General features: G+C 40.7%; 2 protein-coding genes and 1 pseudogene across 2 annotated transcripts; 1 reads left to right on the plus strand and 2 right to left on the minus strand.

Annotated features, from left to right (window-relative positions):
• Window positions 1–672: 672 nt before the first annotated feature.
• Oxsm (3-oxoacyl-ACP synthase, mitochondrial) lies at window positions 673–3,736 on the minus strand. The gene is made up of 3 exons (XM_051140053.1): window positions 3,591–3,736; window positions 2,041–3,048; window positions 673–1,301 (listed from the first exon to the last, which is right to left on the minus strand). The coding sequence occupies exons 1-3, from the start codon at window positions 3,626–3,628 to the stop codon at window positions 899–901; spliced, it is 1,449 nt and encodes a 482-aa protein (XP_050996010.1). The 5' UTR covers window positions 3,629–3,736; the 3' UTR covers window positions 673–898.
• Window positions 3,737–10,423: 6,687 nt separating this feature from the next.
• Ngly1 (N-glycanase 1) lies at window positions 10,424–59,380 on the plus strand. The gene is made up of 12 exons (XM_051140065.1): window positions 10,424–10,619; window positions 16,138–16,252; window positions 22,828–23,037; window positions 30,755–30,920; window positions 37,752–37,974; window positions 40,084–40,205; window positions 41,126–41,271; window positions 42,529–42,639; window positions 46,402–46,566; window positions 49,640–49,825; window positions 58,418–58,595; window positions 58,928–59,380. Exons 1-12 carry the CDS (start codon window positions 10,489–10,491, stop codon window positions 59,101–59,103), a joined length of 1,929 nt encoding a protein of 642 aa, XP_050996022.1. The 5' UTR covers window positions 10,424–10,488; the 3' UTR covers window positions 59,104–59,380.
• Window positions 59,381–65,769: 6,389 nt separating this feature from the next.
• Window positions 65,770–67,527, minus strand: LOC127187079 (60 kDa heat shock protein, mitochondrial-like; annotated as a pseudogene).
• Window positions 67,528–71,928: the final 4,401 nt, after the last annotated feature.

The raw sequence follows: 71,928 nt of genomic DNA on the forward strand, positions 1-71,928 counted from the left end.
TGGGAGGGCACTGTCACAGGCACAGACCTGCAGGAGGACTAAAGGGAAGTGGCCTCATTTTCCAAAGCTCTTTATGTCTGTTACCACAGCAGAGATATATCCAGAATAAAAAATGCCAATAAGAAAAGCTGGGCTGTAGTGTCGTGCACTTTTCATCGCAGCACTTGGGAGGCAGAAGTACGTGAATCTCTGTGAATTTAAGACCAACCAGCTCTACAGAGTGAGTTCCAGAACAGCCAGGGCTACTTTGAAAACCCCGTCTCAAACAAAACAAAGAAAAAGGAAGGAAGGAAGGAAGGAAGAAGAGAGAGACAGAAAGAAAGAAAAAGGCCAAACCAGTTTCACTTAGTCCTTCAGACAAATGAAAGGTTGGTTGCTTGAGGAAATGCCATTAACAACATAGATAGGTAAGGGTGACTAGGTCATCGCTGTCCTCAAAGGCTGTTGACTGATGACTCCTACTTGCATCATATTACTTCCTATATGCTGTACAAAAGCAGTGCCCCTGGAGTTACACTGTGCAGCAACACAGCCTTGCTCGGAGGAGCTACTCTCTAAATAAATGTCTGAAAAGGACAGGAATGGATGAAATAACAAGAGCTATTTGACTCAGAACATTAGGAAAACATAAATCAATAGTTCTGTGTGCCAGTTATTTTGTCCTCTAGAAAACATAAACCAATGTCCAAAGACATTTCTGGTTGTCCCTAGCTGCCACTGAGATCTCACAGGAGACACCAAGATGCTGCAAACTATCCACAATGTATTGGGCAGCCTCTTCCATAATAAAGAACTACCCTACTACAAATACCGATTGTGCTAAAGACATCTGGGTATTGATATAAGACATATATATGTACATATTATTTATGTATTTATGACAATTAAAAGTCAATGTTTACATGCCAGCAATACAAAGTGTTGCATTAGTACCACCAAACCCAAAGGAATTGGTGAGTCCAATGCATCGACCCTCACTTTTCCATTCCTGAGCCTCCAGTGGAACGTAATTTAGATCAAATTCTGGCTCGGTGCGGTCCAGATTTAAAGTTGGTGGTAGTTTTTTATGGTAACAAGCCAGTGCGGTGAAAGCTGCCTCCACTGCCCCTGCAGCTCCCAGAAGATGCCCAGTGGCTCCCTTTGTGGAGGATATGGCAAGGGCACAAGCATGGTCTTTAAAGAGCCTCTTGATGGCTCTGTTTTCAGCGGCATCGCCCAGTGGTGTAGAGGTGGCATGTGCGTTGACATAGGATATCTGTTCGGGCAATACACCTGCATCTTTTACAGCAGCAGCCATGCATCTGGTTAAAAACAAAAAACAAACAAACAAATTAAGTTTAATTTGAACAGGAGACTGTTTACCCGAGCAGTTTGTGTGAAATGGGTTTCTAAGCACACTGCGTGAGCACCATCCCAAGTGGCAAGGCAGAGATAATGATCCACAAAGCCAAAGATAGCTAGTATTTGTCCCTTTATAGGAAATCTTGCTAAATTCCTAGATGACTTAACTGGTAAAACATAATACAGTCTTAGCCAAGACAGTAACATATAATCAAGGACTTTTCTCAAAGTGTAGTCTTTAGACAGGTAGACTGTCAAGCATCAATCTGGACCCACAGTCAGAATCAGGCTATTAGCAAGACTCCTGGGTGACCAGGGCCGAGGAACACTGCTCAGAAAAGAACACGATCCAACCAGATGCATCTAGAAGGTATGCCTTTATTCTCCAGGTCTGATGAGAGTTCAGAAGGAGACTGAGGACAGGAGCACACTCATGATTACCAAGCAGCAAGAGGGGTCGGGGGGAAGGGGGGCAACAGGAGCCAGCAAAGACACAACTCTATTGGCTTTGACTAAAGTCCATTCAATTTTTGTTTAAAAGATTTTCAAATGTTTTCAAACATTTCAAGCAAAGAATTACAAAAAGTAAGATAGAAAAATATATACTATGCACCAAGACAAGGTAATATTTTTAAAAATTGAAGTTCTGACAGTATTTTAAGAGGAAAAAAAAATATTTTGAACAGAACCAGTCTTTACCTTAAGGCACCTTCTCCTTCAGGGTCGGGGGCAGTTATGTGACCAGCATCGCCTGAGAGTCCATAACCCAAAACTTCTGCATAGATCCGGGCTCCTCGCTGAAGAGCATGCGCATGCTCCTCCAACACCAGCACAGCGGCGCCCTCACCCATGACAAAACCATCTCTCTCTGGATGAAACGGGCGGCAGGCCAGCTTAGGATCTGGGTTTGTGCTCAGAGCCCGGGCTCTGGAAAATCCAGCAAGAGATAACGGACTAATGCAAGAATCTGTGCCCCCAGCCACCATCACATCGGCATCGCCATGGGCTATAAATCTAAAGGAGTCTCCCACAGCATGTGCACCTGTCGTGCAGGCTGTGGACACTGCATGATTAGGGCCCTTGAGTTTATAGCGAATGCTGACCTGGCCTGCAGCCATATTAATCAGAATCTTAGGGACAAAGAATGGGCTCACTTTATTATAACCTTTGGTCTGGAACATCAAAGCAGTCTCAGAAACAACCTCAAGAGGAACCATGCCCATGCCAATGGCAACGCCAGTAGCCACCTGATCTGCTTCTAACGTCGGATGCCAGCCGGAGTCTTTCAGGGCCAAATGTGCTGCCCCGATCGCCATGATTGTGGGAGACGACATGGACTTGGCGTCTGATTTGGACACAAAATTTTGTTCATTAAACTGACCTTCATCGGAACCTCTTGGCACATAAGCAGCTACACTGCAAGGAATACTCTTGTACTCATCACCAATTACAGAAACAATTCCGCTTTGTCCTCGGAGAAGCTGATCCCAAACTAGCTCAGTCCCAACGCCAAGTGGTGTCACTAGTCCGATGCCTGTGATGACAACTCGCCTGCGCAACACGGCTGCTGGCATAGTTCCAGAAAACTTGCGTTTGCTTATTAACCAACAGCAGGACGCTGGATGTGGATGGGGGCGTGTGGCTTTTAGAAAAATTTGCAAGCTGTTTGACAACATGGTTGAAATCCCGAAGATCAGAAACACATTCCTGGAATAGATCACAAGAGACAGCAGGTGCTGTTTAAGCAACGGAAGGGTCTAACAAATTCCCTAGATGGGCTTGTGTCATGTGCTAAAGGCCACAAAGAAATGCAACCCTTGCTTGGACTTAACTTTTATTTTTAAGCTATGAGGACCCTCAAACAGCCAACTGATAGCTAGTGTCTTAAGACACTTGGACGAGGAAGGACTGGAAACCACCCCACCCCGCAGGGGCCATCCTTTTTCAGGCTCACCGAGGACTACTGTGCAGTGTGGACTGAGTCTATGTGGCATTTCTAAGGTCGAAGCACAGAAGGACGTCTTGGGCCCTTTCTTTGACATGAGCTTTATCTACTTCCGAGTAGGTCAGTGAGCCTTTCCGGCGGCCCCGCCCCAGCGCAGCGCAGCGCAGCCCTGGAAGGAAGGCAGGATGCTACACCCCCAGGGTCAGCGTTAGGAGCTCTCAAGGCTCCACATCCACGCCACGCCCTCCACCCCTGCTCTGAAACCCGGGTGCACTTGGCCGACAAAGACGACCGCAGCAGATACCTGGAACAAGCCTTTGCGGGCGCCCACCGTGTGCGCATGAGCGCACTCGCCTACAGCGCGGTATTTCCGCCCGGAGACCAGCGCCTTGTGTCAGAGGTCAGACGCAGGAGGCAGGACTTCCGCCGGGTTCCGGGGTTGTGACTCCGCCCCTCTGGCTCCAGAACCTGTTTTGCCTTCTAGCCCAGCCTCACCTTGGGGCGCCGCGATAATGCCAGTTATTCCAGTGTTGCCAGAGAAGGAAGGCTATTGTTTCCCCAAGAAATTCCGGAGAGGACATACATAGCTCTACAGGTAGCCTCAACGTCAGGCCTCCCTGGTATCTGTGCGGAAACTATGAACTCTTCAGAATGCCACTCACCATGAAACCGAGGCCATCAGGGGAACACCCAAATGCCACGCAGCCAGGGAAAACAATGCTACGGGTGAATGTTTCGTAATATGCAAAGATGTTGAGAGTTTGTTAGGAGATGTTAGTTACACAGATATAGCTTCCACTTTGAAAGGTGTGCAAAGAAATCGAATATGATGGCATACGCCTGCAATTTCAGCACGTGGGAGGCAAAAGAGCTGAATCATAGCAGGTGCAGGGCCAGCCTGGGCTCCCTACCGTTAAAACAAACCCAGAAGTCAATACTGATGTGCAGTGGTTGCGGAGTCCCCCCTTCATTTTTTTTCCCTTACACTAATTTACCACAAAAAACAAACAACATATAGTAAACGACTGCTTCTGTAAAAATAAAACTTTCAATTGCTGGCTTATAACAGGAAGCAAACGGAATATGCCCGATATCTGAAGTGGAAACAATACAAAACGTTTATTCCTGAGTTAAGTTGAACTTAACTCGCTCAGAGCTGAGTGTGAATCTGCACGGGAAAATATGAAAAGCACCAACACAGCGAGGCCGTGTTTACTGACCATATGTGTTGAGGGCTGTCCCAGGTGTGAGCTTTGGTTTTTTGGTTTGGTTGGTTGGGTTTTTTTGGTTTTGCTTTTTTCTTCTTCCATAATGGAATGACAGTGCTGTCTGTACCCGAATTTACCTGAATCTTTTAGTCATGCTCATTTGTTTCCTTGTCGGTGATACCTCTTGAGGGTATTTTTGACGAGTATAGTACTCTTTCATCTCTTCCAACTGTAGAAAAGGATTTGGATCAAGTTCAGCGTCTTCCTCGTTAGTCCTAGATATGATTTGTTTGGAAATCTACTTTGACTAAAATGTTTAGGGAAACCCAGTTTGTCCCTGGTCCCAAGACTCTGCACTTCCCTGCAGTGAAAATAGTGTAACCCCTCCCATACCTTTTGGCAATTTGTATGCTAATACTGCTGCAGTTGCAGGCAGTCTCGAATCTCAAAAGGTGCTGGGGTATACAGAGTGTGTTAGGGTAACTGAAGGGGAGCTCTGTGCAGCTGTGGAGATGTCAAGTCATTATACATGCTGCAGTGAAATTTTGCTTTGGGGGTGTCCTACACTCCTGTAAGCCACCCTCACCCACGCTCCGTAGGTAAACTGAATAAACGCAGAGGTACTCAAAGTCGGACTGTGGGAATCTTGCATTGATTTATTGTTGGTGCCCTTGAAGGAGGATGGGTGTTTGTTTACAAATTCCCAGGGAACATATTCTCAAAACAATGCATATATATATAACAAGATTGTAATTTAAACTTCTCTCTGTGATCATTTTACTTCTGGCTGGAAAGGGGTAAAAAGTTTATAAAATCCTAATAGCTGTATGTGAGATAGCATCATATTTCTAATAAATTACCACATTGCTAAAATATTATTATGTATTCTTGAACACAAATCTCCAAATTGGTTATGTTTATCATAGCTTCCTCTTAAAATGTATCTGGTTCTAAGGTTTATTTCCAAATAAAATTCTCAATTAAATACACTTTGTATCCAACCAGTTGAACTTCTCACTGTAATATTATTGGAACACAAAGGAGCCAATGAAGTCAGCGCTACCTCATTAAGTAAGGAAATGCAGCTGGACAGTGGTGGTTCATGCCTTTAATCTCAGCACTCTGGAGTGGGGGAGGGGGAGGGGAGGGGCAGAGATAGACAGAGCTTTGTGAGTTCAAGGCCAGCCTGGTCTACAAAGCTATTCCAGACAGCCAAGGCTACACAGAGAAACCCTGTCAGGGGGCAGGGGCGGTGGAGGGGAGGAAGTCAGGAAATGTTTCAAAAAAGTGGACCTTGATTTCAGTCTGTGAAATGACTGAATACAGGCACATGTGGCCAGTGTCAAATTTGAGAAGTTGAATTCAGTACTTAAGGTGCCTGCCACCAGTCTGTATGACCTGAATTCCATTGTGAGAACTCTTTCTATTTGTTTGTTTGATTGATTTTTGGTTTGGTTTGGTTTGGTTTTTCAAGACAGGGTTTTACTGTGTAGCCCTGGCTGTCCTGGAACTCACTCTGTAGATCAGGCTGGCCTCGAACTTACTGAGATTCACCTGCCTCTGCCTTCTGTGTGCTGGGATTAAAGGTGTGTGCACCACCACAGCTCATCCATTAAAGGCTAGCCTCACAACTTTCAGAATTGTTACAGTGGAAGAAAAAAGCCAACTCCCAGAGGTTGTCCTGTAATCCCCAAAAGCCACACAGTAAAATAAAATAATATTGTAAAATTTAAAAAACAAGGGTCTGGAGAAATGGCTCCGAGGCAAAGGGCGTATAGTTCCAGAGGGTCTATAATTGTAGAGAGAGCATGCCAGCAGGCAGCGCGCATGGTGGCTGGAGCAGGAAGCTGAAACCTCACATCCTGTACCAAAAGCATGAAGCCAAGAGAGCAAACTACTTCTTCCAGCAAGGCTGTATCACCTAAATGTCCCCAAACTTCACCACTCATGGGAAGCTGTTAGTTCAAATCCTGGAGCCTGGGGAAAACTTTCTCCTTCAAACCACCACATCCCACTCCCTGGTCTTCATAGGCTCCCGGCCATATAATGCAAAATGCATTTCGTACCACTTTGAAAGTCCCTGTAGCCTTTCCCTGTCTTAACACTGCTTAAGAGTCCAACGTCTCCTCGAAGATGCAAAGCATATCAGAATGTAACCGATTGTAAAATCAAAAAGCAAATCACGTATTTCTAACATATGACAGAATATATATTACCATTCCAAATGGGTGAAAATGGGAAAACAAGAAAATACAGAACCAAGCGTGGTGGCACATACCTTTAATTGCAGCACTCAGGGAGGCAGAGGCAGGTGGATCTCTGTGAGTTTGAGGCCAACCTGGTCTACAGAGTGAATTCCAGAATAGCCAGGGCCACGCAGAGAAACCCTGTCTCAAAAAAACAAAAACAAACAAACAAACAAACAAAACAGTTAATTTTGGCTTACAGTTCCAAAGATTAGAGTTCATAAAGGCAGGACAGCATGACAGCAGGCATGGCAGCCAGAGCAGGAAGTTGAGAGTTCGCATCCTTTACCACAAGCACAAGCAGGAGGAGTGAACTGGAAGCAGGGCAAGGGTATATAAGCGCAACACCTGCCTCCTGTGATACACTTTTTCTAACAAGGCAGTAGCACCTGGCCTGCTTGTACCTTTTACATACTGGGATTACAAGTATCAGTCAGCAGTCCTAGCACACTGCTGGGAACATAGTACTCTTGAATTTGGGCCACAAACCTCATAATTACTTTGTTATGAGCCAGGAAAAATTACTAGTGGTTAGCCTCTGAAAATTTTAAGCCACAGCTAATAACATATTGTTTCTTGAACATAATGTTCTCTTTTAAAATTTTTTATTCTTTTGCAGTCCTATAGATATATCGTGTTCATTGACTATAGTCCACTTCCCTCTCTCACATCACTTCTGCCCTGCTTTTTTAAAAATATATTTTATTAATTTATTCATATTACATCTCAATTGTTATCCCATCCCTTGTATCCGCCCATTCCTCCCTCCCTCCCATTTTCCCCTTACTCCCCTCCCCTATGACTGTGACTTAGGGGGACCTCCTCCCCCTGTATATGCTCATAGGGTATCAAGTCTCTTCTTGGTAGCCTGCTATCCTTCCTCTGAGTGCCACCAGGCCTCCCCATCCAGGGGACCTGGTCAAATATGGGGCACCAGAGTTCGTGTGAAAGTCAGATCCCATTCTCCAGTCAACTGTGAAGAATGTCCTGTCCATTGGGTAGATCTGGGTAGGGGTTTGAAGTTTACTGTATGTATTGTCCTTGCCTGGTGCTATAGTTTGAGCAGGACCCCTGGGCCCAGATCCTCCCATCATAATGTTCTTCTTACAGGTTTCTAGGACCCTCTGGATCCTTCTATTTCCCCATTCTCCCATGCTTCTCTCACGTAGAGTCCTAATAGGATGTCCTCCCCTCTGACCCACTTTCCTGCTAAGTGAAGACTTTCATGGGACATGCCCCTCGGGCTATTGTGCAGATATAAGTGAGTATATACCATTTGACTCTTTTTGCTTCTGGGTGAACTTACTCATTATGATCATTTCTAGTTCAATCCATTTGTCCACAAATTTCAGGAATCCCTTGTTTTTAATAGTTGAGTAGTATTCCATAGTGTAAATGTACCACCATTTCTTTATCCACTCTTCTACTGAGGGACATTTAGGCTGTTTCCATGTTCTGGCTATTATGAATAAGGCTGCTATGAACATGGTTGAGCAAATGTTCTTGTTGTGTGCTGGAGCATCTTCTGAGTATATTCCAAGGAGTGGAATAGCTGGGTCTTGAGGAAGCCCTATTCCCAGTTTTCTGATATAGTGCCAGATAGATTTCCAAAGTGGCTGTACTAGTTTGCATTCCCACCAGCAATGAAGAAGGGTTCCTCTCTCTCCACATCCTCGCCAGCATGTGGTGTCACTTGAATTTTTGATCTTAGCCATTCTGGTAGGTGTAAGATGGAATCTCAGAGTTGTTTTGATTTGCATTTCCCTGAGCATTTCTTTTAAGTGTTTCTCAGCCTTTTGATATTCCTCTGTTGAGAATTCTCTGTTTAGTTCTGAACCCCATTTCTCAATTGGGTTATTTGGTTTGGTGGTGTTTAATTTCTTGAGTTCTTTATATATTTTGGATATCAGACCTTTGTCAAATGTAGGGTTGATGAAGATCTTTTCCCAGTCTCTAGGCTGTCACTCTGTTCTGTTGACACTCTGCCCTGCTTTTAACCTTTTCTTCACTAGTCTCCCTCCTACTTTCATGTCGTTGGTGGTGGTGGTGTTGGTGGTGGTGGTGGTGTGTGTATTGACAGGGTCTGGTGTAGCCCAGCCTGGCCTCAACCTTACTATGAAGCCAAAGTTAACCTTGAACTTTTGATTCTCTTGCCTCTACTTTCCAAGTTCTGGAATTTGCCGACATACTTGGATGAACACATTCTTGAAGTTGGCTCACAAGCCTAAATACTAAAATGTTAGGTATATTTGACAGATGAATATTCAGAAGTCCTAGAAGAATCCTCAGAAGAATTGCCCCAAAATACTAGAAGACTTTAAGTACTAAAAAAGCAACAGAAGCCTAGTGCAGTGGCACATGCCCTGTAATCCCAGCACTCAAGGAGGCAGAGGCAGGTCAGTCTCTGAGTTTGAGGCCAGCCTGGTGTACAAAGCAAGTCCAGGACATCCAAGGCTACACAGAGAAACCATGTGTCAAGAAAACCATGTGTCAAGAAAAGAGGGCACATAAGGAAATACCTGTAAAACACAAGGCCAAGAAATACTTGCTAGCCAAGCCTAGTGGTTCATGCATGTAATGGCACCTATCCAAGAAGAGTCCAGGAAAGCTCCAGGTCCCACTGAGCTAAAAATAGAGGTCTAGTCCACCCTTAGAGCCACCCTGTTCCTCCCTCCCTCCTCTCGTTTCTCTCTTTCTCTTGCTCTCCTCTTCTCTCTTGCTATCTCTATCTCTCTGTCTCTTTTTCCCTTCAGGGTACCCCTCCCCCTTCCTGGCTCTCCTATGCTCATATAATATACTGCTCCAGAGAGAGAGAGAGAGAGAGAGAGAGCACTCAACATTAAAAAGGAATAATAAAGCTAGGTGGTAGAGGCCCTGTAATCCCAGTACTCAGGAGGCAGAGCCCAGGCAGTTCTCTGACTTTGAGGCTGGCCTGGCCTACAGATCAAGTTCCAGGATAGCCAGCACTACACAGAGAGACCCTGTCTTAAATACAAGCAAAAATAGTAAGGGCTGAATTTGTAGGTCAGTGCTAGAGCCACTGCCTAGCATGTGAGAAGCTCCCAGGGTTCAATCCCAGTGACAAGCACCAAACACATTTGTTGGAGTTTGGAATTTTTGAAAAAGAAAAAGTCATTGCTAAAATATTTCATCAAGCAAGGCATCAGCTGGACTAAAGTGGTTTCTAACATAAATAAAGGATACTGGTAGGTGATAAGCCTGCATAAGTCAAAAGATGCAATGTGTGTATAAACTTTACTCTTTTCTTTGTTCCTCATTTTATTCTATTACTGTATATGAGTTTTATGTGGCTAACCACGTGATAAACTGAGACTCCCCCAACTCCTTACTAGGATGCAATATGCTGTTTAAAAATGCTCCTTACAGCAGAATCATACCTTGTGAGCAAGGAGGTGATGTTCCTCGATATAATTCGTAAAAGAATACACGAGCAAGAAACCCAGCAGAGTTCAGAGCCATGCTTTTGTTTTTGAAGCTAGGAGGCTGTAATCATAGGTTGAGGCAGGACTGCAAAGAATTCAAGAGTTTGAGGCCAGCCTAGGCCCACAAACCAGATCTCCTTCAGCTTCTGGGTGTCTCGCCCCGCCCTCGCCCCGCCCCTAGGCGATGAGGCCCCGCCCCACCCCGCCCCTCCCCCCTGGTCTCTTGCCTCCGCCGCGGCCAAGGCGCTCAGCGCCTGCTCAGTGCTGGCCGCGGCGCGGGAGCTGGTGAGGGCTGCGGCTCAGCTATGGCGTCGGCCGCACTGGGCAGCTCGTCGAGCTCGGCGTCCCCGGCCGTGGCCGAGCTCTGCCAGAACAACCCGGAGACCTTTCTGGAGGCCTCTAAGCTGCTGCTCACCTACGCCGACAACATCCTGAGGTGCAGCCGGGGCCCTGGAGCCTGAGGGCCGCAGGCGGGCGGGGCTGCCGGCACTCGGGCCTGAGGCGGGGCGGGCAGGGCGACGTGGGGACTCGCTGGGGCTGTCAGCGCCTCTGACAGCTGCGGTGTCCCATCTCACAGCAGGAGTCCGGCACTGTGACCCAGCCCGAGTGCGGGTTAAATGTTCACGCCGTGTTTGGTGCTTGAAACACTTGTAGTTTAAAGTTACGAACTTTGTATTAATTTCTGGGTTTTACTTCAACCCGAGTCCTTAAGTAAGAGTTTTGAAGACAGCCACGCTGGCGAAGTCACCTTGGTTCTGAGCGCAGCACCCTCCACAGCTGCTCCTCACAGGGCGGGAGTTGGAAGTTTGAGTCAGCACCCTCCCGCAGCCTTTTGAGTCAGATGGAGCTCTTTGGGGAAGGTGTATAGAAGGGGCAGACAGGAGGTTGAGTGAGTTTCAGGGGCGGACTGATGTCCCCAGGCGCTGGCTCTTACAAATACACTGACACAAAGTCTGTAGCGATTCTCAGCTTCAGGGCTGTATAAGTCATGTGGTCCAAAGAAATAGGTGGTAACGATTTGTTTGAGACCGGGTATTGCCCTATCGCCCAGGCTGGCATGCAACTTGCTCTGTAGCCTAGAACTCAGGACAGTCACCTGTCTCTCGCTACCTTCCAATGGCTGAGATTACAGGTGTGCGCCACCGTAACCGTAATTGTTCACTTAGGTAACGTATGTGATTCTGTGCCAGATGTTGTGCAGCATTGGCCCTGCTCACAGCTACATAACTGTGACCTATGTGACCATCACTTTCCTCCTTTGTGACATCTCAGCTTAATATGTAGCCTGAGATCTCACAGCACCCCCCAGTACAATATTCTCATGGTCTCTGAAAGAACTCATAGGCTTGATTCTCCAGAGCCCACAGCTGAGGTTTCCTCCTGAAGTCTCTTAAGCCCCACCCCCACCCCCTCATTTGGAAAAGAGGGATAGATCAGTCAAGACAGCTCAATTCTGCTGGCAGCACACTGCAACCAAAAATGCGAAGATCAGAGTACTTTAAAGGACAGGTTTGCCTGTAGACAGTGGTTTGTGATCATAACCATCATTGTGAATGTTTACTAAACTCCTAAAAGAAACTGGTTCATTCTACAGCCTTTACTGATCTTGCATTTTTGTCTAAGAAGGAAAATGATTCAGATTGATGGGAAAATATGCTTGTAGTTTGTTTTCCACAGCAGTGTCCTTATGTTCTTAGAATTCAAGGTCTGGTTTGGTTGGGGGATGGTATCCTTCATGTCCAAATCCAGTGACTTCTCAACTCTTAGCGAAATGTCCTGCATGTCTTCCTGGTCCCCAGTGACTTCCCAATTCTTAGGGAAATACTCCACATGTCTTCCCGGTCCCTGGCCACACATAATTATATTTCTCTAATCTGAGCAGAGAAAACCAGCTTTCTGTTTTCTTTTCTTTCTTTTTTCTTTTCTTTTTCTTTTTTCTTTTCTTTCTTTCTTTCTTTTTTTTTTTTTTTTTTTTTAAGACAGGGTTTCTCTTTGTAGTCTTGGCTGTCCTCGACTCACTCTGTAGACCAGGCTGGCCTCAAACTCACAGAAATCCCAAGTGCTGGGATGACAGGTGTGCTCCACCACTGCCTGGCTAGGTTTCTGTTTTCATTGCTATCAATCCACTAGCAGCAGACTGGAGACACTATGGAAGGCATATTGTCCCATGGTCTCTTCTGCCTCAGAGTCTCAGAACAGTTCTATAGAATGGATATGCAAATGAAAATCATTAGCATATTTCAAATAGATACTTGTGACTGTAGTCTCCAGCGAAATAATACTTTTAAATTTCTGCTTGAATGATGTTTACCATATCCCCAGCAGTAATAAATAGGGTTAAACTACAGAAAGAAATGTGAGCAAATCTGTATGCAAAAGCTGCCACCCAGTTTTAGATAAGATGAGCTCTTACTATCGACTTTCTCAAAGGAAAACAACTTACTTTGTCTTGGTTTCACTGACATCACAGGTGGGGTGTTTAGCTAATTAGATTCCCATATCAAAGTGCAGCCTGGAACTTGTCATGTATCTAAGAATGATTTTGAGCTTCTTATAGTCTTACCTACTCCTCTAGATTACAGGTGTGGGCCACATCTGTTGTTATGAGCTGCTGGAAATTGAGCGAGGGCTTCGGGAATACTATGCAAGCACTCTGCCTCCTGAGTGTATCCCCAGCCCCTAGTTAATTCATTCTTTAATATACATATTTGATATTCTGTTATTTTATTTACAAAGCACAGACAGTTATTGATTGATAACTGTGTTGGGTGGCATTGGGAAGAACCAAGAATCAAAAATATGTCTTTGTTCAAAGAATATAAATATATTTTGGAGAAGAAAGACAGGTCTGAAAAACAGCTATAGCATAACATCAAAGAACAATCCCAAGATAGTGTTTATGTCTCTGTATTTATACTCTTATGTTAGGAGATAGCAGGACCACCCAACAAAAGACAATAAGGAATAGAGTTTTGATAGTGTAGGAACAGTTGATAGAGTAACAGGGAACATTTATGTGAAATGGTAGGCAGAGGGAACTCATGGTTTCTGGAGTGGACTTTCATGAGCAATAGCATTAGAAGAAACAGGCAGGGATTGTGAAGCCGACACATAATCATAACCATGAATGCAGATGGAATGGAGAAAGAGAGCTCTTCAATGACAGTGCAAGAAGTATTAGAAAACATAAATAATAAACTGACTTCTGATGTTTAATGTAGGTTACCACTGACACAGAGCAAATGAGTGTGAGTAGTTGAAGGTTGGTGAGTTTGTTGGCAGCTTGTGTGGTAGAGCATGTGTAGACTTTATAACCAGAGCACTGTTTCAATTCTAGTCAACTGTTTTAAGTGTGATCATGGCCAATTTATATATAATTTCCAAGTTTGGGTGCTTTTACTTAGAAAGGGAAGAAAAATAGCTAGTACTGAGGTTATCTGTTATTGATTGTTGTTACTGTCATCATCATGATTTCTGTTAAATTTGGTTAAAAGTTTGGTGGGATATCTGATTAAATTTGTTTTTTGAAATTTCATACATTTTTGTGGTGTATTGTTTACTCTTCCTTTCCTTCCCTAGATTTCACCTCTGTTCTACAAATCCCTTCTCCACATTCATGTATTTTTCTTTAGTTTTGTTTTGTATCCTTCTGTTAGAGTTGTCGTTGTTGTTAGTGGTGGTGGTGGTCGTGATGGTTTGTTTGATGTTTGAGAATTGTTTTCATTGTGTTCTTGAGACAGTTTCATCATTTAGCTTGTTGGTATTATAAGCATACACTACTGTACCTTGGTAAATATGCAGTGTTTGCTTGTAGGAACAGTTGATGTTACAGGTGGGGCCAGTGATAGTTCCTGTATCCTTCCTAAGGTATATAAATCCTGCTTCAAAAAAAAAAAAAAAAAAAAGAAGGGGTGTGGGGAGTATGACTTTTCTTCCCTGATTCAAATACAAAAACAAATATTGGTAGATAATTATGAGAGTAAGACAACTAGAAAGACAAAAATATGTTCAAAGTGACAGTTGAGCAAAGTACAAGGAATCCTGCTGCTTTCTCAAGATTCCATTCTTTTAACATCGTCCAGAATTACCCATTCAGAAAAAAAAAAAGTCCCAAGAAAAGATACAAGATAATTGCTGAGAAGTCAAGTACATATTACAACTCACAGAGATATTTAATAGATAACAGAAATGGGTGGGAGACTATCAAAATATGACAACAAAACCAGAAAACAATCTGCAGAGAAAATTAAGATCAATGCCCAGGGTACCCTAGGGCCAACTTTGGGGCTTTGTCTATGCTAAAGCTCATGCTTTGCATTTTTAATTTAAGAAATTGAGTTGGGAATGCATAACTTACTCAAGCAACTAAGAGGCTGAGGCAAGGGGAATTTGGAGTTTGAGGATAGACTTTGTGAAATTAGCAAAAAGAAAATAAAAGGGAAGAATCTGGGAACTAGATATGACTGTCCCTGCTAGACTCTGTTTATAATATGTAATGATCATGTAGAGCCCTAAAAGCTATGGGGATGAGGGTAAAACAGCTGTGTTGTTGTTGTTGTTGTTGTTGTTGTTTTGAGACAGGATTTCTCTGCGTAGCCTTGACTGTCCTGGACTTGCTTTGTAGACCAGGCTGGCCTTGAACTCATAGCAATCCACCTGCCTCTGCCTCCCAAGTGCTGGGTTTAAAGATGTGCGACACCACCGCCCAGTAACAGATGTGTTTTTAAACTAGGATATAGGATAGAGGTGGTACTGACATGTGTCCTAAAAAGTCATAGGCATCTGTAGTTAGCATTAACAAATGTTGGAGTCATTTTATAGTTTAATTTTTGCTTGTTTAAATGGTGTACCACGGAAAGCAGGCATGTTTAGCATTCTGTGGTATGTAGGGAATCTCCCCTCGGCTGTGGTCTAGATTTCATGGATGTCAAGATTGAAAAACTCTGCCCTAATACATAGAATAAATGTTGAGGGGTAAACTTTCCTTAGCTCCCAACAATCTATGCTTGCTTCCAAAATCATTTGTGAGAAGAATTTTTTTTACTTCCAGTCCTTTGTGGATATACAAGTTTTATACAATACAGTGACAATCTCAGAGTATTATCAAATTATTATAAAAGTTATTAAACTGACTCAGTCTTGCAATTCTTGTGAAAGAGAGTTTGTAAACCAGCACTAAAGTATGACAGTTAAGCAGTAATATTTAGAGCTTTGTCCTTGAATATTTGTGTTTTTCTTTATGACCTTACTTCCTATGCTAAAAATATATTTTGAACTGAGGCAGAAACTTATAGTAAAAACAATCATTGGTCCAGGGAGAAAAGGAAGCCAAGTGACCTTTAAGGTTCATGTTGGAAACAAAGCTTTTTAGCTGTTTCAATTCATAAATGTTTTTTTTTTTTCTTTCTTTCTTTTTTCTTTTTGGTTTTTCCATAGAGGGTTTCTCTATGTAGCCTTGGCTGTCCTGGAACTCAATCCTTAGACCAGGCTTGCCTTGAATTTAGAGATGCACCTGCCTCTGCCTCCCAAGTGCTGGAATTAAAGGTGTGCCCCGCCTAATCACCATCTCTGTGCCATGGACACCCTTATAAATGATGGAATCCCTCAGAACAAGCAGACAAAGTTCTCTACCCTCTGTCTGGAACAACTGTGGATCATTTTCTTTTAGGAACTTAAAAGACTCAAAAGATATTTAGTTGTAACAGCACAGAATTAAAAGGTCACACACTTCTATGGCAGCGTTAATACTGTCATCACTCAGGTTGGACATAGAAGTACTTGGTGGTTCTGAGGAAAGAACCATGGAATGTAAATGTTTGTCTAGACTGCTCAGTCTTTAAAGGTGGAATCCATACTGCCATGTAGGAGTGCAACTGATACAGAATGAGAAACATACACTTTTAAAAAGATAAGTTGTTATATATTATCCTTTATATTGTCTTTTTCTAAATCAGAAATCCCAATGATGAAAAGTACAGATCCATCCGTATTGGAAACACAGCTTTTTCCACCAGACTCTTGCCTGTCAGAGGAGCTGTTGAGTGTTTATTTGAAATGGGCTTTGAAGAGGTAAGTATGTGTAAGGGTCTCCTTCCCACTCTCTATGTGCAAAGCTAATACCAATGGAGGTGAATAGTTGTTTGAATGAAATATTACTTTCAGTTGATTGATCATTTTAGAAATGTGTAGAATTAGCTTTTGTTTGGTTGGGTTTTTTTTTTTTTTTTTTTTTTTTGCCTGTTACACATTTTTAAAGTATGAATTCAATGAAGTTAAAAATGATGTCAAGATAAAATGTAACAAGTCTCCATAGGTAGGGATTCTTGAGAGTCTGAAAGTTAGAATAAAGAGGGCCAAGTACAACCCAAAGACCAAATGTGGTCCTTTCAGTCTATGAGTGTGCAACGAATGCTAAAGTGTCACCATTGTCTCCAGTAAGAAATAGAAAAAGTGAAATAAATACAGAAAACATGGATTCCCTTGCCCCACAGAATGGTTTTCTGCTGTGACAGGAGTCTCAAGCTGGTTTATGGTTTTATTTCACAAGAACTTTTTGATGTTTCTCTCTTCTCAAGACTTGTGGCATAGCTTACTAATATAATATAGTAAATTAATTATAATAGGGTAAATTATAATACAAAGGATGTGATTTTTAAAATTGTGAATTTTAGTGAGGCATGCTGACACATCCTGTACTCTTATCTACTTGGGAAGCTGAGGCTAGAAAGTCATGAGTTCAGGACAGCAGTAAGGTAACTATGGAAGCCCTCTGAGGAGGTAAAGGTAGAATCTGAGTGACAGGAAACCACTCAGGTCCCAGAAACTCAGTTCATGCTGGGAGAATGGCATGTGCAAAGGCCTTCTAGCTACAGTAGCTCTGCTGACACGGGAAGTAGCTTTAGGCACAGACAGAGACCACGCCATATCAGGTAAAGACTTAAGACTTTTAAGTGAGACAGGAAGCTGTAGTAGTTAATCTTGCCTATCGGTTTGAAGCGATTGATAAGCACCTGGGAGGTTACTCAAACACACTTCTTATCCATGAGAGTATTTGCAGAGACAGAAAAGGAGGCCCATGACTGAATGAATGGTTTAGTCCCTTAAGGGATTCAAAATTTAGTAGATTAATTAGAAGGACTAGAACTATGGAGGTGGGGCCTCAGTGGAGGAAGGGGGTCTCTAGGGGGATGTTTTTGGTTGCTTTTCATGACCTTTTCCTGTTGCTGCTCTGCTATACCACCTGTCTGCCTAGACATGCCACCCCATCCACATGGTCCTATTGCCATGATAGTCTACCTGGCTATGGGCCCAGAAACTTGTTGTGAAGTGAGTAGGGACTAAACCCTCCGAACCTGAGCCAAAATAAAACCTTCCTCCTTTAAATTATTTGTATCAGATACTCTGTCCCTGAACTAATATGGAGGCCAGTGGAAAGTTTAAAGCAGGGAAGAATATTTTCAAACATTAGTTACTGTAAAGAGAATATTCTAGATAAGTTGGAGTGCAGGCAAGGCATTGTACAGGGAAAGCTATTTAGTTTGTTACACTGGTCTAGTTTTGGAAGAGCCTTTGTCTGTTTCTTCCTAGCTCCTAGAATATTGGAATTACAGCAGATAGTAGGCCATAAACAGTGGCTGAATTTAAACACTGATGGTAGAGAGACAAGAACTAGATGGATTCGGGAATTGTGTTTGTGTACATGTGTAGAGGAACCAATAGGTCTTGTACAAGGAAAAGGAAATTGGGGGCATCTGGGTTTAGGTTTCAGACACTAAGTAGATAAGAGTGCCACTAATTGAGATGAAAAAAAATCTTGAAAAGTGGCAGTTTTTAATGGGAGAAAGCACTGCCTGGCTTTTGGACAGTTTCGACTATCTTGCATTTAAATACTATAAAATTAAGTAAAACATTGATTAGTCAGTTGAATAAAATAAGCCCACAACTCAAAAGAGATCTGGCCAGGATTACAACACATGGTATCATCTGATTACTGGTTATATATAAACATCTGAATATGGAGAATTTCAAACTATAGAGGGAGGAAAATGAGAGCATTGCTGATTCAGTGCAAGGAAATGAAAACTTAGTTATGTACGTGTAGAAGCTGTTTCCGTTTCTCATTGTTGAAGTCGCAAGTTCAAAGGAATGATATGTGCCTTTTACTTAACAAAGATTTGTGTGCTAGGTAGGATAGCCCACTGACCTAATTTGCCAAGAAAATGCCCAGTATCAGGGATTAATTACTCGTGGTTGGTCTCCTCCAGGCCAGAAAACACACTGATGTAAGTGGAGTCATGGTGCTCTGATAAAATGAAGCTGTTTGCTTTTTGCCCTTCTTTAGGTTTCACACTTCAAGACAGGGCTGCAGTAGCTTTCATCAGTGTGGCTAAGTTGTGTGATTGACTCATAAAGCGGAAAATGTCCTGGGAGTTTGGCAGGGCTTTTAAGTGGAAAGATCATCTAATATTTACCCTCAAATTTACAAATGTATGCTAAAATCCTGAGTGAGGTTGAGTGAGGTTGAGGAAGACTGGGATCCAATGTCTTTGTGACCCTGTGTTTTAGTGTCGTTGAGCAGTTGTCAGCCAGGGGCCAGGCATTTAGTTGTCATGGATTTGCTAAAGATCCTGCAGTGAGAACTATAGTGGAAAAATTGTTTTGATAATCAGGGTTGTTGAATCTTAGAATCCTTGATTTCTTAAAATGTTCTTTTCTTGGATCTACTACCTTTAGCTTTTATGAAAATGGATTTTTAATGTGAACATGTTGTCCATAGTTACCATTTTTAGGATTGGTCAGAGGAGAAGGTAAGGCATGAGCCACACTCTGTCTGACATATAGATCCAGATACCCAGGTGCTGTTTCCCATACTTACATTCATGCCAGTTCCATTTTGGCAACAGAGTTCAGTTTCAATTCTGTTCCCTCTACAAACTACCTCCTGCCTTTTTGGTGCTGTTCCACTAATATCAAGTCACCAGATGGTAGATACAGGTCAGGGGAGTCTGAGGAGGTGTGTGTGGAGTCAGCAGGGGCCACAGCGATGCCTCTTGGCAAATGGGGGCCGTCACTGCTTCTGACTGCCTAGAGACTCTGAACTCTTTGAATTCGTTTAACTCTTTGGGTGCTGGCCAGCAACAAGGAAAAAAGAAAAGGAGCAGAAGAATCATGCGCGCGTGCGCACACACACACGCACACACACGCACACACACGCACACACACACACACACACACACACACACACACACACACACACACCCCCCACTGGACAAAGCAAAACAAGCTCCAATGAGCAAGTTCCAACAAGCTTCGACAACTTCATACATACATACATACATACATACATACATACATACATACATATACTCATTTGCACATTGGGTGGATGGAGCAAAACCTCCATAGGCAGGCTCCCACCCTTTCTGTATATGCATGTAGACATCTGGTGTATGGAGCAGGCTCCAGCAGCTCTACACACACTCGTATATACTTAGTGGATGGAGCAAACTACAAAGCATTAGCTCAAGCAGCTTTATTTACCTCTCAAAGCTTATATAACCCAGCAAAACCTTTCAAGCAGTACAAAAATTAGAATGTGTTTTTCTTTAAGTGAACAATTACAATGAGTATAGGTAGGAAAAAACATGTTCCCCAATACTTTCACATGATCGAATGTTTTATATGTTATAGGTGAGAAACAAATGTGAATACCAAATTTTTTTAAGAGCCCACATATATTTGTAACTAAGCAACTTGTTATAGATTAACAAAGTGTGTGTAAGCAAGCAAGGTATTTTTTTTCAACCAGTTTCTTTTTACCTATAGGCTGAATGTGTGGTTACAAAGAATCAATTACCTTAAAAAGTAATCTTATAAAAATCTTAAAATAATCACAAATCTAAGCTTTTATATAAAAAGCAATCAGCCATTTTTACTTTAAATCTTCAAGGTGCACTACTGATTAACAATTTTTATTAAGTCATATCAGAAAGCTAAGGGCAAAATGGGTATAAGGCATTAATCATAGCCAGCCCAGTTTCATAGTCATGTCAGCCAGTGCTAATTGGGGTATTAGTCTTGCTTGCCAACCTCAAAAAGTCCCTAGCTCAACTATTAAGAGTGTACTTTTCTGGACTTCAAATTGTTCAAGAGTTTGTATATCAGACTCACTGACAAAAACATCTTAACCTAACTTTCTAAAACTATTGAAATCAAATCAGAAATTCTTTAAAACATTAGTTCACCTAAGCAATATTATTTTATGGACATTTATCTTCATGTTGATCTGTAGGAAAGTTGCCCAAATGAGGGGGCTGTCACCCAGGAAACAACCACGCCAGACTGTAGGCATTGAGGGTCTTCCCACGCCCAACCACACCATGCCAGATACATGAGGAACCCAGCAATGACAAGCACAAGAAGGTACAGCAGCAGCAGGAAACAATCCAGAGACAGAGACAAAGCCCTTGGAACCATCCTCTCCAAGGCACACCCATTGCAGCCATGCTTAATGGTGGGCTGTCTCCAGGAAGCTCACCTGCACATTGCAGCTTCTGCGTGATGCCCACCATTTCCCCCTTTTAAATTAGTTAATTGAAGCATGTGTGTGTGTGTGTGTGTGTGTGTGGCAGAATGTAGAGATGTTTGAAGATGTCTGGAAACAGAAACAGAAGCAAAATAATTAATCCCATAATTCTTAAGTTTATAAGGAACTCCATAAGGAATGACTTTTAATAAAATTCCTAACTGAATTAGAAAAATAACTGGCCATTTCTTTCGCTGAGGAGACTGCAACCTAGAATGACTGATAGCACTAACATATACTTAAAATATTAATTATATTATGTAATTATATAATATATTTATATAGCAGAGGTCCTGAGATTTGTTCTCATCACGCACATGCAGTGACTGAAAAGGCCTGTAACTCCAGCTCCAGGAGACCCAGTACCCTCTAAGGGTACATTCACATGTACATACGTGCAGGTACCCAAACACAGACACATAATAGGTAAATTTCTTTAAAAAGTGCATCTTTAAAGCTGGGCATGGTGGCATGGTGGCATGGTGGCACACACCTTTAATCCCAGCAGAGGCAGGCGGATCACTGTGAGTTCAAGAGTTCCAGGACAGCCAGAGCTATTACATAGAGAAATCGTGTCTGGGGCTGGGGGAAAGTGCATCTTTAAGAAAATCTATAATACTAGGCATGGTAGTATAGTCTTTCAATCAGGAGGCAGAAGCAGGCAAATCTCTCTGAATTTGAGGCCTACCCAGTTTCTACAGTAAGTTGTAGACCAGCCAGAGCTGCAAAGTGAGACTGAATTTAAAAAGAGAAAGAAAGAAATTTGACTATAGTTTGGGGCTAAAGGTATCACTTGATGGTAGAGGATTTGCCTTCATTGATCTTGGAATTCTGCTGCCTAGCATCCTCAATAGCTGGGATTATAGGCTTCAGCCTCTTGACTCAGGCATTTTGTATGGCAGTATTTCTACTCTCATTACTTTGTATGGCATTTAATAGAAAATAATAGCATTTTATTTTATTGCAGAGACTATAGGAATATATATATTGCCACTCTTATGATCTATTCTATTCTATCCTAATGTATGTACCACAAAAAATTACATCCATATTTTCAAATTAACAATCAATGTATATTTTTGACTGTTCTGGGAAAATGGTGGACCCAAAAAGCACTTCTGTTCATGAAACTGTTTTCTAAAAACTTGCGTTTAAAAATTCTCATATAACTTTTATCAAAAAATGTTTTAGTTAAAATTGTACACATCTATTATTATTGTTGTTGTTTATAATTTATTAAACCAGGTCAAGGTAACTGATAATATCACCTCAGGCGTGCATCATTTCTTTTGCAAACATTGAAAATGCTATTATTTTAAGATAGTCAATTAACTTTTATAAACCATATTTATCTTATTTTATTGCAGAGAATATAGGAATATATATTTTGCCACTCTCTTGATCTATTCTAAAATATTATAATTTTCTAAGGCTAGGAATGTAGTCCAGTTGGTAGAGTACTGCTTGCCAAGTATGCGTGAAGCCACAGGTTCAAGCCCCATCACTACATAGACTAGAATTGGTAGCACATGTCTATAATCTGAGCAAATTAGGAAGTGAAGGGAGAGGGCCAAGAAGTTTAAGGTCATCTTCAGCTAGAGAACAAAATTCAAGACTAGCATAAATAAATAAAGGTCCTTGGACTACATTAAATATGCCAAGCTATATATACTAGCAAGGAAACAACATTTTCTTAATTTCATTTAAAAACTAGTATATTTGTTACAATATGATACATTCAGGACTGGAGAAATGGTCCCATTCTTAAGAGTGCTGTCTGCACTTCACCAGGACCAGAGTTTGACTCCCATCCCCCACATGGCAGCTCAGAAACATCTGCAACACCAATTCCAGTAGAGCAGACACCCTCCTCTGGCTTTCCTGGTACCAGGCACACACACAGTGCACGAGACACATATATGTAGGCAAAAATACATATAAAAAATTTAAAAGTATTTTAAGAAGATGATACATTCAATAGTGTCAGTTACATTGTGTGTAAGAATGACTGTCAGCTTAAATCAGAAGTTAAGATTTTTCTCAATTCTGTAAATTCCAGGGAGAAACGCATCTTATATTTCCTAAAAAGGCTTCAGTGGAACAGCTGCAGAAAATCCGTGACCTGATTGCCGTAGAAAGAAGCAGCAGATTGAGTGGTTCAAATAAGAAGGTGGAATTTTCTCAGCAACCTCCTGCGGTCAGGCTTCTCCCGGAGGAGCAGTCTGAAGACCCTCCAGGGCAGCCGCCAACCCTACCCTCTGCCCCGATGGTAGTGTTAAAACCCATTTCTTTCTTCCTGTCAGTGTTGAAGCGGCAAAAAAGAGTTATTCCTGAAGTCATTTCTCAAATGTCCTTGGATTTATAACTCTGACATCCTCAAATTTGTTAAGCATTTTGAGACTTGTCAGAGTTATAGCAATGTGGGAGAAATGTCTGCCTCTTCCATTTCTTCCGACAGTTTCTTGCTGTGTAGCCCAGGCTTCCACCCGTGGTCCTCCCACTGCAGCCTCTTGAGTGCCGGGGTTATAGTTGTGTACAGTCATGCCAGCCGACATACTTATATTTTAAGTATAGCTTATGGTGTCCCTCTCCTGAGGTAATTAAGTTTTATTTATTATTTACAGTGTACCTGCTTTCTTTGTATTTAAATGACTTATACAAACAAGCATTTGTCTTTAGCCATAGATGAATGGAATACTGAGCCTGTGTGTACTACGGTGATTAGTTGGCTCCTTCTGTTGTCTTTACATTTATATTCTAAATTTTACCTACTGTCCATCCTGATGGGGATTTAATTCTCTTGGCCCAACCATTATCAACATCTTAAACCAAGTTGACTTCTTTAGGTTTAAGATAAATGATAATAATAAACTGACAGACGCTACTTAAAGTCAGTGAAATTTAGTTATTAGCCTGAAGAACTGAAGTCAGGTTTTTTGATGTCTTAGCAAACACTGTTGGCAAATTTAAATGACTCCATCTAATAGCTATGTGTGTCTTTTCCTGGGGAGACATAAACAAATGTCTGTATACCTCAGATGGGCACTAGCAGCTGTCCAAGAAAGTGAGTCCATCCAAGTCCAGCTGGGGGAACTAATGAGTGTATTGGGCTCATTTATAGGCTTATGAATGATGCCCAATCAGCTGCATCACTGAAAAGTTCCACCCCAGCATGGGCCATTATTGTTTTAAAATTATCAGTATTATCTGTAGGCCAGGCTATCAATCAATTATGACATAGACACTTGTTATATTTTAAAATAGCCTTAGTTAACCTGGGGACAGGGCAGACATTAATCCTCTAAACTTCTTCTCATGGTGGAGCAGGTATGTGATACCTGCCCCAATCCTATGCCGTCTGTTTCTAGTAATTTCTATCAAGCTACCTCTCATCCTTAATCCCAAATAGTTGCTAATGTTCTTCATCTGGGCCAGATTCTCCATCCACGCTGGCCGTGTTTCTCCTCCATCTAACTCATGGCGGCCTTCCTCTCTTCTCCTCTCAGGCCCTGTGTTCTGGTCTGTCTTCTTCCTCTTCTCCCCAGGATTCCTCTCTCTCTCTCCAAGACCCACCTATCTCTTTTGCCCTGTCTAGGTGGGGTGACTTTTTATTAATCAAAAGATGGGTCACAGAGACAGCAAGCGGGAATTAGCATCTAAATACATCAGACCGTTCCCCAACAGGCCATGGTGAGCTCCTCCCAGAAGTTGCATAGAAGGAATCTGCTCTTCAATTCGATTTCCAATACTTATTTACTCTGGTCATTCCCGGCAGCACATGCAGCTCACTTAGGGGATAAGAGGGAAAGAGAAGGTAGAATCTCAGGTAATGGTCAGATTAGTTACAGACCATCATAAAGGCAAATTTATAGAAAAGGGTTTATGTAGAGCTTCTGGTCAAGGAGCGTTAGGGTCTATGGCGACAGTGGGCAACATTGTAGCAGGTAGGAGGCATAGAGGCTGTGACAGGTCACATCTTAAGCTAAAACAGGAAGCAGAGAGAGCACTAACTGGGAATGGCATGTAGGTTTTGAAACCTTGGAGCTTGCTCTCAGTGACACACATCCTTCAGCAAGGCCGAATCTCCTAAATCTCCAAATAGTGCCAACAACTGGGACCAAATATTCAAATGCCCAAGACTTATGGGCGACAATACCTCACGCAAGCCACCACACCTTTAATCTCAGAACTTGGGAGTCAGAGGCCAGAGTATCTATGTGAGTTCATGGCTAGCCTAGTCTACTGAGCAAGTTTCAGGACAGCTAGGTCTATGCAGAGAAACACTATCTCAAAACAAAACAAAACAAAAAACAAAAACCAAGGAAAACAAAACAAAACAAACCTACCATAGCTTCTAAAGCCCTTTGTACACTATCCTGTGAGGTACTAGCCCAGTCTTGTGAAGGTCTCCTGAGTGCTGGTCATCACAGCTTCTGTGATTTTGAAATAGCGGTGGCCATGTCTTGCCTGGAGGACAATATTCCCTAACCATAGGAAATAATTTGGTTTGCAGAAATTTCTCTTAATAAAGATTATTGAATATTCTTAATTTTCACTGTCAGAAATTTTGTGATACTTCTACAGTAATTTTATGAGTAACAAGTTTAAACTATCTACTTATTTTAATTTTAGTGGAATAACTTGTGACTATCCTCTATGATCAATTCTAAAACCCACCCATCACTTCTCAAAATGGCTAATTCTGCACTGTCACTTAACATTTATTATTAACCAGAACTTTTGTGCTTAAAAATAGGCTCCACATCTAGAAGTCACAAATATAAAGGATGGTATTAAAAGTGGAAGCGAGCTGGTGAGCCTCGAGATCCTTGGCTCTTTGCTAGAGGAGTGAGGGTGTTCATCCTGCATCTCTGATTTGACCAAACGATGAGCTCTGTACACATCTCACATCAGAAGCCAAAATAATTGGAAGTATAAATAGTGAAGAAAAAGTCTTTTTGGTCTCAAACAGATTCATATTTTAAACTTCCATTTATACTCCAAATAACTCTTCCTGTGTCAGGCTATTAGCTGCTGCCTTATGCAGCATTGCTACATGGTTACCCAGCTGCCATGATTGCCCTGCAATCAACCGCCTACTATTTTTATTACTTAAGCCCCTTTCTTGGGCCAATGAATATGTAACAAAATAAGGCAAGAAAATAAACTTTATTATTCAAGATCATTTGAATGCCATTAGAACTACAGTGAGTGAGGTAATTTCCAGATAGAAAGGGAATAAATTGAAAATAAAAATACTCTAAATGAGTTCTTACCCTCTCAGTAAATGAAAACCTGCACTTAGGAGAAAGACACCACTTTAAGTATCACTTATAAAGAATCCTTTCAAATAAAAATGGAGAACTTTGCTTTTGTATCAGTTTTACTCTGTAACAGTTTCTATTTATGTCAGTCAGTGTGTTCTCCATGTTGAATTTCCTACTGCTTCAATTCTTACAAATAAACCTATGTTTGCTTTCTTCTCAGCTGTTGAAGCTGAGGTCCTGTGGCCTCACAGACTGTGCCCACCTCATCTCAGGAGGGCTTCTTGGTGGCGTTTAAACATTTCTGTAGGCCTGTTGTCATCCCATGTTGCACTAGCATCACACATTTTAACAGACCACTGTTTAAGAATCTTTGCTGTGAATTGTTTCAAAATGAGTCAGTGTACAACTTTCCCTTGGATCCCAAATGGCCTGGATTTCTTGCTGCTTCTTCCCAGTCCTCATCATCGTCTCTCCAGTTCTCACACCCTTGTCTTACACATCTTTATCCTTTAATTATGTGTCATCAATAAGATGTTATGAGCACATATTCTAAATATATTTTTATCTATTGGTTTTATTCATGAATAATGTACTGTGTATATTTTACAACAGTGCAATGAAGAACTCATTTAATTCTAAAAATCAGTAACAGTATGTTCTTTACTTTCTAACTATGCACATAAATCTACATTTTACATATTACTGATAATTTTGAATTTGGGGTGTAACTTTGCTAAAGCTCATGATTTGCTGTTGTTATGTTAGAAGGCAGATTTTGCTAGTGAATATGTGAAAAGGGGAATGAGACCATGCTAGGATATAGTGCCTTCTCAATTTGACTTGTCCACATACATGTATTAGCTTTAATACCCATAGTTCTTTGTAGTATTTTTTGTTTGTTTGTTTTTCGAGACAAAGTTTCTCTGTGTAGCTTTGGCTGTCCTAGACTTGCTTTGTAGACCAGGCTAGCCTCGAACTCACAGTGATCCGCCTGCCTCTGCCTCACGAGTGCTGGGATTAAAGGTGTGCGCCACCATGCCCAGCTCTTTATAATATTTTTAAGCTTCGGGATGAAGTTTAGTAAAACCAGCACTCAGGAGACAGATGCAAGTAGATCTCTGAGTTCGAGGCCAGCCTGGTCTACAGAACATGTTCTAGTGCAGCCAGGGCTACAAAGAGAAATCCTGTCTTGAAACAACAACAACAAAAACCCTCCATACTTATAAATCCACTTTGCCAGGAGCATTTGGAACTATATAACACTGCCACACATCATAGACACAGGAAGGAGCTCTAGTTTTTGCCATTTTTTCCCCTTTTTCCTTCTCTGAGTAGTTTCAGCAGTATGAGGGAGCAACTTTAACCCAAATATTAACCAGTGTTGTAAGTTCATTGCTTTACATTTTGGGCTAAACATAATGATATTTCCAGCATTTTCTTTCCCGTGGGCCATTTGATACATTTTATTGGGACCTGCAGTTAGCCAGCTTTGGGTGCCACTTGGACAGCTTGGTTCCTTATAACTTATTGCCCCTATTTATATTATTACAGGCTGTTCTTACTAAGCTCTGGAGTCTTTGTTCTGCTACATTTATTCGACGTTTGTTTGTTTGTTTGTTTGTTTGTTTAGACAGGTTCTTCTGTATCCCAGGCTGGCCTTGGGACTCTGTGTAGCCAAGAATAATTAACTCTTGAGCTGCCTGCCGCCACCTTCCAGTGTAGGTCTGCAACACCACACCTGGCTGTAGGGACTTTTCTCCGTTTTTTGTTTTGTTTTGTTTTGTTTTTTTACTTGATTCTTTACTATACTTTTGTGCAATTGGTCATTTCTTGAATCATTTCTTACTGTAAGTGGTTAGCTGCCAGTCTCGTGACTCATGAGAGTCTTCCTAATTAACTATCTCAAGACAGTCCCCCACAGACATGCCTCAGACCACCCCAGTATAGAGTCCCTCATTCCCTAGAATCCTAGAGTTCCTAGAATCACTCTTCCTAAGAGATTGTAGGTTGTGTGCAGTGATAAATGCTAGACAAGCACTGTGTCAACTGAGCTACCTCTCCAGGCTTCTTGGTACTTAAGAATAAACCATGTAATTTACTGTTACATTCTAGTCAATAGAGGATCAGTAAACATTGATGGAACTAAACATCATTGGATCCCTGGGTACTCATAGGCTACTTGATCTTCCAGGCCAGTGGCCTTGTTTGTTTCAGTCTTAATTATTTTTCCGGTGTCTAATTCATTCACAAGACTCATATTTATTGGCTCACTCTGGTGGCTCTATGAATATGTGATTCATTCTTTTTTCTTCTCTTCCTTTCTTCCTTCATTTTCCTTTCTTTGTTTTATCTTCCTCTTCTTTCCCGTCTGTCTGTCTGTCTGTCTGTCTGTCTGTCTCTCTCTCTCTCTCTCTCTCTCTCTCTGTGTGTGTGTGTGTGTGTGTGTGTGTGTGTGTGTGTGTGTGTGTGTGTCTGTGATGCTGAGGATTTTACTTAGGCCTCATGCATGCTAAGCAAGTGCTATATCACTGAACTTTATGTCCTCATCGCTTTTTACCCTTTAAAACTGGTGAGACAGGGTCTCACTCAGTTGTCCAGCCTGGCCTTGACCCTAACAACCTTCTTACCTGATCCTCTGCAGTAGCTGGAATGCAGGCCTGTGCCACTGAGCTTAGCTACTGATTCTTTCTTGTGCACATATCCCAGTGCTTAATACAATGCCTGGCATACTATATCTGGTAATAATTTGTTAGTCCAGTCACATTTACTGGGATTGCTCTTGGAGTTTTTGTCCTTTTCCCCCTTCTTTTATGTTTGAGGTAGGGTCTTGTTGAGAAGCACCTGCCTCCTGATTAATGGGTTCTGTGCTGTGATATTTTATAAAGTATATTAACTTTACCCTTCTATATGACTAGTTTAGTTGGATATAAGTTCCATGTGCCCAATTTGTCATCAAACTTTCAAAACATATGCTTGATGTGTTTACAAGAAGATGTTTGGTACCAGACTCCCTGCTCCCCAACCCATACACATTTAATTTTTCTTACACCTTAAAGGCCTTTAGGATTTTGCTTTTTACCAACTGATAAATGGTGCTGTAGTCTAGTTAGTTTTCTTTTTCATTCATCCTGGCTCTTCAGCTGTGTGAAATTGGCTTGTTATTTCTTTGAGATGTTTCTCTTTTCCATTGTTGGTATTCTTTTCTAGAATTCCTCCTAGATTTGGAAACTTTGTTTTATCTTGAGTGTCTGTTCTTTTTATGCCCTACTCTTAGAAAATGTCTTAGTCTTCTGACTGATCTTTCTTTGACACATTCGTTCTATTGTTTGATCTACCAGTGCTGCCTTTATTTCAGTGTTTAAATTTTTATTCCTAAGATCTGTACTAGAGTTTTTGAATACAGATGGTTCCCACCTTAAAGTGTTCAACTTACAAGTTTGATTTGAGTTTTCTTCTTAACAGTAGTATGAACGAAATTCAATATACATCCAGTAAAAACCAGCCCTGGAATTGAAGTGTGTTGAGTGTTTTCCTGGACTGGAGATGTATAGCAGACACTCTAGCAATGATGGATAGGGGCAGTGAGCTGCAATTCCACCAGCCTCAGCATCCTGAAGTCCACAATGTTCCATGTCACCAAACTGTGTTGCAATACGGAGACTAAATGCTTTTTCACTCAAGATAGTGCCAACTTGTGATAGGTTTTCCAGGATATAACCCCATTGGAGGAATGCCTGTACGATGTGTGCTGTAGTCTTGGAAACATACTTCTTTTCAGTCTCAGCTGTGTGTTACTCTAGGTTTGCTTTTCTAATAATAATTCTAACACATTTTTTCCTTGTGGCCCACTCCAGTTTTGTAGACCCTTTTATACCTGGCAGAGTCTATGAGCCTGCCATCTGCATTTACTTGCAGCATCTGTAGTGAGGGCAAGACATGCTGCTTTAGGGATATACCAGAAGCCCCTGGAATGGGCTTGCCGAATAACCTTTCATTTGAGACTCCAAGCATGCAGTGTCACTGCCAAGAAGCAGGAAGGCTTCTTTGGTGATGACTAGGAGGAAGAAGCACTGTTCCTTTTGCAGACCCTACCCATCGATTTTCTTTCTTGCTGCACAGTCCTCTTTGGCTCCTCAGACCTTACCATTATTTTGGAAACTTTCACTTTCTGTCACCACTTTGGCAGGTGGGCATACTGCCTTGCTTTTCTCCTTTAAGTACATGCACATGTCTTTCCTCTTTTAGGTATGTACTAGCCATTCTTGATCTCATAAAACCATGTCTCTTTTGTAATGCTGTGTGTTACAGGGTTTTTAGGTGAAAGATGGACTGCTCAGAGCACTGCCTTTTTAAAAATTAGAATATGAGGTTTATTAAATGAGCATGGGAAGAGAATGAAATGGGAAGGGGTACCCCAGAGAAAGAGTAGGGGGAGAGAGGGGAGAGAGAGGAAGAGTAAGAGGTAGAGAGCCAGAGCACTGTTTTGATCAGAGCATATGATTAGGAATTCAACAGCAGCTGTATGTCCTCAGTAGGGTACACAGTGGAAAATAGACAAGCACTGGTATAGCTGTCTCTTAATACTAATATTGTAAAGGTATCCATATAATCATTTTTGTTGAATCCATATTGTATCGATGAAGTCATAGAGCCACAATATTTTTATTCTATTATTTTTGTAGCCTTGTAAAAAGCTAACTTTAGTGTTTTTCTTCCTAGGTTGTTGGTGATTCAACCATCTTAAAAGTTCTTCAGTCCAACATTCAGCATGTGCAGCTCTATGAAAATCCTGTCCTCCAGGAGAAGGCATTGACTTATATCCCAGTCAGTGAGCTAAAAAGAAAATCTCAAGAAAAGCTATTCAGAGCTAGAAAGTTAGATAAAGGTAGTGGCTTCCGAGATGATTTGTTGCTAATTGTACATCATTGCTAAATAGTAGTATGTAAATAGTATCTCTGTGCATACACTGTAAATAGAGAACCTATACATATATGAATCTTAAAGAAGTATAACTATGGATACATGTTTGCTTTTAAAAAATATATTGTAACAGTAATGTAGAAAATTTCCTATCTTCCCTTTTAAGCATATAGTTCCTTCCTGTTGAGTACTTATCACCATCTTTTTGTCATATAAAATGCAAAGTCCTCCCACTAAATGGTTATGTTCTGCCCTTCCCTATCCCCGGCTACTGGCAATCACTCTTCTACTCTCTGCCTCTGGTCCTGACTGCTCTATTGCATATGTGTGTTTTATGAGTGGCTTATTTTTGGTTTAGTGGAAGTTACCCAGGAGTTATTCATATTAAAACATACTACAGAATTGTCTTCTGTTGTGAGACAGATGGATAATCCATGGTAGACACCTGTTGCTTTTATGTTTAGCTATTGTGCTGCTGTGAACGTGGATGGACAGATATCTCTGTGAGACCTGGTTTTAGTTGTTTGCTATTTTAACTTGAAAATGCTAATATGTTCATTCTAATTTTATTTTATATTTTTGTGTAATTGCCAAACTTTTCCATAGTGGCTATTTCTTCTTCTTCTTCTTCTTTTTTTTTTTTTTCCTTCCCTTCAGCAGTGCACAGGATTTCAGTTTGTTCTCATCTTCATCAACAGCTATCTTTTTTATATACATGATAACCATGTTAATAGAGGTATGATAGCATCTGATTTTAGTTTTGATTTGCCTTTCCAATGATGTTGAACCCTTTTAATGGGCATTTGTCTATCTTCCTTGAAAAACTGTCTGTTAGCTGGGCGTGGTGGTGCACGCCTTTAGTCTCAGCACTTGGAGGCAGAGGCAGGTAGATTGCTGTGAGTTCAAGGCCAGCCTGGTATACAGAGTGAGTCCAGGACAGCCAGGGCTACACAGAGAAACCATTTCTCAAAAAAAAAAAAAAAAAAAAAAAAAATAGAAAGAAAGAACGAAAGAAAGAAAGGGAAGAAAGAAAATGTCTATTTAATGTTTCTCTTTTTTTAAATTTTTTTATTAATTTATTCTTGTTATATCTCAATGGTTATTCCATCCCTTGTGTCCTCCCATTCTTCCCTCCCTCCCATTTTCCCATTATTCCCCTCCCCTATGACTGTTCCTGAGGGGCATTACCTCCCCCTGTATATGCTCATAGGGTATCAAGTCTCTTCTTGGTAACCTGCTGTCCTTCCTCTGAGTGCCACCAGGTCTCCCCCTCCAGGGGATATGGTCAAAGGTGAAGCACCAGAGTATGTGAGAAAGTCATATCCTATTCTCCAATGTAATGTTTCTCTTAAAAGTATTTAACCTGAATGTGCATTTTCATTTTAATATTGGTATATGTATGTTTGTCATAAAGGAATATATAGCAAGAATTAATGGTATTTTCTAGATTGTCTTTTTACTATGCTACAGACTGAATCCAGTGTCTTGCATATGTTAGGCAAGTGGTCTTTAATGTTTAAAGTAGGATCTTAGTGTGTAACTTGGGGCTGGCCCTGACTTTATGATCTTACTACCTCTGCCTCTCAAGTCCTGGAATTGTGGGCATGCCCCACCATGTCTGGTTTTAGTGAGTCTAACAGAATTAATTCCTAAAGGTAGGCACAGGTTTAATTTTGCTATTAGATATTATTTATTGGTACAGTCCTTGCTCCTTCCATAGGGTAGGATTCTTCAAAATTTGTTCTATGGAAAAATAGTTTAATTTATGTGGAGTTTATAGAAAATTTATCATATCACACATATTCAGTTCCCTGATAGTTTTCATTTACATATCAGGGACATCTTTTTAGGTCTCTGTAAAACTATATTTTCAATCTCTACAGTTCAGTTTGGATGGGCACTGGGACTGCTGTCTGCTTTTCTTTGTGCTGGATGCCACCCACTGAAGTGCTCATGAGACTTGCCTCCTAGCCCTTGAATAAATTCTCTCTTGCCAATGGCATGTGACACTCTTTCACAGAAGGGCAGAATTTTGTTGTTGATATTTTAACAGGGGGCGGGCAGGGTGATCAGTATTATCACTGATTTTGTAAAGAAGTTTTATGTGTTCTAAATTGAATCTTTGCTAGACACATTCAAAAAAAATCACAAATTTATTTATTTATTATGTATGCAGTATTCTGACTGCATGTATATGTCTGTATGCCAGAAGAGGGCACCAGATCTCATTATAGATGGTTGTGAGCCACCTTGTAGTTGCTGGGAATTGAACTCAGGACCTCTGGAAGAGCAGGCAGCACTCTTAACCCCTGAGCCATCTCTCTGGCCTGGCACATTAGAATTTTACTACCTCCAATCTCGTTCGTTCATTTGGTGTATCTTCTGCAATTCCGAAGTTTTAAATGATATAATTTTCCATTGCTGGCTTTATTTTATTGGTTGTATCTTGCTTTTAAGCTTTCCAAGCTTGCCACACGCGTATGATTTCCTGAGTTTGAATCCCGAGAATTCACACAAGAGACTGATGTAGTCGTGTGTATCTGTTGTACTCTGCACTCCTACAGGAAGATGGGAGACAGAGAAGGGAATCCCAGAAGCTCGAGGGCCAGTTGTACACAGCGACAGAAAAGAGATGCTGACTGAAACACCTGAGCTTGTCTTCTGTGCGCCATGACACATGCATACATACATGTATACCATACACACACCAGCCCACGCCCGCAGGCCTTCTTTGGTCTTGTAACTCTTTTGTAGTACTCTAGAGAAAGGCAGACTTCTTTAATAAATGAATTAACAGTATCAGATATCTAGGTCACTACCTGTCTCAATTTAATGGGCGATCCATTCTCTTAGGATATTCTTGACATGACCGTTTTGTCTTGGTGTTTTTATTTATGTGTTTGTTCTTGGTTTTGAGGTACTGTTTTCCTATATATCTAGGCTAGCCTGGAGTGCTGCTTGCCTCAGCCTCCTGAGGCCTGCACCATCACATGCAGTGCCAACTTTATTAAATACCGTTTATTCGCTTTTAAACTATCTTTTGACTGATATAGAGGACCTATCTCAAAAGAATAAAGAGGTTTGTCTTTCAGTACTCTTTCTTGTTTCATTGATATATTTTACAGTAATCTGACATTTAATTATTGAAAACTGATAAGCAAATTTACCATAAGAAAAACCCTTTACACCTGCACTAAAGAAAAAACAGCTATTTGTTAAACATGCACATCATCACCAATTAGAGTGGTCTTTGGTAAATGGCAATCAACCTGATGCTGTGTAGATAATATACACAGTGCCGATTATGTTGTCAACCAATGAACAACAAGCACTTGCTGCCATTGTGGTTCTTAATGAGAACTGTATTGTTTGGTTGTTTTGTGTTTTGTTTGCAGTGCTGGGATGGAATTCAGTGCCTTGCACATTTCAGGCAAGTGTTCCATGTTTGAGCTAAGTTGCCAGACTCTATTGCCTATTTAGTCCATCTTCATTTTCATGTGAATTCTGTAGTACATAGAATTTTGTGAAAAAAAAAACTTTTATAATTTTAATATGGATTATATTTATTACAAATTAACTTGGGGAGAATTAACAAATTTAAAAGCAACAAGTTTCCCCCTCAGGGACCACTATGTATTGCTGAACTTTAAGTGCACTTCCCCATGCTCTTAAATTTTTGAAATATATCAAACAAAGCTATGAGAGAATGGATAATACAATTGACCTCTGGGCAACATGAGTTTGAACTATACAGGTCCACTTATAAACAGATATATACATTTAAAAAGTGTTCCATATGTCGCATGCATGTCCATGTATACCATATTTCATTTTACCATGGATTCTGTAGTCTATACACACAAATACACTTTTAAAAGTTAAACTTAGTTTGGGTTGTGGTTTGTGGTAGAGTATTTAGCATGCATGAGACCCTGAATTCCATCCTTAGCACTAAAACTTAAAAGTATAACTTATCAAAATTTAGCCCACTCCAGTGGACTCTAATGATGCCAGTCCTATTTGAGAAATTCCAGGAAATATAAAGATGAAAAATTACACTGCCTAATGTTAGCCATAGTGTCGGTGTCCACTTCCCAGCTTTTCTTTATAAGGAACAGTGATGGGATGGTATTGACAGCCAAGTGCAGCAAACAGAACCTTTTCATTGTATTTGTAAAGGCCTCTTGCAGTGATGACAGCATGTTTTGTTTTATCTTTAAAGTCTTTTAAAGATTTTGGTTTTTAGCCAGGTGTGGTGGCACATGCCTTTAGTTCCAGTGCTTGGAAGGAAGAGGCAGGAGGATCTTTGTGAGTTCAGGGCCAGCATGGTCTACAAAGAGAGTCCAGGACAGCCAAGGTTATACAGAGAGACTCTGCCTCAAAAAATCAAAAATAAATAAATAACATAAGGACTTGTTTTTTTTAAATACACTTTTGAAGATTTTTAAATTACTTCATATCTAAAGAAGTTGAGATTAAGAACTTAATGTAAATTTACTACTTGATTTTAAAAGAGTAAGTACATTGCAGATACCTGTTAATAAAGGGCTTAAATTAAAAAAAAAAAATATTGTGGAGGCTGGAGAAGTGGTTCAGTGGTTAAGAGCACTGGCTGTTCTTCCGAAGGGCCTGTGTTCAATTTCTAGCACCCACACAGCAGCTCAAATCTGTCTGGAACTACATGAAATAAAAATAATTTAATACCAGCACTTGGGAGGCAGAGGCAGGTGGATCTCTCTGAGTTTGAGGCCAGCCTGATCTACAAAGCAAGTTCCAGGACAGCCAGAGCTACACAGAGAAACCTTGTCTCAAACAAACAGAACAAAAAAATTTTTTTTAGACATCCCATTAGATATTGGCACTTGTAGTATTATTAAGGGACACTATTTCAAACACCTGTGACTAACATCAGATGTATTAGATTTTAATCTTATACAATGTATTTTCTTCAAATTTTTATTTCTTTTAGTAACAAAACATTAAATGTAGAGTAAGGGTAGCCAGCGTTAGCTACTTTGTGGGTTCTTCTTTCTTCCACCTTTCTCCACAGCTTTTCTTCGACCCTTTCAGCACACTAACACTAGATAAGAGGAGAAAAGAGGAAACAGAGATCCCTGAATAAAGTCAGGGGTTGGAAAGCGGTGAAAGTTATCATTAGACTATTTCCTGCTGATTAGGGTTGTCGAATTCCTTGGGGCAAGTTTGCTCTTTGAGGTTAGGATATCTAATTTCTTGCTTTTTTTTTTTTCCCTTCTTTGAGCGCCACTACTTACCAAACTGTGAGCGACAGCAACCAACCAACAACCCACCCACACTTCTCAGGGCCCTAACATTCATATACCCTCTGAAAAGTCCCCAGAATTCCAAACATCACACAATCGCAGAAACTATCTGCAGCTGGCAAAACCACACTCCTGCCAGAGCAAGAGGTAAATCATAGTCAGCTTCTGCGAAGTACCCTCATAACCCCATCCCTGGGATTAAAATGAAAACATGTTCTTATAATTTTTTTTTTTAAGAAACCAAAAATCTAAAATTCTCACAACAGATGAGGGCTGGCAAGATGGCACAGTGGGTAAAAGTGTTTCTCCCCAAACCTGATGACTTAGTTCAGTTACCAGAACCCACATGATAGAAAGAAACCAACAGCAACCAACCAGCTCACTCCTAAAATTGTTCTCTCACCTCCATATGCATGCAAAGCCACTTTCACCCCCAAATACATCCAAAACTTACATACATAGAATAAGGAGAACCTCTTGCATATGTGTCTCCCTCATTCTGAGAGAAGCCATGGTCTTTTGTATGGTTGGAGGGGCTGACAAGATACCTTAGCAAGTTAAGCCACTTGCCACCAGTCTTAATAAGCTATTTGCTCTGAGGACCAATTTTCACAAGTTGTCCTCTGGCCTTCACATGAGTGCACTCTGGCACACTGGGGGATGCACATGCACACACACACACACTACTGCCACCACCACCATCACAAGTGAATGTAATTTAAAAATAGATATGTAGGAGATGATGTTTTTTTTGATAAATTGGGCAAAAATAATTTGTGTCATGCTTACTTGTTGGGGCTGTTTTGTACTCTATATATGCTTGTGTGTTTATGTCTTTTGGATGCATGTCTATACGTAAATTCTGTTACACAGCTGAAGCACTGATTTAAAAAAACAAATGATGCAGGAGAGCACTGTCTGCTTCTCTAGATGACCTGGACTTAATTCCTAGTAGCCACATGGAAGCTCATAACCTTCTGTAAGTCCAGTCTCATTGGATCTGGTGCCGTCCGTTTCTGGACTCCAAGGGCACTAGGCATGCCTGGGTGCACAGGCATACTTGTAGCCAAAACACTCATACACAGGAAATACATTTTTTAAAAAGCTAACAGAATAATGTTTAAAGTATTTGGTATTTGGACTCCCACCTATGATCTGTTTTTATTATTTCATGTTTACCTATATACCAAGTAGCAAACTTAATATGGCCCATGTTAAAATTTTGTTTGATGGTGCTACTGATAAAACCCTGGACTTTGCGCATATTAAGCAGGTGCTCTACCACTAAGCTGTGTCTCCAGCCCTAATGTAGCCATTTTAAAAAATGTTTTCCAAAATCATCCGTATTTTTCTATCTCTTGTGTTTCATGGGTTGATTCTGACATTGTTCCCTGCAGAAGCTGTTACCATCTTACATTTTCATGTATCTCTGCTCCCAATGTGAACATAAAATATATAGAAGTTTTGGATTTTGTGGGCTTTAAACCTTAACTGATTCTCTCCTAACTTCCAAGGTACTAACATAAGCGATGAGGACTTCCTTCTGCTGGAGCTCCTACACTGGTTTAAAGAGGATTTTTTTCACTGGGTGAATAACGTTGTGTGCAGCAAATGTGGTGGAGAGACTAGATCTAGAGATGAGGCATTGCTGCCAAATGATGATGAGATCAAGTGGGGTGCAAAGAACGTGGAGGATCATTACTGCGATGCCTGCCAGCTGAGCAACCGTTTCCCAAGGTGGGTGCCTGCAAAGTGAGGTCATGGGTTCCCTAAGTGGGATGGCTTATGGGGGTTTATTATTAAATTAGCTTTTTAATCTCCGTCTTAACTGAACTTGCTATTTCTCTAGGACCGAGGTCTATGGTACTGGCAGACTAGAACACAGCCACACTGATTTACTGTCTGTGACAACGGCAGAGTTGTTGAATACTGATGACTATAAGACCTAAGGCCAAGATATTTATTGTCTCCCGTTCTCTGTCTTCTCTGTTTGTCTCTTCGTCGTGTGTGTGTATCTGTGTGTGTATGTCTTGTGCAGCCCAGGTTATCCTGGAACTTCTGAATTTCCTGCCTCTACCTGTTGAGTGCTAAGATTGCAGCCATCTGTCACAATGCCCAGTTTATCCAGTGCTGGAGACTAAACCCTTAGCTTTGTGCATGCTAGGCAGGCACTTTATCAACTGTGTCAATCTCCAGCCCTTATTGTTTGTTTTTTATGCAAAATTTGTTGACCCTTATTCTAAGGCATAAACTTTTAAATATATTTATAGCATTTTAAATCCTGAAAGTGTTATGGTATACACTGACAATATTAATAACAGTGATATCATTATGATAGTAAATACAATGTTGTCTTTGATCATCAGATATGGGGGTAAAAGTAACTTATAAAGGCAGAAATGTATTTTAATTAGACTTTATCTGTCCCAGCCTTTCATATCTATCTCAACCTGTATTTTTTCTTGTTTTGTTTTTCTTATTTGGTTTATTGGTTTTGTTTTCTGAGACTGAGTCTTGCTGTGTAGCTCAAACCGTGAACCTCTTACATGCTAAGATCACATTTATACACCACGAAGCCTGAATAATCATATCTCCTTTTAAACTTGGGAAATTAAAAACTCTCAATTTACTTTTTCCAACTTTTACCCTCTTGTTAGATTTTCTTAATTGGCAGCACTTGGGAAGTTTAGTTCCGTTGCCCAGCAAGAAAAGATGCAGTATGTTTGAAAAGCCTGTTGTGTTGGCCTTTAGGACTCAGTTCTGTCCTAATTTGGAACCAGCCCTATATTATGCATAGAAGGATAATACCAAGTGGTTATCTAAGACCAGCTTGTTTTGTTTTTCTTCAGCCTACATTTATACAGCCCCTTTACAGTACCATACATAGTTAAATCTCTCTCATGAGGTTGTTTGTCTTTTCCCTAGGCAACAGAATTAAACTAGCAATATAATATGGCATCCTGGTACTGGCTAGTGTATTTATGCAAATTATATTTTCTAATCATTTGCCTGCTTTACTTGTAGTTGTTGGGTTTTGTTGCTGTTGTTTTGGTTTTGTTTGTTTTTGGTTTTTCAAGACAGAGTTTACTCTGTGTAGCCCTGGCTGCCCTGGACTGTCTTTATAGACCAGGCTAGATCCGCCTGCCTCTGCCTCCCTGAGTACTGGGATTACAGGCATGTGCCACTACACCCAGCTCTGTCGAGTAATTTTAAAGCTAATTACCTTTTAAAAACAGTAAGCTAATTTTCTTTCTAGAGAACCATTCAATGCCTTAATCACATTTCTTAGAAAACCAGCCCATCTAAATCTTTTTAGGAGAAGAGGGGTTCAAGAAAGGGTTTCTCTGTGTATCCTTGGTTGTCCTAGATTCCCTTTGTAGACCAGGCTGACCTCGAACTCACAGAGATCCACCTGCCTCTGTCTCCCGGGTGCTGGGACTAAAGGCGTGTACCACGATGCCTGGCTGCCCATCTAAATCTTACTTTTCGAAACTATTCAAGATGAAAACTCTGTTCTCCAGCTGTTACATGTCGTGTATTACTGATTCTGTGTGAGATGGTGTGGATATGCTAATCAGTGTACTTACCTTCTTTGAAATGGTAGCACCCATTTTTAATTACTACTACAACTGAATAATATAGTGAACTATACTTGCTGAAGACAGTTCTACTGTCTAACATGGTTCACAAAGAGTAGTTCAGTGCTTTGTATAACCTAGGAGCTTTTATTAGTACTTTAAAATAAGAAGAGTCATGATTTGTGTTTAGCATACAAGTGATATAAATTCTTTAAAAAATGAGTTTTAATCATGAATCACAGCTGTTGCCTTTGTTGTTTTCAACCAGATATAACAACCCTGAGAAACTTTTGGAAACAAGATGTGGCCGCTGTGGCGAGTGGGCCAATTGCTTCACACTGTGCTGCCGTGCATTAGGGTTTGAAGCTCGCTATGTGTGGGACTACACAGGTACAGCATGAGTAGGAAAGCGGAACTCTGTAGGCTTGGGGCTGAGGTGCATAGAGTAAGCCCCTCATTTTCTTTCTCATATCGCCTGAGTTTTCTGTTCACCTTCTGTGACGTAACAGCAGTGCCAGCCTCGTAGGCATTCTCAGTGCCTCGTAGTGCACCATAATACTTGGAACACGGCTGCCCTGTTCTTGCTTCTATCCATGACATCCACAGTAGGAATGTGTGTAACAATGGGCTGTACAGATGGTTTTTAAAGGGTTTGCTGTAGTTGACATAGTAAGCCTATATTGCATTCCACACAAGCACCTTAAGAAAAATCATGATATTTGACTTTATCTTGATTTAGAAATGACTCATGTCATGCCCCAGTTGAAAGTTACTGTTTTTCTTGTTTCTACTGTTAATGTAGAATCAATTGAAACTTCAGCTAATAGTCTCACAGAATCAAATATTGAGCCTTAGCAGGGTGTGGTGTCACATTCTTGTAATTCTTGCATTCAAGAGAGGTTGAGGCAGTTTTGAAGCCAGCCTGGGTATCCATTTACCAATTGATGAGACTCCAAGACATAAATAATCAGATATCCTCTAAGGCCTCCTTCTGGGTCAGAGAAAGGTTGTCATTTCAGAATCACACTCACTCCTTAACAGCCTGGTAGTGTTGATGCTCTTCTCAAAGCTTTGCCTGCTTTAGAGTTACAACACACATTATTTTTAGTTAAGACTTACACTGAATACATTTTACATACAAATATTCTACAACTGTGTGTGCCACAAAATGTTCTTGCTAATTAGCCAAAACTTAAACAAGTTAGTTTATTGTGTGATTTTTAGAGGCTAACATACAGTTATTGAAAGTCATTCTTGTTTTTAAACTTAACTTGTATTGTCCATTTCTTTCTCTTATGGAACACGAGTAGACCATGTTTGGACAGAAGTCTATTCTCCGTCTCAGCAGCGGTGGCTGCACTGTGATGCATGTGAGGACGTCTGTGACAAACCTCTCCTTTATGAAATAGGATGGGGCAAGAAGCTTTCCTATATCATAGCATTTTCTAAAGATGAGGTAGGACATAAGAAAAAGAAGATCTAAAAATAAAATACACATCCTTTAAAGTGTATTTGACATACATTTGCAGTGTTCTGTTTAATATATGTCGTTTGCCTACCCCATAAACTCATTAAAATCAGTGTTTTCCACTGTGAGTGTACCAAGGGATGTTTGTATCCATTTATAGATGGACATTGGGTGAGTTCCGTTTTTAATATTTTAAATTAAGCTGCTACAAATGTTCAGGTATATACTTGTTTTTTCTTTTTGCTTAATGCATAGGAATGGAATGGCTGGATCATTGTTACAATTTTGCAAAGGAGTAACACTATTTTATTTTATTGCCAATAGTGCATGAGACTTCCTAGTTTCTCCACACCTTTGTCAGATTTCAGTGCAGCATTCCTTTTTAAAGCCAGCCTGGCTGGGAGAGCCTGCCTGTGCTTCCCTAAGGGCACGGTGTGCTGCAGCTGTACTGGTCTCCAAACCTCTGTCCTCTTGCCTTTTTCCCATTGTGTGGTTGTTCTCTTCTGAACGCTGGAGTTTCTTTTTTTGTTATTGTGTACCTTTTTTCCTTTTTAGAATTATGTGTTGTAAAACTTTGCCTGTTGTGTTCTAAAGAAGAAATCACAAGTCAAGTTTAGAATGCTCTCTTACAGATTTTGCTTTCCATATATCTAAGAAAATTTTGTCTTCCTCACAACAATGATTTTGCCTTGTTTTCTTTTTGGATCTTTTTCAGTTTTAGTTTCTTGAGGTTATTTTGAGTATCTAGATAATGAGCTGTTCTGGCATGGTTGATGGGGAAGATTGGACTTTTCCTTCACTTGTCCTGTCAGAAATCAGATCTGTAATAATACAGTAATGAGGCTAAAGTTTTGTTCGGTTAATTCTGCAGTGGAAGCAGCTTTAACCTATTAAACTAATATTCCAAAACTATCCTTTTATTTATCAGTATATTATGTTGAAAAAATTAAAGCATATTTTCATCAATGTCTTTCCCTTTCATTTCGTTTTACTTTGACAGCTGAGTCAGCATTAAGCTAATGATCCTGGCTCAGCCTCCTGAGTGCTGGGTTAGGCTGATAACCTATCATGCTCAGCTTTTTTTTTTAATTGAGTAATACCCTCAACTCTGGTTTTTAAATTATAACAAAGGGTGATATTTTTCTGAGTTATATGTAAGAGTTCCTTGCATTACAGATATATATATATATAAAATAAAGGACCAGTGTGATTTTGTACATAGTTGTGTTCTGTAATTGGTTCCAGGTAGTAGATGTCACTTGGCGATACTCGTGTAAGCATGACGAGGTGATATCCAGGAGGACCAAGGTTAAAGAAGAGTTACTTCGAGAAACTATTAATAGGCTTAATAAGCAGGTATGTGGTGTCATTTTAAAGGGGACATTTGACATTTTACATAGCATCAGGAATAACCAGTTCTAACTCTGTATTTACTTATGGAGGTAAGGTTTCATGTAACCTTGACCTCAAGTGCTGGGATAATATGTGCAACATCACACCTAGTTTTTAAAAACTACTTTTACGCACACATACATATTAAATGGATGGACTAAACTCCAAAGAGTTAGCTCCAATGATTTTATTTTTTCTCCCATAACTTATATATCCCAGAAAATCTTTCAAGTAGTACAAAAATCACAATGTGATTTCATTCTATTTTTAAGTGAACAATTACAATGAATATACATAGAAAAAAAACATGTCCCCCAATACCTTCAGATGATTAAATGTTTTACATATTATGCGTGAAAAACAAATATGAGAAATAAATTATTCCCCAAGAATCCACATGCATTTGTAACTAAGCAACTTGTTATATATTAACAAAGTGTAAGTAAGCAAAGTAATTTTCTCAGCCAGTTGCTCTTACTTGCAGACTGCAATTTGCAGTTCCAAAGAAAGAATAAATCATTTTATTACTTACGTTAAAAAGTAATCTTATGGGGCCTGGAGAGATGGCTCAGTGGTTAAGAGCACTGACTGCTCTTCCAGAGGTCATGAGTTCAATTCCCAGCAACCACATGGTGGCTCACAACCATCTATAATGTGATCTGATGTGCATTGTATACATAATAAATAAATAAATCTTTTAAAAAAAAAAAAAAAAAAAAAAAGTAATCTTATGAAAAAAATCTTAAAAGAATGACAAATCTAAACTTTTATATAAAAAACAATCAGCCATTTCTACTTTGCACATCTAATCAGTAATAATTTTTATTAACTCATATCAGAAAGCTGAGGGCAAAAAAATGAGCACAAGAAATTAATAATCACCCTGATCGTTAGTGCAGCGTAAGAGAGTCGTGTCAGCCGGCGCTGATTCGGGCCGTTGTTCTTGCTCCCTAGCCTCAGAGAGTCCCTAGCTCAGCTGCTAAAAGTGTGGCTTTCTGAATGTCAAACTATTCATCGAGATTGTCTACATTAGAGCCACTGACAAAAACATCTTAACTTTCTAAAACTATGTAAGTCAAATCAGGAATTCTGTAAAATCATTAATTCATCTAAACAATAGTATTTTATGGAAGTTAATCTTCATATTTGTCTGCAGGAAGATTGCCCAAATGAGTGGGTTGTCTTCCGAGATGCAGTCACACTGGACTGTAGGCAGTGAGGGTCTCCTAATCACACTGTGCTAGATATAGGAAGAATATAGCAATGACAAATATGAGAAGTCACATCAGGAGGTGATGTCCCTGGGACTCTGCCTCTCCATTGCAGCTGTGCAAAATGGTGGAGCAGCTCCCAAATGCTCATTTGCCCAATGCAGTCTCTCCCGCATGGTGTCCACCGCATGGATGTGAGGCCTGGCCTGGAGCTTGATCTACAGCAGTAGTCACACTCTTAAGGAAAACTGACTTTCTTTGTCCCAGCAACTGCCAATAGCCCCTTAGCTAATGGTGGGACTTCATGCTCACCTCCCTACCTCATGCTGGGATGTTGTCAGCGGTGAGCTTGTACAGCAGGTCTTGTGCATACTGTCATTACTGTGAGTTTTATCTGTGAAGCTTCCCTGCTGTGTCTGGAAAACACTCTGCTGATACTCAGTCAGCCACAGTTGGCTCTTACAAACTTTCTGCCCCCTCTTGTTCAGTGATCTCCAAGCCTTGAGGGAAGGGATGTGGTATAGCTCTCCCATTGAGTGCTGAGAACTCTGCAGTGTCCTTTCTCTGCAACTTGACTAGTTGCCACCCCCAGGTTTTATGTAGTCCCAAGGATAGAACCCAGGGCCTTAGGGAGCCTAGGCAAACAACTTACCAACTGTACTTGCCACCACTGAAATTCCTAAAGTAGTAACATCTTTCTACCCAGTGTCTTTATAGAAAATTTGGATAGTTCATTTAAGTACTACAGGGTGTTATATTTTAAAAGTCACATTCCTTCTCAATGTTCACTTCCTTTTTTTTTTTTTTTTTTGACACAGGGTGTCTCTGTGTAGCCTTGGCTGCCTGAAACTCACTCTGTAGACCAGGCTGGCCTTGAACTTACAGAGATCTGCCTGGGATTAAAGGCATGTGCCACCACAGCCGAGCTAATAAAACATTTCAATATCCATAGTGTTTGCATAAAGTAGTGTGTAGTTAATAATAACTTAAAAATAAATTTAAAAATAAATGTGTGTTTGTGGGCTTGGGAAATAGCTCCGTAGGTAAAGTGCTTGCTGCATAAACCTGAGGATCTAAGCTCAGATTCCCAGAACCATGTAAACTACAAAAGTGGTAGCTTGTACCTGTAACCCCAGCGCTTAGCAGCTACACACAGGTAGATCCCAGGGGCCTCTGGCCAGCTAGTCAGGTGCAGATGGTGAGATGCAGCTTAATTAGAGATCCTGTCTCTAAAGTAAGATGGAAAAAGATAGAGGAAGAGATGTAATGTTAGCCTCTGACTTCCAGACATGCACACACACCACACACACAGACACAGAGATGAATGAACTCACATGCTGAACACACACATGTGCACACAATGTATTACTGCTGGGCTAGATAGTGAGTGTTTAGAATTGTGGCGGTTCTAGCCGTTGAGAGGCTGAATGAAGTAGGACAGTGAATTTTAGTCTAATCTGAACTACATAGTGAGACCCCAGCTGAAGAAACAAAGCATGTATTGTTGAATTTTCCGACTGTATCTTGAACATAATAATGCACTTGTATTTGTGTGCAGACGTGTGTGTGTGTGTGTGTGTATGTGTGTGTGTACACACCCACAGACTCATTATGAAAATGTCTAAAGTAAGGCATTGAATGGTTATAAGAGAACTAGGGACCTGAGATAGAAGGGCTATTGTATATATATATAAAATATATAAAATATTACTAAAGGGCTATATATATATATATATATGTATTATGTATGTATGTATGTATGCATGCAGTTTTGTTGCTGTGCCTGGCAATAAAAATGAAGCTGATCATCTTAACCTGACTCTTGACTGACATGTGTGGTAAGGTCTCAGTCTACAGACTCACCTTTAAGTCCCACGAGGAGCTTTTGAGAGACCCTCTAATCTGGAAATCTGAAGAACCTGGCTGGGACATTTTGTATTTGCTTTGGTTTCTCTGCCTTTGACTCTGCTAGGAATTCTGCCTTGCTTCTCAGAAATTTAGCTCACAGCTTGTTCCTGGTTTCTCAGCCTCTTCTCATACTGTTTCCTAACTGGCAAATCCCCGGGAGGGGAAAGGGGTACAATATGCTTCTTCACATTAGTTCATTTTCCCCTTGGAATTCTCTCTCATCCTGTCTCCTTGGTAGCTTCCTATTTTATGTACCCATTCACTGTCCCTCACCCCCTCTGTGTGCATGTGTGTGCACATGTGCAAACATTTTCATAGCTTTTCTTAGCAAAGCCGTGGGCATAACACAAGCTAGTCTGTCACAAACCAGGACAGAAGGTGCTCCCTCCCATTTTAAAGCTATAGTAATCCAATTCATGGACATTTGAAAATAGGTGCTAAATGGTTTCTCAAAATATATAAAATTAAGTTTCTCATAGTTTTGAATTTTCTAAGTGGTGTGGAAATATACTTGATTACTTCTTTCAAGATCTCTGAAAATACATTATTTTGCTTGAAACTAGACTTCTGTACTTTCCTAAACCCTGATTTTAAACATTAATTACAGAGGCAGCTATCATTGTCAGAGAACAGAAGGAAAGAGCTTCTCCAGAGGATAATTGTGGAGCTCGTTGAATTTATATCTCCCAAAACCCCCCGACCGGGAGAACTTGGTGGAAGAGTGTCTGGGTCACTGGCGTGGAGAGTGGCCCGAGGTGAGACGGGTCTAGAGGTACGTGTTCTAGCAAGCAGGCCAAGTTGCACTCTGCTGTCTAAAATCCAAGCTGATAGAAAATCAAAACAACTCTCTTCTTCAAGGTTTTATGAGTGTGAGATAGGGACAGTTATAATATGAAACAAGATTTACATCTCATTTTCTCTTTGATCTAAAAGTAAAATTAGATGCATTTCTAATAATTTGTTGCTTTAGTGGTCAAGGCTTTCAAACTCTTCTTTATTTAGTCTGTAAGAGTTCTTATGCAGCCATTCCTGTTAGTACCCACCTGTATCCCTAGATGTTTTCCCAGCAGGAAAGTTGCAAGTTCTGTGTGGCCACACAGTGAAACTTTTATCAGCATGAAAGGGAAAAGAAGGATGAGAGTGAAGCTCAGCAGGAAAGCACTTGCCAAGCATGTGTGAGGCCCTGGGTTCAGTCCTCAGTACTGAAGGAAGTGCTCTTAAGACACATTTAGTCTGGAAATTGGATGAATAAAATTGGAGCTGACTTGTATAGCTAAAGGCACCAGTGTAGACCCGGGGAAAGCCCATGTGCATTGTTCTGCAATGAGCACTGAGACATAGGGCACTGGATCCCCTCTGCCCTTGGGAGCTTCAAATAGCATTGCTGGTCTATTCAGCAGACATATAATCTAAGAAGCTACATAATGAAAAATGCTTGAAAGGAAAATGACCCATTACAGATTGTCACCAGACAACTCAACAATTCCGAACAAATTAAACTTTGATGTCACTTTTATCTAAATATGCCATTGTTGTCACTCATTTTTCATAGGTCCCAACAGAGTGAATTATCCCCAATAAATTTTGTGTTTGCTTTTTAGTTTATCCGTCATCTGTGACAGGCTGTTAGGAATGTTGGTTTAGCTGTAGAATTACAACAGCCAAGCTCAACAAATAGTTCCAATCATTGCTGACACAGTGCAAGTTAGGAATCTGAATCTAGATGAAGCCATCAAAGGGAGCTCATTTCACTCACAGCTGTGCTCAGCTGAAATCATGGATATTATTTAGGCCTTGATTCCTTTTCTTTGGGGTGAGTGTGCTTCCTCTTACATGGGTGTTCACTGATTAAACTTTAAAAATATGAACTGGGTCATAGAATGAGCTTGTTTTCCCCTTTTTGAAAACTTTGAGACTGTCTCAGTTGCCGGAGACCATCTTAGCGCCATGGATTTAAAAAGAAACCACTGACTCCCACTTTACAAATGGGTGTTCTAAAAGTGAGCATAGGGAAATGTTAACCCTAAAAATATTTGGATCTTAATCTCACAGTCATTTGGAGCAAGAAGAAATATTGCTGATGCTGTTTCCAGAAAGGAATGGTGGCACGTGCCTGTTGTTCCAGCCCCGTGAGACTGTAACAGGAGGATCCCAAGCCTGAGACCAACCTGATCTCAATTTTTAATGAAATATTAATCTTATTACATGTTGCTTTGCTTCTTTGCATACATGCTACATTCAGTGCATATTACTTTTCATTTTGACAATTGGTAATCATTCCAAATATTTCCCCTTGGTTTGTATTAGCATTCTAAAATATCTTTGATGAAACAAGAGAATGTAGGTTGTAGAAATTTATGCCACAGATTCTCAAGGTGCTGAGTCCTCAGTACCACCAAAAGAGGGAGAGGAAGAGGGATAGAGGAAGGAAGAAGATAGGAAGAGAGAGAATGTTAAAATAAAACTTATTAAAATCAAATTCCTAAAAAATAATAACTTATATTCAACTTTTGACAGCACAATATATGTTCTATTAGAGAATTACACTCTCTTTCATATATAGACCGATAACAGACTCTCCGTTTTTCTTTTTTCAAGATAAAGTCTTACAGTGTAGTTCAGGTTGGCCCAAAACTTGTATTCTCCTGCATCAGTTTGCTCCACTACACCCCACTTAGTGTTACTATCTTAAAACATTGACAGTGATACACACACGCACACATACGTTTGTGTTAAATAATTTTATACTGTTCATTGCTTCTTGTACATAGGGAGGATTTTTTTTTTTTTTTTTTTTTTTTTTTTTTACAGATTTTAATATCAAGAGCCTGGAGCTTAATGAAAAAGTGTAGCTCACTGTCCCAATGAAATCATAAGTGGTATATCACAAGCAAATTCAGGACAGCCAAGGCTAAAACTGATGATTCTCAGTGTGGGTGTTTTTGCCTTCTGGTTTTTTGTTTGTTTAGATGTTTGGTTTGGTTTTTCAAGACAGGGTTTCTCTGTGTAACAGCCGTGGCTGTTCTAAACTCATTTTGGAGACCAGGCTGGCTTTGAATTCACAGAGATCCGCCTGCCTCTGCCTCCAGAATGCTGGGATTAACGGTGCACATGTGCCACCATGCCCGGTTCCTACTTCATGCTTTGAGATCACTGTTGTCTGTGTAGAGCATGGATAGAAAAGTTGAGGGTGCAAATCTGGTAGTGACATTTAGTGTTAGCGTCACACATGAAGGTGGAAGAATAGACATGAGAAAGAAATGAATGAGTTTAGGTAGATGTGTGAGTTTTCTATTGCTGGGGTAAAACCATCATGACCAAGATAACTTACAGAAGAAAAGGTTTGTTTGGACATTTAGTTCCAGAAGGAAAGGAGTCTAGCACCATCACGGAGGGGAGTAGGGCAGCAGCAGCAGATAGGTATTGCACTGAAGCAGCAGTTGAGAGCTCACATCTGGATTCCCAAACAGGGAGCAGAGAACTCTGTGAGGACTACAAAGCCTGATCACATGACACATCTCCAACAAGGCTAATTCTTCCCAAATAGTTTCACCAAAAGAGATCAAGTATTCAAACATACGAGTCTATGGGACCCATTCTCAGTCAAAGCACCACAGTACATGGTGAAAATCAATTCTTAAATCACACTTCTTCTCTAGAAATGCCTTGTGTTGTTTCCATATTGTACTCATTACATGCAAGATGTAAAATGTTTTTTGACTTTTCCCTGGTGTGATACATTTTTCCTTTTCAATATGAGTGGATCTCCTACTACTGTATGTAGCATCTCTTTTTGTTTCATTTTCATAATGTTGAATATTCAGTTTCTACTTTTTTTTTTTAAGAGAAAGGAAACTCTGTTCATTCCTTCTGAAAATGAGAAGATTTCTAAGCAGTTTCACCTCCGTTATGATATTGTGAAGGACCGTTACATACGAGTCTCAGACAACAGTGCAATCATTTCTGGATGGGAGAATGGTGTGTGGAAAATGGAATCCATATTCAGAAAAGTTGAGACAGACTGGAACATGGTAATTTAATGCATGAAACTGTTTAGTATTTGTGTCATTGTTTAATCAGATATGTAGAGTGCCTTAATTTTCCAACTGTATATAATGTGAAACTGATGTTGTTTGGCTAATTCTTTAAATGGGAACAGGAAATCATGTTCCCAGTATTTAATCAGAAATGCACTATAGACTTGTGAGCTATGTCATAGAAATACCCACTTTCTTCAGGGTTCAAATGTAATACTTTTTAAATGTTTCACGAGACTTGTACATCTTTGCTTGTATGTATGTGTGTACACTATGTACATGCTTGATACCCACGGAAGTCAGAGGAGGGCGTCTGCTCACCTGGAACTAGAGTTTTGGGATGGATGTGAACCACAGTGTGGGTGCTGGAAATTGAACCCCAATTCTCTGCAGAGCAACAAGTGTTCTTAATTACTGTCTGAGTTTTAGTTCTTTTACCAGAAAAAGGAATCAAGTAGCCAACAACTCTCATGACTGTCTATTGTATAACTATGTAAAAGTGATACCATTTAATTCCTTCATAATCATATTGCCAGCCTACTAAATACTGGTGCTAGGGAGTTTAATGGATTTAGCCCGATGTTCAGAAACTATCTCACAAATGTCATTAGGATGTGAGTATTTGAGCACAAGTATTGGTTATTCCCTGTTGGTGCCCTAAAAAGTTAAAGAAATGAAGGCTGCACTTTGCTCATTCACTTATACATACTGGATTGCACACTATTGTCATGGTACCCATGAGGAGTAAGAGCTTGGAACCACCATAAGTAATCTGTGTTACCCACATGGCAACAACAGATAATACTGTGTTTTTCATTAGTAATGTTGGACGGCAGAGGGTGGGCACATATGCCATGGCAAATGTGTGAAGGTCAAAGAATTACTTTATGGAATTTATTCTCTCCTCTCACCTTTATATGGGTTTCAGAGAGAACACAGGTCAGCAGACTTGCTTGGCAGGTGCCTTTGTCCATATAGCCATCTTGCTGCCTCATGCCCTTGACTGTATTATTGAAAGCTACCCCATAGGGATTAGTTAGCTCATAGGGAGCTTTAAAATTTAACATACAAAAATATTTAAAGGGGGCATTGTTCACTTGTAATACATTGGTTAGATCAAAAAAGTAAGTCATAGAATAAAGGTGCATGTTCATGAGCATCTACCATACAGTAGAAAAAGAGACAGCTAAGGTCTGCTTTCTTTCTTAGATTCACTTGGGAACTTTTCTTTCTATACTTAGCTAGTACTACACTATTACAAGGTTCAGTTTAAATCATACCAAATGGGGGCTGGAAAGCACTTGCTATGCAATCATGATCTCAACACCCATGAAACAAGCTAGACAACCCACACATACCTATAACTCCATCTTTGAGTTGGGCAGAAACTGGAGTATATTTTTAGGGCTTCCTAGTTTCCAACCTAACTAAGAAACAATGAGCCCAGGTTCAGAGAGCAACCTGGCTTCAAAAGAAATAGAGCATGAAAGAAGAGATTGACCACATTCGTACACAGGCACCCACACTCACATGTATGCATACACTCACACATACACATACACACAAAAGCAACCTTTAAAAATAAATAATTGCATTTAATGATAAAGTGTGGGTCCTTTTTACTGAACCACAAATAGGCTATGGGATTATTAAACTTGTAATTTTTCAGTATTTTTACTTAGCTGAAGAAATGCATAAAAACAAAACATAAAACTTACAATTTCTCTGAGTGATGATGGCACACACCTTTAATCCCAGCACTCAGGAGACAGAGGCAGGAGGATCTCTATGAGTTTGAGATCAGTCTTGTCTACAGAATGAGTTCCAGAACATCCAGAGCTACACAAAGAAGCCCAGTCTTGAAAAAGAAAAACAAAACAAAAACTTAGAATGTGCATGTCTGTAATGATTCTGTAGTTGGTAGAAGGGCAGCTTCTGGAAAAGTGTCCTTAGCCTAAAATTTACTAAATAGGAAAGCAGAATGGAATAGAAGTTTTCCCTGCTCAGGGACTAGTCTATACTTGCGAAACTGAAAAAAGCTCATGTTTCTCCCTTGCCAGCTGTGTTGCTAGGGAAAATAATTGTGGAGGAAACGATGATGTGTGGCAGAAGGCGCAGTGCGCTGAGAAGCAGGGCAGCTCTGGCACACTTCTTTGTCTTCTCCACTCGTGTGTTCATCTGCAGATATTTGCTGAGTGCCTGTTGTATCCAGGTCTGTTCTCAGCTATATGAATGAATACAAATTCCTTCTCTCACCGTCTAACCGAGAAAACATAAACAGCCATCTTAACCACCATGCAGAGTGCTATAATAAGGATATCAGTGCATTGCTATGGAAACGCTGAGGTAATTAGCTGGCTGTGGGAGTTGGGCAGATCTCCACAGAACAGGCAGTATTTGAGCTGGACACTGAAAGATGAGTAGGTGTTCATCAAAACAGCAGGCATACATGGCCTGTTTTGATGCACGGATCAAAATAGAACATTGTACTCAGAAAGGGCACATTGTATGAGGAGTAATGATGTGAATGAGTTGCAAAGGCCTTTAAACAGAAAGTGGATATGCCTGTGTGAGACCTGGTTTGATTTAGACTAGAATAAGGCACAACATTTTGTTGAATGAATCAGTTTCTAGCTATAGGATTTAGTGTTAAATCAATACTAGAATCTTGGAGAGAGGAGGAAGGGAAGAATTGGAGGGAGAGAGGGAAGAAGAGACAGAGGAGGAGTGGAAAAGAGAGGAGAAGAGAAAGGAGGGGAAAAGAGAGGACAGAGGAGCAATTATCATTAAACCTCATCGCTCCCATTTAGAGACAGTAACCATCTTTAGTTGTTTTCCAGCTCTCTTATGTAATAGGCCAATTCCCAGCACTCCTTTAAAGTTCAGTGACATCCCACACATCAAATAACACGCAACCTGTTCTCCCAGTAGTAGAGACTCTGACCTGTAAGGGCCATACAGACTTACTGAGGTTTCTAGTTTCCAATACATTGTTCAGTAATTTTTGAATTGAAAAAAACATACAAGTTGAACCAAGAAGACTAGTCCACTCTTTGGAAGGCAAGTGATAGCACCCCACCTTTAAAATCAAGGCGAATGGCAGCCTAGCTCGTCCCCCACATCTGCATGGTCCCTAGTAATAAGCATGTACTCTACTCTATGCCGGAGAACTGCTTGCTGCATTTCAGTTGCTCCTCAGAAGTCATCCTTGCTGTTTGTCCAGCGTCATCTGTGCTGTGCTTTGCAACTGTCCTATCCCTCTGCCTTTTCCTCAGAACCTCCTTTATTTTCCTTCTGACTGACTTTTTTTTTTTTTTTTGGTGTTTTTGAGACAGGGTTTCTCTGTGTAACCTTGGCTATCCTGCACTTGCTTTGTAGACCAGGCTGGCCTCGAACTCACAGCGATCCGCCTGCCTCTGCCTCTTGAGTGCTGGGATTAAAGGCATGTGCCACCACACTAGGCTCTGACTGACATCTTGTCCTCAGAACTTGCTTTAATGTCCAGTCACAGTGAACTGAATACATTTTGCCTCCTGTAGATTCCTTTCACTATGTACCGTGCACCTTGCGTTCACAGTTACTCAGCAACTGTGTGTAAGCATAGACTTGCTCTTCTGGGTGTCTGTGGGGTGAATGAGGAACTTAGAGTGGACCTCAGCAGTCCAAGCTGAAGAAGTACTTCAGCCATCACTAAAAGCCAGACTCCAGGAAGTCACAGCAGCGCAACACAGCAACCACAGCGTGCCTAACAAGGACCTTTTCATTCTTCATAAACACTCAAGGAGGCAGACAAGCAAATGTTTCTGCCCTGAAGCTAGTTCCTTTTGTGCATTTCCTGACTCGTACATCTCACACACAGTCTGTAGATGCATTGATCTGTATGCAGATGCTAAAAAGGGCTGGGATTGGTTGCCAGAGAAAAGTTCAATGGTTTCTGATTTCCCCAGCATTTCTGCTAAAGCCAGACAACAGCTCTTATCTCCTCTGTAGACCCTAGAGTACATACAAATCTGTACAAGTAACTGAAACCTATAAATTAAAAAACCCAGCCGGGTGCAGCAGCTCACACCTGTAATCAGCACTCAGGGAGGCAGAGGCAGGCAAATCTCTGAGTGTGAGGCTAGCCTGGTCTACAAAGCTACAAAGTGAGTCCAAGATAGCCAAGGCTACACAAAGAAACCCTGTCTCAAAAAAAATAAAAATAAAAACCTAGTAAGGAAAAACTGGTCTGTGAGTTAGGAAGTTAAAAACAACCTTCCAGGAGCTGGAAAGAATGCTCAGAGGTTAGGAACATATAGTAGTCTTGTAGAGGATGCAAACTCGGTTCCCAGCATCTATACCAGGTGGCTCACCTGTAACTCTAGCTCCAGGGGACCCAAATCCCACTTCTGGCCTCTGTCAACACACACACACACACACACACACACACACACACACACACACACACAGAATTTTAAAAGTAAAAAATCTTTAAAAATCAACAATTATTAAAAAAAAAAAAAAAAAAAAAATACTAGACAGCCAGGCCTGGTGGCTCATGTGTTTAATCCCAGCACTCAGGAGGCAGAGGCAGGTGGATCTCTGTGAGTTCGAGGCCAGCCAGAACTACACAGAGAAACCCTGTCTCCAAAAACAAAAGAAACAAACAACTAGACAACTAGATATTTGTGAGCTTAAAAATGTTTTCCTTCCTAAATAGGCTAGAATTACTTGTCCTGTTGGTGTTTATTATTCACAAGTATTACCATAATCAAAAGTCTTTATATAAATCCTATTATTTTAGTGCATTTCAAGTTACCAAACTAAATATTCTTACCATGTCTAAAAGTATCATTTCGTCATTTAATTGGGTAAAAATATTATGGACAGAATATATTATATGAAAAAATATAGGAATTATTAATATAAATAGGTTCTAGTTTGTGTCCATATTATATTACTTTAGCATAAATGCCTTTTATTTGCTCACAGGGTGTGTGAGGGTTTTTTAGGCATTGATGAATTAAAAATATGAACCCTAATGTATCTTAAGTTTCTATGGTTTTAATAGCTACTACCTTTAAGACTAAGAAAAAATTAAACGTATAACCAAGTAGTTCTTTCAAGGCATGTTCAGCAGGTTTTAAAACCTTTAGGATACACTAAAAGCTACAGTTGTGACCCAGACCCTCTCAGTAAATCAAGGTAGTTCTTAAAGTAATCTAGTAATTTGAAGTTAACTTGACTTTAAATGATTATGCTTTATGCTTGTAGTTTAGGGGAAACATGACTAATGAGCTCCAAAAATACTCTGGGTGTACTTAGAAATGTATACCGAGACATAAATGTCTATTTCTTCTTCACTGCTTTCTCCTAGACCTACTTCTTTCCAGCTGTCCTTCTTCTGGTAGCCCCTTCATCTGACTCGTCTGCCCTACGTGACAGCCTTTAGTAGCCGCTGCCTTAAAGGGGTGTTCAAGCTGTGACTGATCCTGAAATGGAGAGCCAGGAGTTTAAAATGATTGAGACCAGTGACTCCCAGGGCACACGGTGCCATCACAGAGTCCCAGGTTCTCCTCATAGGTAGCTATAAGAAGAACGTAAAATAGGAAATGTTGAGCACCAGAGAGGGTGTTATAGTGAGATTGTCCTGACTGGAGTGGAACACTCAACAGCTCCATACAACCAAGCTTATAAACAGAAAGCAATAGGTGACTGTAGGTGTCTAGGCTGGGGGAGGGAAGTTTGTTTTGAGGCAGGGTTTCACTGTCTAGCTATGGTTGGCCTAAAACTTGCTGTGGAGATTCAACTGGCCTTAAATGCAGAGATCTGCCAGTCTCTGCCTCTTCCTTTTTTTTTTTTTTAAGGACTTATTATTTTTTAAATTATGTGTATGTGTCTAGGTAGGCAAGTAGAGGCTCCTGTGGCAGTGAGGCCAAAAAAGGGAGTCAGATCTGCAGCTAGAGATACAGGAGGTTGTGAGCCACCTCATGGCAGTGCTAAGAATGAAATTCAGGTCCTCTGTAAGAACAAGACAGTCTTTAATACCTGCGCCATCTCTCCAGCCCCTAAGGCCATCTTCTTAGAGCAAGACTGTTCAGTAGATACAGTATCTCTAATTTCTAACTCTGATAACATTTCAAAAAAAATAAGCAAAACTGTAAAAATAAAAATAATATAAAATTAAATTAAAAATGAGCCAGGCATGGTGAGTGGCTCACGCCCTTAATCCCAGCATTCGGGTGTCAGAGGCAGGTAGATCACTGTGAGCTCAAGGCCAGCCTCGTCTACAAAGTGCAAAGTGACTCCAGGACAGCCAAGGCTACACAGAGAAACCCTATCTTGAAAAACCAAAAAAAAAAAAAAGGAAAGAAAGAAAATGAAAATACAAACATAAAAATGAAAAATTAATAAAATAATAGAAAATATTTAAAAATTTTAAAAAGACGAAAAACAAAATAATGAGTATTGTCCTCACTAGGGTTTCTATTGCTGTGATAAAACATTGCCAGGACAGCTTGGGGAGGAAAGGGTATTTTATCTTACTTCTTTGTAGTCCATCTGAGGGAAGTCAGCAGGAACTCTAGAGCACCCATGGAGGGTGCTGCTCACTAGCTTGTTCCTCACAGCTACTTCTGTTTGTTCTTACACAACAAAGGACTACATGTCTGAGCACAGGCCCTCCCACACCATCTAATCATGTATATGTTTTCTAACCAGTTTGTTTTGTAGCTTTAGCTGAAAGTGTCCCACCCCCTTTTTAACAAATGAAATTATCTAGCATTCATATTTTTCATACAATGAACTTAAATTGCTAAAAAGTGAACTGCTTCTCTGCTTTTCAGGTGAGATATATTTAAGGCCAGAGATATTTCTTGATACTTGATTTTTCTAGTGGGTTTCGTTTTTTGTTTGTTTGTTTAACTAACAGGTGCTGTGTTTATATATGTCAGTTTCAGTCCTATCATAGTTGTAACCACTGGTAGCCTGGAGTATCTGGTTCTGAGACTGATTCTATAATTGAGTTTTGTATTCACCATATCCCAGTCATGCCTCATCTATAATGTGCCCTGAATGCAGCTTCATTTTCCAGACACTTTGTTGTAGAATAAATTTTTCATCATTAGCCACAGCTCTGTCGTATTTTTCTCTATAAACATACAGTGTTAGTACCACTGTCTCATCTTACACTCAGCAACATTTCCTACTGGTAAGTGTTGTTTTCAGCCCCTTGCATGTTAATGTAAACCTTAAGTATGTTGTCGAATATGAACTAAGGGCTATAGAATCACATATTTTTGTTTATATTCTACTTCCATTTGCAGTATTCAGGAAGGATAATTTTCTCAATTAAGATTCCCTCTTCCCAAGTAGATCTAGGTTTTAATCAGTCTAGCAAAAACAAGTCCATATGAGAAAAATAAAGTGAGGAAGATGCTAGTAGTGGTTATTTTTACCTGATGATAGAGACTAGAGTACAAAATAGTACATACAGTAGATAGTTCCATAGTATGTGTGTTTCATATGGTCCTTTCAACCATTTGCCCCACATCTAAAGAGTGTCAGTTGTGTTTCTAAGTGAACCAGTCTAATTTGAATATCTGCCCATCTGTGTATATTATATAATTACTTTTAACTCACACACCCCAATCCAGAGCCCATACCCTAGTGTCCCTTTGATGTGGTTTCCTTAGACAAAAACACAAGAGATAATTACATTGAAGTAAGGAAAGTTTGGCCAGGTCAGGCATGATGAAATCTTGAAGGACCTTGGAAGTTGACAGATTTAAGGCAAGATTCTGATATCTGAGGCACATAATAGACTGGAGGAGTGGTACATAAGAACTCAAATCTGATGAGAGTGGTTCTAATGGAACAGGGTTAGGCAGAGCAGGAACAGCAGATGTTATACTGCATGGCCAGTGCAGCATACTGAGAAAGGGGTCTTTTTCAAACAGACATACAGAGGTATTACAAGAGTACAGACAAGTGCATAACAGTGAGATTCCTAGAGTCAGGCCAACTGAGGAGTTAGCCTACAGAGGACGCAGGGACATGGCTCAGGTTCATGACACACATGGAAAGCTGCTTGTGACAGCGATATACTGGAAACAGCCAGTAGACCCGAGTGCCTTAAGCTATGGCTGTTTTAAAGTGGGAGGGAGAGTGCACTGGAAAGGCAGCCTGTATGTTGCTTCTGCAGCCCTTAGTGGTGCCTGAGCTGTGCCATGCCCACTGCAAGGCTGTGGCCACACCACAGGCAAGTATGAAAAGCCCAGCTGAAGAGGTGAGTCACGGGTGTCAGTCTCTGGAAGGGCAGGTCATGTCCAGCATTGTTACTCTCAATGCTTGCCTTAAATAGTGAGCTTCTAAGCAGACTATAGTTTGGGGGATACGCACTGTCATAACTTCCTACATACAAAAAGATGCTGCAGGAGAAGTTGCTAATGGCAAGAAAAATGATAGCAGTAAGAATCTTTTTAGTGGAGAAAATTTCATTTTTAATTATTGTTGGCTCAAGGTATCCTACAATGATAAGACTCTAAATTTAGTTTTTTACAGTTTGATTTCTTCTGAAAAATTCTCTCACTTGTCCTGACTTTCTAGGTGTATTTGGCCCGAAAAGAAGGATCATCTTTCGCTTATATTTCCTGGAAGTTTGAGTGTGGGTCGGCTGGCCTAAAAATAGATAACGTTTCCGTCAGAACAAGTAGCCAAAGCTTTGAGACTGGATCAGTGAGGTGGAGACTGCGTTGTGATACAGCCCAAGTCAGCCTGCTGGGAGGTAGGTGCCAACCAGAGTGTTTATCAGGAAGTGCCTGTTGGCCTGCCACTTGTGGGCTGCATGTATTTAATTGACATGTACCAAAGAGTAGCACATATAGCTGATAATATTTTATTTGATGTAATTTTGAATTGGGTTGTTGAGGATGTGTGTGTGTGTGTGTGTGTGTGTGTGTGTGTGTGTAAACAAATATAGAAAGAAGATAAATATATATATGTAATGTATTTAAGGGTTGATTTTCAGTCCTATAAGAGGTGCCTTTGAAATGTCTCTCTATGCTTTTCAGATTACAAAAACTCAAGTGTAAATTCTTTTTCCCCCCCCTCCAACAGATAAAAATCTTCGTTCCTATAATGATTTTTCTGGTGCCACAGAAGTTACATTGGAAGCAGAGTTAAGCAGAGGAGATGGAGGCGTTGCTTGGCAACATACCCAGCTGTTTAGACAAAGCTTAGATGACCATGGAGAAAATGGCTTGGAGATAATTATAAATTTCAGTGACCTCTGAAAGCCTGAACTTCAGGGAAAAGCTGGCCCTAATCAAGGACCTGCCATGGCCTCCAAAAGTGTATTAACTCAGTGTGTGTCTGGTTGGCAGTTCACCCTGTCCAACAGGTTTCTTTTACTGGATATACATCATGTAATCTTCATTAAAGTATATCTTCACAGTGTAGACCATAAGAGATTTTCAATTAAATACTCACTTCTTCCTGTGACTAGAATTTGGCACAAGATATTTGTAAAAGAAAATGATGGTGTTCATGATTAAATGCTGTTCATGACTGTGATAAAATCTGGGGCTACTAGTTACTAAACATTTTCTGATTAGATTTTCCAAACATTCTTAATTTTGAAGAACTATCAAAGTCAAGTATCTCTTGGGTTATATGATGCATGAAGAATTTTATTATTGTAAATATATGGACAGTTAAAAAATAAAATGGATTATTTTGCTTTACACCTTTTCAGTGCTTACCTTGTCTAAAAACAGGCTTTCCTGGTGAACATTGAAAACTACATCAGTATACACCAGTTATGAAAACATTTATCACTAACAGCTTAAATTCAAAGATGCATTGCAAATTCTCTAATGTATGGGAACTTGGATGTTCTTTACCTTTGAGTCATAAGCTACCTCATTGAATAAAATATTCTTGGCTTTGAAACTATATTGTACGACAAAGTTAAGTGATAGGAATGAGATATGAAGCCGTTAAACAGAAGGTACATGTTTGACTTATGCCTTGATATACTGTAGAATAGACCACTGTAGTTTAAGTTGCATGGATCTGTTTCTAGCTATAGGACTTAATACCAAATCAATAAAAATCTTAGTCTTATAGAGTGAAAGAGTATGGGCATGGTATCTCATGCCTTTAATCCCAGGACTCGGGAGGCAGAGGCAGGTGAATTGCTGTGAGTTCAAGGCCACCTTGTGAGCAAAGTGAGTCCAAGACAGCCAAGGCTACACAGAGAAATCCTGTCTCGGCGGGGGCGGGTGGGGGAGTAAAAATTGTAATTAAACTTCATCTTTCCCATTGTATTTCTCTTTTTTCTTATAAATATCTTCTAGCATAACCATGTCTTTAAAAAAAAAAAGATAAACTGAATAAAGTAGGATCAAGAAAGAATACAAAGCTATGCTTGGCTACATGAGACCCTGTCTCAAAAAATAATTTGCCTTGTTTAATCTTTAAGTAGTTTATGTATCTGAACTTGTTGCTATGTCTTGAATGTAATTTTCTGGAACTCTTGAATTATTTATAGTATTATTGAACTATTTGTAGACTTGGAATTATTTATAGTAGCCTAAATGGCCAAGTACCTAAAGCTGGAGAGACACCAGCTAATGGTGTGGTGAGACAATCAGCTCAGTTGGGACTCATTGGTCAACCCTGAGATTGAGGAAACCTCAAGGTTTACAGCACTTCTGTCAGAAACATGGTTCTAGACCTGTTGAAACAACTGTTTCTCCTTAATCTTCTGAAAGAACACATTCTAATTTGAGGAGAAGGGGCAATTAGACATTTGGAGATTGAACCCAGGGCCTTGCATACCCTAGGGAGGTGCTTTAGATGTACCCAAGCTTCCAGATTTAAATGTCTTCCATGTGAATTTTTAAGGTGTGGAGTGTCTAATAAATGCTAATAAACATTTTATTTAAAAGTTGAGGGTTGGTATAGAAAACTGAGAAGATTCTCAATAGTATGTGAAGTTCCATAGTAAACTATAAGGGAACTGGTAAACTGTGTGAGTGGGATGGTAATAGGAGAGCCTAGCTGATAGCCAGGTACTCATAGCGCGCCACATAGAGAAGTTGAGTTCCCACCCGCAAACACCTCTGTGTGGCTGCAGAATGCCTGGGAGGTCCTGTCCTGTGCTTCTGATAGCTGAGCCACCTGCCCCTGTGCTCATTATTGTTCATGTCCTGTAAATCTGCCACCCAGTTCCAATGAAACTGCTTCTGCTGCTGTGTTGTTTAGTCTTGGTGCTTTGTTAAAGATGGTGTCCTCAAGGCCAGTAGGCTATCTGATACTTTGATCAACTTACAAGGGAATATGTGCCTCTGAATGAGAGACACCCAGGGAACATTTTATAACTGTTTAAATTATCCAGTATTTATACCAGTAAAGATGCGGGAGGCCTAAAGTAAGGTAAAAACCTGCCAGTTTAGCAAGGTAACTTTGTTTTTTGAACTGTGTACAAAATATGTTTACAAGCCTGATTCTACAACTAAAACTGGCTCTTTAGAAATCTCTATCAGTCATTCTATCTAGTTAGTCTACCTTTCTCTTGAGCTCCTCCAAATCCGAGAGGGCTTTCTTTCCTAGAATTTTGTATTACCTGTGTTTTTCCAGAAGCTTCTCTGTTGTTCCTGCAAGCCCAAAGAGAAGATCTCTATCTCTTACCCAGAGCTCCTCCAAAAAGGCTTTTCCAAGCCCAAAAGAGAGCTCTAGAGCTCTATCAAACGAAGTCTCTAGCTCTTCCCCTACACCCTTGGCAGGCTGAACCATGTCACCATGAGGGAGGGGAGCACTCCAAGCAAAGTGGGTAGGGGCTGAACCAATTCACTTTCATAGGGGGGTAGGTGAGAGGACTTTACCTTGGGTCATAGAGCAAAGGCCACAAGACCTCATCCAAGCAACTTGCCTTAAAATAGGCAGGAACTTTCCATTCTTTAGCATTCTTATCTACAGAGACTTTTAGAGGAACACTCAACTGCATCTCTTCAGAACACACCTAACTGCAGCTGACAAATGCAGTATCTATTTAGGCTCTTATATCTTGCTAACAATTAGGTTTTCTATGAACAATCATCAGATATCCTGTAACAACATTCACCTTGTCATGGAATTTTGAGGTCCAGAAGATTAGCAATAATTTAGCTCAGACTTCTTTCTCATTTTACACACACACACACACACACACACACACACACACACACACAAACCCTCAAGACCAAAAATGTTAAAAGGACCTATCCAAACAGTTCAGTAAATGGCAGTACAGGCAAGATTCCGTCCTGTCCCCTTCTTCCTGAAATGTAAGACTCAGGAGTTTGTGGATACCATTTTATGGACCTTCTAGGATACTTTCACAACAGTGTTCTCAGAGCCAGTGACTATAAACTATTCCAGATTCTGAGAGTCTTTAATAGTAGAAGTTGTGATGTTATGGTTTTTTTTTTTTTTTTTTTATGCTCTGAGAAAATGTCATAAACTAAGAGATTCTAGCATGCCTTCCTTAAATACTTTTGAGAGAAATGAAGACTAAGCCAATACAAATTGCAGCTGATTTATTACACATAGATGTTTCCTCTAGATTTGCCAAAACTGCTTTATTTTAACAACATTAGATGGGAGTTAGTGTCTTCACCCCAATTTATAGATCTCAAACTAAAAAGCTAAGTAGAAGCTAAATTGCTCAACAAGTGTCAATCCTAACTATCTATTTTGATTTACTCTGTCCTCCCAAGCCTTTGTTTTGAGATAGTGTCTCTGTAGCCCACACTGGCCTCAAACTTAGGACAGTTCTCCTGCTTCAGCCTCCCAAGTGCTAGGATTACAGGAAGAACCACCATGCCTGGCCTCTTAGTTTTCTCAAGACATTTAGAAATCTGCAAAGTTTAATTAACAGGAAATTCTTAAGTCAGCCGGAAGGAGTTCAGGAAAGCTAAACAACTCTGGAAGACCTAGCAAGACGTCACTGAATGAAATACACTGTAGGTTGCTACTCAAGCTAGCTTATCAGTTTTCAAATGTTTACATTATTAAAGTTATTTTAGCAAAAAAAAAAAAAAATTCAAACAGTGTGGTCCTGGAAATAAAAAAATGCAGCCTTCACCCCCAGCTCTACAACACTGTTTTCAGAAGGGAGGGACAAGGTTCCTGATGTGCTGTTCTCGGGGCTTTCTGTGGGCTGTCAGGGTGTTCACATACATCGCTTTTCTCTATCGAAAATGCACGTGCAGCCTCTTTCTGCCAGCTTTCTCAGCACGGTTATAGAAATCTGTCTACTTCCAATCGTTAATCTCATTTCTACAGCATAGTATTTTGTGATTGATACATGTCCCTTTATTTACAGATTTTTGTTTTCCCTCTTTTTATTGCTACCATGAGTATGTAGAATGAATATCTCACATGGAATATGTGCACAGATACATGCATTTAATATTTTGGTGGCTACACACTTAGCAATGGTGTTGACGGAAAGCTGGGTCTTCCCCTTTTTTGCAAATTTTGCAAAAGCTGACTTGCAGTGATGGCAGCCAGCCAGTGTTCCGGCCTCCTCAGTCCCGTGCTCTGTTTTGTTCCCCTTCCATACAAAATTAGAGCTGGCTCTTGTGTCCAGTCAGCTGATGGAAGTATGCTTGTGGCCTTCTGAGGTTTGTCATTAACGGCCTTAGCTGTCTTTGATTGCCAACTCTGGAAAAGTTCATCTCTGTGACACTGGGAACATCTAGCCATCTTAAGAAAAGGAGAGGAAGCCCCACTCCAATAGCTAGCACCAACTAGCCGTTTCAGAGTGGCTGTGAGACTGCAGCTTCCCCCAAGCATGCTGCCCAGGTCCGAGCTGCCTCACCCAGGACCAGGACTGCTGCATCCCTACCATGTGCCAGAGCCTCAAGAACGGCTTAAGGCACATGGAACGATTTTATTGTGCAGCAAGAGATAACTAAAATAGCAGTGCTATGTTTATGATTCTGGCGTATGAAAAAAGTCTAGTTTTAATTTACATTTCCACCTTGCCTCCTGAGGTTGGTTTACAGATGCCACTCACTGCAGCTACACTTTCACATTCCATTCTCCTTAGCTAGTTTTCCTTTCTGTTTAGTTTCCTGTTGACGAGTGTTTCTTAATAAGATTGCAGGCTAATACTAAGAGTCCATTCAGATTTTCGGGTGTGCACACCTACACCGTCACTTCTGTCTGTTGCATGAGTTCGTTGCTTGGATATTTGTGTTTAATGTCTGGCTCCTTACAGTTGGTTTCTTGCTTGTCTGCCTGTCACCTGGTAATGGCAATGCCTTCTCTGCCCTTGGAAGTACAAATTGGAGCTTTCTAGTGCTCCCTCTCCTCTTGCAGAGTAAGCTTTCTCTGCATCCCAGTGCCTTGTTCATCACAATTCTCCCACGTTACTGGTTTTTCATTAAATGTTTGCTATATTTGTGGTTAGGGAGCAACCTGACCATATTAGTAACTAGCTGGGGTGTTACAATTCATTCTGTAGGCTTCCTCAGACCCTGTCCCCAATGGTGGCAGGCTGTGGGACAATGCCAGTGGGGGACATGGCCTTCAGCTTGAGCTTTGCCACAGGCAAATGCCACTAGCATTAAGTGGGCAAAGGCCACTTGGAAGACCCCCTGCCTCATCGGTGAAGGTTCATTTTCTCTAGGATGTTCCTTCTTTCCCTGGAGTAGCTTTTTCTTACATAAAACATTTACATAGTTCCAAAATGTTCCAGCTGAATGCCGAGAAACTTGCTTCTACCAGTGCCTTCTCACCGCCCCACCTTCCGGGGTAGCCATGTGTGTTCCAATGTATTTCTTCCATTTTTTTTCTTTTTTTGAAAAGGTAAGCAAAACCCACCTCTCTTCCCAATTCACTATTATAAACTACTGTAAGACCTTGCCTTTCTGTTTTGTTTTGTTGGGGTTTGAGACAGGATCTCAATAGTAGCCCAGGCTAGCCTTGAATTCTGGACCCTTCTGCTTAAGCTTCAGATGTTTCAGGATCTTACTTTTGTAGATCTGTGCCACCACTTCCAACTTCATATTCCCCACCCCCACCCCGAACTTTCTATTTAAGAGATTCTTCCTCTTTTCTAGCATGGTGCACAACAATTCACAATGGTGGTTTGTCTCCAATCTTTTTTAACTGAAATTTTTGGTTTGGTTGTTGTTGGTTTTGTTTTCTTCAGTTTGGTGTGGTTTGTTTTAGTTTTTGGAGACAGGGTTTCTTTGTGTAGCCCTGGCTGTTCCAGAATTCGATCTGTAGAGTAGGCTGGCCTTGAAATCACAGAGATCTACCCACCTCTGCCTCCTAAGTGCTGGGATTAAAGGTGTGTGCCACCACTGCCCAGCTCATATTTAACATAAAATCCAGGTTTTGGATGCATATTGAGAAATGACCTGTGGTGGTTACGTATCTATAAGACCCATACTTCCTATCTGGAAAAACCTCCTCGAGGACAAGACCCCTCCACACTCCAATCTCCACCCAGCTTTAGTGACATCTCCTGCCAGTCACTCCAGACCAATATGTTTGCATATATATTCTTTTTTTGGTTGGTTGGTTCACTTTGTTTTAGAACTTTAAACACAATTCTATTACATAAAGGTTGTCACATAAATGGATACTTTTCTACTTTGTACCCAGCTGCTTCTGAACTTCTCCTGTGGTGTCACAGCGCTACAACCCTGACTGTAACGGAACAGTACAAATGCCTCGGTGATTTGAGTTGAAAGCAGTACACTAGCATATGGCTCTTGCACCCAGGATCAGGAATGTACAAATGCCTTTATTCAAAAATACGAGATAAATTATCTGTAGGCAAACAGCAGCACACCATTACATATTGTCAATGGGAACCAGTAACTGATGGCTGCAGTGACTAGCCAGCCTTCTCTTCAGTCATTTTCATCAGGTGACCTCTCTGAAGTCCAGAGTCCTTCTCAGGAATTTAGTGCTTCTGCTATAGGTAGCAAGGAGGCCACCCCAGCAGCAGCCAGTAAAGCAGTTCTTAAAGCCTTTGTTTGGTCAATGATTCCCTTTTCTCACCATGTTCCCAGAATCTCCGAGCAGAGCATCACAACCAACCTCTAAGGAACTCTGCAGAATTTTCTCAACTATCTAAGATCCTCCAACGCCCGCATGCTTAGAAATAGTCGTTGTGAGAATTTTGAGTGTTCTTTTAATCATTTCTACACCTATTTTCTGATCTTCATTAGCAGGCTTTAATGACTCCAAGGCTGTGATGAGCGGAGGCAGAGCTCAGCCTCCTCCTAGAACAATGCCTTCTTCAATCGCTACATTAAGAGCGTCAGTAACACTGTCTTCTCATTCACTTCAGCATCACTTGTCCCTCCAGCCTTCAGCAGGGATACTCCAGCTGAAAGTTTAACAAGTTGCTCGTTCAGCTTTTCCTTTTCATATTCACTGGTTGTGATATCTACCTGCTCCGTAATTTCTTGGATACGTTTTTCAATTTGAGCGTTGTGGCCTTTTCTTTCCAAAAGGATGGCCTCGTCTTTGGTGACAATGATCTTTCCAATTTTTCCTAAGTCAGGAGCTTTAACATCTTCAAGATTTAGATTCAAGCCCTCTTCTCCAAAATCTGCAGCACCAGTAGCACAAAGCATGTTAAGCTGGTTCTTCCTATTGTCCCCAAACCCTGGAGCTTTGATCGCTACAACCTCAAGACCAACCTTTAGCCTGTTCAAAATCAGTGTGCTTAGAGCGTCTTCATCAACATCTTCAGAAATTACGACCAATGGCTTCCAGTGAGCACTGACAATCTCAAGAGCAGGTACAATGGACGACACTAGAAATTTTCTTTTCACTCAACAGAACATAGGCATCTTGGAATTCACATTTTTGGCCCTTTAATGAATTAATAAAATATGGGGAAATATATCTTCTGTCAATTTCATGCTTTCAATAATTTCTAATTCATCATTAAGGGTTTTTATATCCTTCACTGTGATGACACCCTTTCTTCCAACCTTTTTCATTGCATCGGAAATGATGTTTCCAAGTGGTGGTGGTACAAGCCTGTGATCCCAACACTCAGGGACGCAGAGACAGGTGGATCTTTGTGAGTTCAAGGCCAGCCTGGTCTACAAAGCAAGTCCAGAACCACCAAGACTACACAGAGAAACCTTATCTTGAAAAACAAAACAAAAATGGATATTTAGAAATAATGTTTCCAATGTCTTTGTGTCCATATGCAGAACTTGTAGCGACCTGAGAAATCTCTTCAGAGGGCATCACAGGGTTAGATGGTTTTTAAGTTCAGCAATTACAGCATCAATAGTCAACATCATACACCTCTGGATTTCCACTGGGTCAGCCCATTTTGCTGATCTTGTCAAAGCCCTCCTTGGAAATAACGTGACAGAACAACAGCAGTGGTAGTCCCATCCCCCACCTCTTCATTTGTATTATTGGAAACATCCTGAGCAAGTTTAGCTCCAATAGTTTTGTACTTATCCTTTAAATCAATTGACTTTGCAACACTGACACCATCTTTTGTTACTTTGGGACTTCCCCAGCTCTGTTCCCTTTGGCCCTACTGTAACAGCTACAGCAATGACCCTGAATCAAGCATCCGCACCAAATTTTACATCTTTGACTAGGCCCCCAGTGAGATGTGTAGTCAGTGCCCAGGACACCAGTCTCACCTGGCAAAGGACTTTGGGTAGTTGAAGCATTTTCGGCAGAGTGGCCGCCGGGGAGCATGTACTGCAAGGCAAGCTGTCAGCACCGAGTGAGAGGTAACTATGTTCTTAAATATTCTGATTCCATGCAGATAAAATGTCAAAACCAACGCTCAAGCAATGCATTTCACATTATTTTAATCATTGATTTTTTTCGGGGGAGGGTATAGTTCCATATAAAAGTTACCTGGTTAGGAGTGTTCTGCCCTACAGGGTTGCTCAGGTTGCATGAAGGCGTTTATATTTCAGCCATTTAATATAATTAAAATACAAGTTGCTTAAAGCAAGCTACTTTGATGTGCTGAGTAGCTTGCAAAGAGGCCGCTACCCTTGACATAGCAGGCGCTTAGGATCCATGAATAGGTTGCTTAAGCTTCTGGCCATCATTATTCCTATCAACACAAAAATGCAGGCTGTGTGTTAATTCCTTCGCTTCTTTCAATCGCTCATGAAGCAAACGCACTCAGTTTTTGTTGCTGTCTTTGAATTCAAACTATGAGTGGCTGAGAATGTTTTGAAAAGAATATTGCCCTGTCACTGCGGGAAACTACCTCTGCTGAGCTGGCCAGCCCTCTAGAGCACTCTTAATTTAAAAAATAAATAATAAATCATAATTAGGAGCTGGCCATGGTGACACATACTTGTAATACCAGTACTCAGGAACTTAGGAGGCTGAAAGAGGACTCAGAGGTCCGGGCTGGTCTAGCTACATAGAAAAATCTTATTTTTAAAAAGGAGGAGAAATTGGGGGGAGGGAATGGGAAGGTCCTGCACCTTGATTCTTTCTTGCCAATTTGATGTGATTTTCGAGAACACCACACTCACAGTGGATTCCATCCTCTCTGTAACGTGTGCTCAGGAAGATGGTGCTTTCTAAGTGCTGAAGACATTCCTACAAAGAAAGGAACTTAGTGGGAAGAGAACAGCGCAGCCTGGAAGCTATGAACAACAGCGTGCTGAAGGCTGCCCTGAAATACCACCAAGAACCGGATGTTGCGTGTGACTGCAGTGAGCTTACAATTTGGAAACTACTTAGGCTTCAGGGAAGTGAATGTTTGGAAACAAGGGCATTTTCTTCTCATACCGAATTCCTGGGTGCAGAGACCCTGTCATCTGAAATGGTGTGATGTCCCTTGCAGATGTAAAAAAAAAGACTTAAAAAAGCAAACAGGGCCTTTGATCTCCTCTCAATAAACCCAGGCAGCGAGGATCTCACACTTGTTGTAAACTCACATTTGAAACAGATTAAATGCTGAAGGGGAGTGGTGGTGGAGAGCTCCATAACACGAACCACAAGGCAGTGTGGTCCAGAACGTTCTGGCTGAGGAAATGAAGCCACGGTTTTGCTTGGATTTAGTTCACACCATGGCACTGACTGTGGAGCGCCTGACCTCTGCTGCTGAGGGAAGGCCCAGCATTTCCTTCAAAAAACGTAGTCTTCTGAAACTACCAAGTAGCATAGGAGCTGCCCAAAGACATGAGCCCTTCTTCAGAGGTGGGGATGGGCGATAGAGTGGGGGAGGCAGGAGGTTGCTATGTAGCCTTGTCTGCCCTGACACAATTCTCCTGCCTCAGCTGCCCGACCATTGGGATTATGGGTATATGCCACTGTGTCCTTCTCTAAACACCAGACTTCTGCTCTCCAGATAGGTGGGTTCGAGGAACTGAGCCCCTGGTAGATCAGCACCCTAACGCGTTCTCCCTCCATGATCCATAGAACCCAGTGGTGCTGGGTCTTCACAGACCAGTACAAAGGATTCCTCAAACTCTTCACAGGATTTTTAAGGGTTTTGTTATTTATGGAAGCTTCATTTTGCTTTGTGAGTGTAGGTTAATTATTTTTCTCAGATGGAACACAGAGTTGTGCTGAAGCCTTGTTTTCTGTTAAAAGTCCAATTTCTATTTCACTTGTTGCAGAATGAGATGCGTACGGAGGAAATTATACTTCTGTTTGTGAAATAATTCCTTCTGTGAACTGTTGGATGTTTTACAACGGGAATGCATAAACAGAGTCAGGAAGAAAAGAGATTACAAAGTGTACACCCACGTGCTGGGATTAAAGGTTTGCACCGCCACCAACCAACATGGTGTATATTCTAATTCTAGGGCTAGTGTCAAGTTGCCCATATGACAAGTACTGAGAAAGATGTGGGAAGCCAGCTTCTGCTTCGAAGCTATTTAAGACACACTTGATTCTTTAGAGCTGGGGTTGACTATTTTGGCTTATAAACTAAGTGTAACATTTTTCTCACTGCGCTAGAGTGGCACTGTTACTATATAAACTCCCATTGTGTTGTTGTGACACTGGAGACTATATGTGTAGATGACTGCAAGCCAAATTCAACTTGCTTCTCAAGGGTTCTGCCTCCAGCCAGCGTGATGATACTAGACAGTTCTTGCTCTTTGGTACAAGACAATCCCTGTGGTGGAATCTGCCAAGGTCTCCCAGTAGCCACAGAACAAGTTTTCCATGCCCTAGTGTGACCAGTAGAACAAGGGAGGCAATTGCTGATGCCAGCATTTCTAATGCCTGTCAGTGGGAACTACCTTTTAAAGACATTTTTTTAAAGGTTGGACATGATTTATTCATTTATTTATTTATTTATTTTGGTTTTCGAGACAGGATTTCTCTGTGTAGCTTTGGCTGTCCAGGACTCGCTTTGTAGACCAGGCTGGCCTCGAACTCACAGCGTGTGCCACCACTGCCCGGCTTTAAAGACATTTTAAATGGAATCCAGTTTGGTGTCAAACTTTACCAGGTAGTCCAGACTGGCTTCAAAGTCAGTCCTCTTGCCTCAGCCTTACAGGTGCTGGGGTTAGAGGTTTGTGCCACCATGCCTGGCCTGGCTTATGTTTAAAATCTTTTGAGGATTATCTTTTACATAGCAAGTGCTATCTTCTGCATCATCTCTTCTGCTTTATTTGAGTCTTTTCAGGGCTGCTCTTTGACTTGGAGAATGTCAGAAGCTTGTGTCTACTGTTCCTCTGACTCAGTTTGTGTCAAGTAATGAAGAACAGTAACTGTGATCATTTGAGGCAGGATCAGCAGCAGTTTTTGGAGGATTGCCTCTCATTGTGGGGATGTCTTATTCTAAATTACTTAGAGCCTTGCATGGTGGTTACACGCCTTTAATTCCAGCACCCAGAAGAGGCAGGAGGATTGCTACAAGTTTTAGGCTGGCCAAGACTCTGTGTGTGTGTGTGTGTGTGTGTGTGTGTGTGTGTGTGTGTGCGTGCGTGTGTGTGTGTGCATACTATGTGTATATATATACACATTGACTCAAAAGGGTTTTGGAGATCGAACAATGGTTCAGTGGTTAAGAGCACTGACTGTTCTTTTAGAGGCCCTATGTTTCCATGTTCCCAGCAGCTATAGGAGGCTCACAATTATCTATAACTCCAGTTCTAAGGGCTCCTGTGTGCTCTTATGGCCTCTGAAAGCACTGCATGCATGTGGTACACTGGAATACAGGCAGGCAAAATGCACATATTTTTTTTCTAAAAAGGAAAACAATGAGTAGCTCTGACATTCATGACCACGTACCCTAATTTGTTAGTAATATCTTTGTTTCATAAGTCTGTTTTCAGTGGGACAAGAGAGATGGATGAGCGGTTAAGAGCACTTGCTGCTCTTTCAGAAGACCTATGTTCCTAGGACCCATGGTGGTTACAAAAAAAAAAAAAAAAAAAAAAAAAAAAAAAAAAAAAAAAAAAAAATTGGAAGATGCAGATCTGGTTTAAAAGGCTGGTTCTATTATGTCCTAGCTGGGTTGAGTCCCTCCCCCATTTAATGTCTGTTTTTGCAGATGTAGAAAATGGATAATATCGTCATTGTTGAGTTGTTATGAAGATTAAATATAAGATAAAGTCACAGGGTTTGCTATACCAAAAGCATTCAGGCAGTCACCAGTAAAACTGTAGTTGTTAGCACACTTAAAACTAGAAATAAAAGTTGCTATGTTACCAACTAAAATGAAGTGTTGTGGAGTAGCATAGAAAAGCTATCTTATTATAAATGGAGAGCAGAAAATTTAATACTCAATTCTTAGAAATCAATTGAGTTCAAAAGTATTATAATGAAATTAGCTTTGAGTTATGAGGAAAACGTTTTCACAAACTAGAGAAACTTTTGGCTTGGGGTTTTGTTGAGATAGAGTCTGTGATGGTTGATGTTAATTGTCTTCTTGATAAAAATCTATAATCACCAGGGAGACGTGCATGTGTGGGGCTCTGTTGAGTACATTGATGTGGGAAGAGCTGCCCACTGTGAGTGCCACCATTCCTCGGCTGGAGAAAGGAACGTTGCAGACTCCTGGTTGGTTAAGTAGAGAAAGGGGCTGAGCAGTAGCTCTCTGCTTCCTGGTTGGGGATGCATATGACTGCCTGTTTCAAACT

Source organism: Acomys russatus, chromosome 3 (genome assembly GCF_903995435.1).
Source record: "Acomys russatus chromosome 3, mAcoRus1.1, whole genome shotgun sequence".
In the NCBI taxonomy this organism is placed as follows: domain Eukaryota; kingdom Metazoa; phylum Chordata; class Mammalia; order Rodentia; family Muridae; genus Acomys; species Acomys russatus.

Excerpts from the sequence above, each read along its gene's own strand:
- Oxsm (XM_051140053.1), bottom strand. The coding sequence starts at position 3,628 with ATGCGCACACGGTGGGCGCCCGCAAAGGCTTGTTCCAG. Across the intron at positions 3,049-3,590 it reads CCCGCAAAGGCTTGTTCCAG|GAATGTGTTTCTGATCTTCG; the intron begins GTATCTGCTGCG and ends GATCTATTCCAG. Across the intron at positions 1,302-2,040 it reads GAAGGAGAAGGTGCCTTAAG|ATGCATGGCTGCTGCTGTAA; the intron begins GTAAAGACTGGT and ends GTTTTTAACCAG.
- Ngly1 (XM_051140065.1), top strand. The coding sequence starts at position 10,489 with ATGGCGTCGGCCGCACTGGGCAGCTCGTCGAGCTCGGCGTCCCCGGCC. Across the intron at positions 30,921-37,751 it reads AGCTAGAAAGTTAGATAAAG|GTACTAACATAAGCGATGAG; the intron begins GTAGTGGCTTCC and ends CTAACTTCCAAG. Across the intron at positions 40,206-41,125 it reads CTATGTGTGGGACTACACAG|ACCATGTTTGGACAGAAGTC; the intron begins GTACAGCATGAG and ends GAACACGAGTAG.